The following is a 72,089-nucleotide window of genomic DNA, read 5'->3' as shown; positions in this document are numbered from 1 at the left end:
TCACTTTAGCTCCGCCCACTGACAACAGGATGTCACATCTGATCATATTAACCTTAAACTGCAGCTTATGTCATGTAATCCAAACCTTTCAGGAACTCGTAGCTCTCACAAATCCTTGTGAAAGAAAGCCCCTAAAAAGATGGCGGTGCTCAAACCGTTTGATTACGACAGACTGGAGAGTTAGCAAGCAAGTGTAAAGTAAATCTTATTTATACAGCACCTTTAACAGATACCCTATCTCAAAGTGCGTCTCAGCGCAACTCGAGAAAAACACGGACAGGTTACATTAAAAAGAATTGGAGTCAATTTAAAGAGCGCGCTTGCGACTGAGGCTTTCATTTTGGAAAGTACAGAGCAGCTTTTATTTGAGTCTCATCTTTCTAAATATCAGCTTCAGAGCAGAGTGATTCTCATATTCCGAAGGTTCCTGATAAACAGAAGCGAGCAAAGCAAAAACACAGAGCAGCTGTGTGAACAGAGACATCAAGTGACAGCAGCCAAATCAAACAGAAATTGCTCCTTGTTGAGGATAAACATAACTGCGTAGCTGCACACTGGAACCACGCTGAGCCCTAAAAAGAGTCATCCAGAATCTTAAGACAGCCTTTTTTTTTTTAAGCTCCTGCTGATACTCACTTTGTCCTCTGCTGTGTGGGATGTGAACAGGAGACTCCTTCACTCCCCACCTTTAGGGGCAGACAGGAGGCTGAGGGATACGGGCCAACTCAAGACAACATCTGGGAAAACGCCACAGCATGACTCAGCAGTTTCACGCTGAGCTACTGTCCCCATCACATCCCCTCATGTACGAACACTCCCACAAGCTCGTGCTGATCCCGACGTATCCATTTCTCCCCCGGCTTTACCAAATCTGCAAATGTGGTGTCTTTCTAATCCTCTCTCTCTCCTTGTCTCCCTTCCTCCTTTGAATCGGGCTTCCAAAGCCAGCGCAGCAGATTTACAAAACTGATGTTTTGGCCGGCGAGGCATCCTCGTGGCCAGCTCTTGCAGGAGGAGTGAAATCCTTCGTCCACGCTCAGTTCAGACAATTAATAAATCACAGATACTGAAGCGAGTACAAGGAGCTGACAGCTGGGGAGGAAATACACCTGAGTTTGATTTGGAAAGGCTAACAAAAAAAAAAAAAGGGCGAAGTAGAGGAAAAGCAAACTCAGGTCAGCTAATCTGTTTACTGCGGCAGATGAAAACCGCTAAGGCTTCTCTATGCGCGTGTGGGTCGGCACTACTCGCATTGGGAAGGTCTAAATCTGTTCATTTAGTCACTTAATGGGGAGATGTCCTCTTTATTTAGTCTGCATTAAATGAAAGACGAGAACTGATGGAGACGTCATGCTTTTGTCTTTGAGTTAGAGAGGAGATACTAAGCTAGAGGGGGATTCTGAAATAAATAGACTGTCATTCAGAGGATCGATAACTTGAAATAAACCCTCATCAAAACCAGATATCTCCGTGTCCCCAATAATATCTTAATCCAATCCCCCTTAGGTTGTTTTAAAGAAAAAGATGATTATCTTACTAGCTACATATTTCACTCTAATGAAGAAATAATAAGAAAGAAAACAAACGCTAATGTTAATTTTAGCAAAGAAACAAGCGCACAGTGAAAACAGCGACTCAGCTGGATGTCTGCAGCGTTTGCAGCCACAGGGCCTTGCCTGACATTTCAAATTTATGCCCCTTGAAAATTTTCCAGATTTGATTTTTTTTTTTTTTTCAACAGACCAACACAGAGTAGTTAAATCTGAAAATGGGGCATGCATTACATTCTGTTTTGCAAAAGAGCTCAAATCCAATTTGATTAGATAAAGGAGGGATGTTAAACTTCAGTGCTTGGGGTTGGGAGTCCTGCAACTTTTAGATGGTTCTCTGATTCAATGCACATAGACAAAACACTTATGTCAGGGGTGCCAAAGTACTGCAGCTTTTAGGAGATGGCAAAGGATAAATATATGTCATGAGTTAAAGACTGAAACTTAAAACAATGATGAGATAATGCAGAAATTAGAAACTGATTTGTAATCTAATTTTACATTTACGGTTTAAAAACTGGGTTAAATTGAAGTTCCCCACTGAATGACAGTCTGATAACTATCATAAAGCACTTGGTTGACAGCGCCTGTAAAGCTTTCATTCTTTTGTCAAATTTTCAATTGGATAAAGAAACACTGCCCGCCTGAGGGGAATGACAGAACGCTGGCTCTACAGTCTCTGAGGAATGAAGCCATAAATAAAACGTTTGCCTCCGTTGACTTATGGACATCTGCAACTAATCAACTGGTCGCCGCTGCGAGAAGAAAAGGCCGACCTGAAGGATGCTTCCACATCACGGTGAAAATAAGAGTCGCGTTTTCAGGCTTTTTTTCAAGGCCGCACTGCCTTGTTAATCTGGCTGTTTTCTCTAACGACCCTTTTTGCTTTTGGAAGCAAAAAGCTGGAGATCAGCAGGTCTCCGGTACCGGCACAGGAAGTCTCACATGCTTTTTGCATCAATTCCCAAAAAAAGGCCGTTACATTTTTGCCAAAAAAAATACTCTGCTTCCAAATTTGTTATTTTCTAATCAGCCCTGCATAAAATGTATTAAGATAGCAAACGTTTGTCCCCACATGTGCAGCATTGTTAAGGCAGTACATGAGAAATGTGGTACTACATTTACACAGTGGTGTTGGTAAATGCTAAAGAGCTTTTTAAACTGCTCTTTGTATGAATAACTAAAAAGACTAAATTTTATGGCCTTTTTTTACATTGTAGGCCCAGTAAGTAGTGTAAAACACTCATATGAACATCTATGGTTCGCAATAATGCTTTCTTTAATCCAAACAGGCTAATATATATTCATACACCCCCACTAATTGATTCAATGTCTTTTAGCAATTTGAGGAGACACCACACATTTTTTGAGGCCTTAAACAAGATCTGACTGGTAATTTAATTTTACATTTACCGTTTAGAACAGTAAATGTAAAAGTATTAGTATTTGTTATTAGTATTTAATTCATATTGGTTTGTTCTCTCACACAGTGATGTCTTTAATCATAGATGTGTAATAGTATTTAGGATAGGGGCGTTCCTGAAGCTCAATGTAAGCCTGCTTTATCCATTCCTAAACCAGCTTTAAAGTCCTGAGGATCATATAACAATATAGAAATAAATTTGAACCATCTTGATGTTGATTTTTGTTTTTTTGCTGTTACTTGTGTTTAATGTGGACAATTTACCAAAATAAATAAAGTGATTGATTGATTGATTGATTGATTTTGAGGGAAATTGGATGAATTTGGAGGCATTCTTCATTGTTCATCAACACAATGTAATGCATCACTACCACTGGCAGTGAAATAGACCCTCATCAAGACGACGCCATCACCATGCATGCTGGGTTCGACCGGCTCACCATTGGCTCCTCAGAACTTTCTTCTTTTCACTGTGGCCAAAGTGATTATTTTGGAACAGGTGCTTTTTTCATGGTCAGCAGCCTCTCAATCTATGTTCATGCAAACCTTGCTTCAAAGTAAACATTGACACGGGTTGGTTTATGGGTTGCTCACAGAACATTCAGACGACTTAACGGGTAACAGATTGGGTAACATTGGTTGAAACTTGGACACAGGTGGATTTTTTTTAACCCAACAATCTCTCAAGCTCACACCCAAACTGATTTTGGAACGGAGAGTAAAGGCCATCATTGAGCTTCTGGAACGGCCCTGACCTCAACCCAATTGTATTTTACGGAAGGTATTTAAAGCTAAATCTGTACCAACAATTGAGAGAATTACAACTCTGGAGTTGTACTGCATGCGTAGGTCAAAAATATGAGCGTACTGTGAATGAGAACAAAAGTGTCACAGCTATAAAGTGGTAAATATCCAATTCTCAACATGATTTTTAAAAGGAGCATAGCATAAGTTCCAGGATTTTTGCAGATGTGTGCCCCCTCTGGTGACAAGTTGAACTGACAACAGTGTTGTGCATGCGCATGAGAGAAGAGGAAAAGCATCTGCCGCTGCGACTGCACAGGTCTTTTGTTTAGAGCAGTGATGTCTTCTGGTGTAAGAAAGCTATAAATATTGAAGTTAGCCCCTGTTCTCTGGCTAAGTCATCGACTACAGTAGAGACTCAACAAAGCAGTCAGGTGAACAAGAGTGTGCAGCGCGTCACACCCACGTGCACAGGATTCGGTCCAAATCATTCTCTTTAATTAAATATTAAATATCCAGCATATAGTGGCAGCTACGGTTAATAGAGGATAACTCATTTTACACGTCGGTCAATTGTAAGGACATGAATAGGAAAGAAAATAAAAAAATATTTAACTTCAAAACTTGCACTATGTCCCTTTAAAGCTAACTCTGTGCCAGCAAAGCAACCAATTCACAAAGTATCTACGAATTGAGAGGATGAAAACTTTGGAGTTGCACTAGATGAGTAGGCTGTATTTACAGTACGAGTGCACTCTAAATGAGAACAAAAGAATTGGCTATGAAAAACATATCAACTATAATATGATTTTTTTTAGCAACATTCTTTTTTTAAAGGGTTTCATAATCTCACAGTGTTGCATGTATCTCAAGATGTATCTATATAAATTTTGTTGTGATATAAATACAGTAAAACTGTATAACTGGGTTGTCTAAAGAAAGTTGAATATTTTACTGCTTTAGATATTTATTCTGTGTCAAAGAGATCTAAAAAATGTTTTCCCAAACACTAAAAAAAGGTTGAAAATATTCAAAATTATCTGTGTTTCCTGTATCTTACCATTGCATTGTAGCCACTGGTGTGTAAATCTGTGAGAAAACACCTGGTACGGCGGTATTAAAAAAACAATCTAACCCTTTTATAGATGATTCATCCTTGATAACAGCACTTGTAATCATGACTGTTAGCGCAGAGAAGAGGTGAATTTTCATTCAGCTTTATTTCTTTCTGCGATTCTTTCACCAAAGAGCTGCAGTAACACATTCATACATCCTCTTTGTTCCTGCAGGTCAAAGCTAACCTACCAATTATCCACGTGCACAAAGCATTTTTCAAAAATCCCTGAAAATGTGTGACAAGATAAATAAGGAAAAGCCAAAGTTTTAAACAGTTCATTACGGCTTTTAAACCAATCCATTCAGTTTTTTTTCCCGCTGTGGCTGAGCAGCAGACTTTTTTAACAATAACAAGAAAGTGTGATGAAATATCAAACTGTTGCTTGATTTTTAGTCATAACATAAGTCATACTAAGCGACACGCTGTCATCAAACACTAAAACTTATCCTGTGAAGCATTTAGATGTTAAAGGTTGCAGAAAAAGACTAAGCTTTTGTGGGGTTTATGGAGCATGTTTTCGTCTCATAGCATTTGCAGAATAAATAAATAAATAAAAGTACATTCCTTGTGATCTCTGGTAAAGATGTGAATAAATCAGCTTTCATTTTTTGATGCAGCAGCAAAATCTCACAGTGAAGGTTTTAACAAAATATAACATTTAATTTAGGTAATTTTTTTGTGTGGGGAAAAGACCCCAAGGTAAGATGTTTGTTTTACCAAACAAAATGGCGACAATATGACTGGTAACCGTGCTGTTAACGCTTTGCAAAGCCATCTTTTGCTTGCAAGACAACGTTTGATCTTGTTCCTGAACATTTTATACTGTTTGTGCAAAGCAGAGAAAAAGATATTTGACCAATCCTCCTTGCACAATCTCTACATTATTCAGAGCCCCGGGTCCTCTCTTGTATTATTTTCCTCCAAAGGTTTTGGATGGTCATGAAAAAAAGGCTAATTTTGCGTCGGGTTACCAAGTTCTGTCTAAATTGGGATATGTTTCAGATTATCGTCCTGCTCAATTATCGCGTTTTGAATGACCCAGACGTCTATTTAAAATCTACCGCTACTTCAAAGAGTTCCTGATGCCATGAACGCCAACAAGGCTCCCAGGTGTCTTTGAAAGAGAAACAGCCCGCAGCATCACAGATCCTCCACCATGGAAGCCAATGACTTTGCTAAAACAAATATTTACTAACATTAGATTTTTTTTACCCTACTGAGTAGATGTACTGAAATTATGGATTGTATTTGTCTACATTGTTTTCCTGTCAGATTATGCCATTGTAATTCAAGATGAATTTACGCTGAGGCGTTTCACCCGACAATGTAAATCTAGGGTACAGGATGACGTTATTTGTTCTAATGACAAGCACAGTAATTGGCATTGTTTGCAAAAGACTTCAATGAAATTCACGTATTTCACTGCCCATTTCAATCTGAAAAATAAACCCTTCCTAACATTGAGCATCTGATGAACTTTGGCTCATCAAATTGTTGATATTTGTTAAACGGGATGTGAGGTGTCGTTTTCTGAACTCCACAGAAGCTGCTGGCCTGTGTTGTCATAATTTTAGGTTGGAGCTGCGGCGTTGGATGTGTGGATGGGAAAGCCTCATCAGATTCAGCCTGAAGGGGGAAAACGGGCGGAGGCTTAACACAATCTGCTCACCACCTGCTCAGCAGAGGAGAAGGGAGGGGGCTTCGCCCGTTTCATGGATCACTATTCATCGCAGCTCTCACAAACACAGATCACCGAGGCGTGTCTGCTTCATAGCTCAGTCTGGCAACCCCCTCATGCAGGATCTTACCGAGGGCTGAACATACCAGATCGTAGCTGGAACGATGGCTGCAAACGTGGACTGTGTTCATCCAATGCAACACCTGCTTTCTGTGTGGGTGAACATTCCCCCTTTGAGTCCCCAAGGGTGGGGGGCTTACAGAGCATGCGCGTCTGCCCCGCTGCTGCTAGATGGACTGGACCACTCCTCATTAGGACCCATCTGGCCTCTGTGGAGCTACATGCATGCAGGATGAATGTGAAAAAAACATCACCCACACAGCACTGGAAATAGCAAATAAATAACCTTAGAAAGGTTTATTTAGGACAATAAATGCTCTTGGTAAACATCTAATTACCAAAGCTATTGTCTGTATTACGACCAGAACATTTAGAGTATTTTAGTAGGCTTTTAATTAACAGACTAACAGAAAGTAGCGTAACAGTTTGAGTTTGATGGAAAAAAAAATAAACGGTCTAAAGAAACGTTTGAGATAAAAAAAAGTGATGGAAAAGCGTATATCGCAAAAAGAATCAGCCCCCTTAAATCTGATATCCCTAAATTTAAATCCTGTGCTGCATGTTCTCCCTGGGCATGCGTGGGTTCTCTCCAGGTACTCCGAAATCTTTTTCGGAGTACCCTGAAATCTTCCTCCCACAGTCCACAAACATGACTGTTAGGTTAATTGGCCTCTCTAAAATTCTCCTTAGGTGTGCGTGAATGGTTGTTTGTCCTGTCCGTCTCTGTGTTGCCCTGCGATAGACTGCCGACCTATCCAGGGTGTACCCCACGTCTCGCCCATTGACAGCTGGAGATAGGCATCAGCACCCCTCACGACCCCACAGGGGATAAACGTGGTAAGAAAATGGATGGATGGATAAATCCTGTGCAACCAAATGCTTCCTGAAATCGCCTGATTGGTACATACAAATTGTGCCACACTTTTCCGATTTTAAAATTGTAAAAAAAACTATTGAAAACCGTGCAGTTTTGTAAAAGAATTTGAAAATGCATGTTGCGTAAAATGTGCTTCATCACATTTGTTTTCAGCTCATCTGTGTCTGGTCTACCTGACTTCAAGCATGTATGTAACTCAAATAGTCCAATCTCACTTTCTGCCAGGTGGTTGCATGATTAGCTCTGCCAAAACCAGAAAGAAAATGAACAAACAGTTTTTCAGACAGCAGCCAGAGCAAAGTGACAAATGACGGCTGATAATGATATCTGCACAGAGCCATGAATATTCGCTGCCATGTACAGTATTTATGATAAATTACCAAGAGATGTTGGTTAGTCCGTATACATCAGTGATGCTGCTGCGTGCATTGGCATCAATCCGGCGGACCCCTGTGGAACAGGAAAACTCACAGCTTGAATCCTAAATAGCAGGGAGCCCACACTCTGCCACAAGACGCAAAAAGAACAAAGTGGAGCCTGAAGAGCAGAGCAACTGCGCTTAAATGACAGATGGAATACAAATGGAGGTTTCACAGCTAACGGTGGGCTCATCAAGCCCCTGTTTGTGTTTCGATATTCTGCCATAAAGGGGTTTTACCAAAGTGCTATCTGACGGTTTAATTTATACCCAGCAGCCTGAGACATGCGGCTCGGGAGATGACTCACATGAATGCAACTCACACATGATGCAATCATCCTGCACAGTCACATTAATTATCTTGGGGACAAATTATCTTCATACACACATTCAGAGGATCTGAATACATACGGCACTACACGTCTCCCTCCCAATAATAGCACAGCACCATAATCATCAGCTCTAGAGGGGACACGTGGGAAAGTCTATAGGAAGATGAATGTGTGGCGGCATGAAAGGGATCTCTATCAAGAGCGAATCCCTTATTTCACTCCTGCGTATCCATCCTTCGCTCCATTTTTTATTTTGCTTCCCATTAAATAAGTTTTAGCACTGGCCATAATTTTGCACACACTGTCTGGTTTCCTCATTCCTCTCTAACCACAGTGATCTCTCTGAATATGAGTGGCCTGCGTTGGACTTTTCAAAAGTCATAACTCATAAATACTACAAAGAGGACCTCTCTGCATACGCTCCGCTATTTGTAAGGGTTGATAATTTCAGCCGAGCCGTCTACCTGTTCGACGTGCTGCAACAAGCAGACACAATTTAGCAAAGCTATGAAGAAAATTATTCACACAACCAGAGGCTTAAAGATCAAATGCAGACATTATTTAGAGCCAGAAAACCAAAACAATATTGAAAGTACTAAATATCAATAAATCACAATTAGCCTTCTGTTCGCTTCCAAAGTCGGTAAGTAATTAATAAATGTATTTTGTGACAGGAAGATAGCTTTTTCATCTGGATCAGTAAAATAGGGAGACACTACTGTAACAAACAATTTTTCTTTCATGACTTTTTACATTGTTTTCATAATTTTGATCATTGAATTTAACAATCGTGAGCTACAAGCCTAAACATAACTGTAATGGGAAAGTTTTCAAAAATGATGACATACGAGCTTTAAATTTAACCAAATCTATCCTTTAACCCTGACTCTGCAGCAAGTGTGTCTTTGTGTGTGTGTGTGTATGTAAGCTTCTTTTATCAATCTCAGCTTAAAACCTCCTGAAATATTAATGCCTGTGTGATACTTAAAGATGGCCGGCATTCATTTGTTCCCCTTTCCCTAGAGCCTCAGAGTGCACTTTTCCATCCCCAGTGTTGGATCAAATTTTAAAATCAATAGTACACTACAAAATTATTGCATAATTAAAAACAATGAGAGGCAAAAGAAATGCAAGATTGTGCATGAAAACACTAATTCTTGTTATTGTGCACATGCTTGTGACATTAAATTTTGTTTACATTTCATTACAGCCACAAACTTGGATTTCTTTTGTTATTAATCTTGGGGATTTTGTGTATTTGGTCCTCAAAGTAGTGCATAATATTAAAGTATATTGAATATTATTTTGCACTAAATAAAAACAGAAATGTAATCAGCCCATTTTTATTCTGGCACCCCTGAAGAAAGTTTTGTCCACCCAATTGCCTTCAGAGCTCACCTGTAATTTTCTCTGCCTATCTCAGAGCTGTTCTGTGAGGATCCCAGACTTTAGAGATATTCTAAAGTTTGCAACATGGCAAGAAGAGAAAAAGTTGAAGGGCTGTGAATACTTTTGCAGAGTCTGATTCTAGCACATCTGGGCCTCATTCCAACTGAGTGCATCCAAGAACCTACAAACCTAGAATCCTCTAACCTTTACAACATGTTTCTTTTTAAGGGTTCAGAGGAAAGTAATGCTTTCCACATTCATTGAATGCATTTCCTGTTATTGGCTTTTCAGAGGCAGCAATGTTCGTCGAGCTCCAAGGAAACGGTCTATTTTTGTAAAATTAAGAGTCTGAATAACATGAGGAAATATTTCTATTTTAGGGTGATTCACAAATGGGCGCCTGGAAACAGAATCCACTTTCTCTCCTCTGATGAACAACACTAATTACCGTCATCACGGTCATTTACCCGACGTTATCAGTTGTGGAGAGCTTTCTAACGCACATCTGCCAACACTGCAAGATTGGTTTTCAAAGCTTCCATTATGGTGTCACCTTTTTTTCTGACCTGTAAAAATGTCAAAAGTGAATACAAATCTGGCCTTTCTTAAGGTCATCTCCCTTCTCCATGGTTAGGTACACATGGCATCAGTGTGGAGTTCTTTTAGAACGTAACAGAGAGTTGGCAACATACCTTAAAGGAGATTTATAACATAGATTAACACGAACTAGTGCATAATAGTGTTTGAGAAGAAAAAGTTTGGCATGCATTTGTATTCAGCCTCTTTACACTGATAACCATGAATCAAATTCAGTACAAAAATCCTAAAACATGCGTGTCCGTTCAAGCTGGCAGGCTGGGGATAGAGAGCATTAATCAGACAGGAAGCCAAGAGGTCCATAGTAACATTGGAGGAGCTGTAAAATGTTCCACAGCTCAGGTGGGAGAATCTGCTGACAGGATTATTGCTACTATGCATGGACTCCACTATAAAAAAAAGTTGCAAGAAGAAAGAAATTGATCCTGCGTGCATTTTTTGTAAGGGGGCAAAGCAAACATTTAAAAAGAAGGTGCTCTGTTCAGATGAGACAATATTCCCAGAGGAGGCTGGCTAGAGGTGGTGGGGATCTGGGAGAACCTAAATGCAGGATGACCAGAAAAGAAAACCAATTTAAGGCTTCAAAAACTTGAGACTTGCAGAGGTTTAGCATAAACCCCTAACTATGTAGGCAGAGATACAATTAAATGTTGTTTGGAGTTAGAATGTCTTAGTCAGAGTCCAAACTAAAACCAACGCTGACATTGTCCATCCAATCGGTCAACTGGACAGCTGGAAGAGACATACATCAAACAAATCACAGATATAATTGCAGCAAAGGGTGGTTCTAATAGTCTTTTAACCACTGGTTGAATTCAAATGCCAACCACACTTTTCAGATTTCAAGTTGTGAAAGTTGAAAAAGCCATGCATCCTTTGCCTTCCTGTTCCCAATTAAGCTCTTCTGTTGGTCTACCACAAAGGAATCCCCCAAATTAAATTGATATTTGCAGTTTTAATGTGGCAAAAATGCGAAAAAAGTTGGAGGGGAGATGTGATTTATTTTATTTATTTTTTTTTTTTGCAAATCACCTTATATGCAATTGAATAAATCAACAGGTCAACATGTTTTATCAGCTGACCAAAAACAGGCTTTGTGTCTGTGATTCCAGCAGAGTCCAGACTAAAAAGGAGCGGGAGGAATGGAGCCTGATCACAGAAGGAATGAAATCTTCCACAGATTTTCTAATTTCCCAAAATCAAAACAACAGTTAATGCAGGTTTTACCACCCAGCTGACTCTACAGGCGGAACAATAGGTGTTAGAGTGGGAGGAAGAAGCGATGCACCTGCTTTGGGTGTAACACCGTCTGACACGTTGCCAGGAACATCTTCCTCCTCCTCAGCAGGCAGCAGCGACATCAAACCGCGCAAATTAACTTTTTAACGTCCACCTCATTGTCTCGCCTTCTTCGCATTTGGGAAACAATGAGGTTTAATTCGCCAGTCAAACATTTCTTGGCGGCTCACATTTGTCCCCCTGCTTACTGCGGCACGCAAATCTGCCAGCACCTCATCCCCGTTGAGCGAGTTAATAAAGACGACTGCGCCACAAACAGCGCAACTAACCCCGTCAGCGCGCATTCAAACGGATAGTTTAAATTTCACATCGCTCACCTCTCGGAGCTTCCTGATCGCTGGCGTCTGGAGCTGGTGATGAGGATGCTGCTGTTTTTTTCTCTCTCTCTCTCCAAGAAACGAGAGAAACTCCCACCCACTCAGAGACCGTCTGACAATTACTCCTACCGTAAAGGCTGCTAAGGGCGCATCTGCGAATTACCATCCTTTTGATTCTGTTTTTGTCATGACATACGACTAAAAACTATAAATCTCAGTAAATCAGGTTTATATTTTCGAGAGTTATACAAGAGTTGCATGTAAGTTCATAAAAACTGAATCTGGTAATAATGAAAGCATAATTCAACCCGGATGCTCAGAAATATAAAACACTGAAACATAGACAACACAATGCTGAGCTATGTGGTGGCAGATTTAATGGTGTCATGGATTATAGCAGTTACTGCAATGTACACAAAACGTCGAAATTAAATTCCTGTCAACTTTCCACTACATGCAAATATAACAATAAAGTACTGGAATACAAAAGAGGACAAATATATCATATTTCTTTCTTGATGAAAACAAACTGGTTGTCATAAAGATTAATTAATAACGTGAAACCATGCAGCGCTTCACCAAAATATCAAAACAAGGCTTAAACATTTTGGTCAATGTTGGAATACCTCCCAATAACCTCCCATCTTTCAAACACATTAATTGTCTTCAATTACAGACATGGCCATACATCTAAACTGACTGTCTGGAAGGGAAAACATTTAGCAGAAAACCAGACAAGAGGTCCATGGTAACTCTGGAGGAGTAACAGAGATCCACAACTCATGTGGGGAGAATTAGTTGTGCACTCCACAACCCTGGCCTTTATGAAAGAGTGGCAATAAGAAAAAAGGCAATCGTTGAGAGAAAATCACCAGAAGTCCAAGCCATGTGGGGAACACAGCATACATGTGGAAAAGGGCCGTCTGCTCAGACAAAATTAAGCTTTAACTTAATGCAAAACGCTTTGTGTAGCAGAAATCTCAGCACTGCGCATGAACCTAAAAACACTGTCCTCCCTGTGAAACATGGTGGTGGCTGCATCATGCTGTGGGGAGGCTCTTCCCCAGCAAAAAAGGGAAGCTTGCCAGAATTGATGGGAAGATGGAAGATGTGATATCCTGGAAGAAAACAAATTAGAGTCTTCTAGTGTTCCCAAATCCCCAAACATCCAGCCTGAGCTAAAAAGGAACACTTCTCCCCTGCATGGTGCTGGGCGTTGGTGAGGATGGTGAAGGGAAACTAGCTGTTTGTCATGGCAACAGCTAATGGGGATTTTCAATACAAATTAAATAAAAATTAAATCAGGCAATTAGGATACCATCTTGAAACATAATTTTTGTTGAACAAAACTGCCCTGGCACAGCCCTGACTCATGTAACTATGATAAATGCTTTACATATTTTGTTTGGTTGCATCCCAAAGTAGCATTAAAAGACAAACTAATTTTGTTACAGAATCATCATCAACATTTTATTTGGTCTTCATTTCATTTCCTTGATTTAACCAGATGAAAACCCCATAGAGATCAAGATCTCATTTGCAAGGGGGGGGGGACGTGGCCAGAAAGTCTGCAGCACACGTCACAAAGAGTGACACATGTCAAATACATTTTAAATGAAAATGCAATCATAAATTAAGCTTGTTACCATTTTTTCTGCTAAACAGACAACCACAGATGAAGCCAAATTATATCGACATAGAGAGTCTTTTCACTCTAATATTTTAAACATTTCTAATATCTTAAAACACTTTAGCTGATTAGAGATTAATATTTTAATAAATATGAGCATATACAAAAATCATTTAATTTTAGCTAGAATATGGTCTGGAAACAGCAAGAAGTAGAAGTGTGTTGTGACCCGATCTGCTATTTATGAAGTACCACTGTGGGTTGTTGAAATGCTTCTCCAAACCCACTGCAAGTTGGTGTATGAAACTTTCTTGTGTGTAAGAATGGAGAGCAGTTTTGTATCCAAGGTGATTTCATCTTGCTTTGATGGTGATGCTTTGTTCCATTTGAAGGACCCCTGAACTGACAGCTCCCATGAAGAGGCTGAATTACTGAGACTTGGTCGCCACCTGCTGGAGTCAATTGCAAATGTAAGCATAAACCTCAAACTTCTCTACATTTTGTCACATTACACCCACCAAACTTGATGTATTTTATTTGAATTTGAAAAAAAGACAATGGTGCTTAATTGTGAAGTGGAAAGAAAATGACACGTGGATTTCAAAACCTTTTACAAATAAAGTTTTGTATAGTGTGGTGTGCATATTTGTTTACCTATTTTTCTACAAAATCGATTAACCATGGGTATAATACTAATGCAAAAAGTATCAACAACCAAGTTTGTTTTTGTCTGTTTCTAAGGATTGTTATTTATTTAAAAAATAAATAAAAAAATGCTTCACCTTTATCATTCTAATTGCCCAGTTTAATTTCTGTAAAGGGTCTCAAGATCCCATACTTTTTGATTCATGGCCCCAAGTAGGACCCTGATCCCAATAGTCTATGTTAAGAGCCTAATCAATAGTCAAGACTCTAAACCTCCAAGTGGGTCTACAAACACCAAACTCGAGGTGTCAGATGATATCCCCAACATGAAAATTATTATTTTAAGGCTGTTAAAAGCATACATTCTCCCAAAATCTTTTTTAACTAATATTCTAACAAAGTGATTACATAGCATGGAGTTTACTCAGTGTGTTTGTACTATAATCTAGCCATTGTTTAATAAACTCATTGGTGTACTTCAGGCATTGATACATGGATTGGCAATTCCCAGCAAATCTTATTTTGGTATGTCGGAAATTGAAAATAATGGACATGTTTCATCTAGACCCTCTTAAAGGTGATTAGGGCAGGCACAACGTAAAAAGCGCGTCATGTTCATTTAAAAAAAAGAAAAATGTTTAAAGACGTACCCAGACCAGCAGGGGGCGGTAGAAAAACAAGCGAGCACCCCAGTGATGACAGTCCTTAACGTGGCTGAATAAAGACATCTTCTTGACTGCGTTTGAAAGAGGCAGCAGGGCACCGAGCCGAGGCTCCGTGGTGCTGAAAGGACAGCTCCTCCGCTCTCTGACAGCTGCAGGTAGGCTCGTCTGTCGCCATGGAGATAAATTAGAGAAAACAAAGCTATTGTTGGCATCACCGGCAGCGACACAGACCGTTGTGTAGGGATTTTGAAAACATAAGAGGCGTAAATGTCTGATAAACATATCACATCACAGTGTTGACATACATATATATTTACGTTTATAGTTTCAATTTTAGTCTGAAGCTTGTCATATCCAGAGCTTGTTCCTGCTGTAGGTTAGTGGACCTCTGAAACAAGGATGAGATATTCTTGGTATTCTCAGTGGCACCTGAGAGTCCCTAGACCCTAATTGGCTCAGAAATTAGTTCCTCTCCTCCACAGATTTGTTTTTTCTTCACTCACATTTTTGCAAAAGCCAAACTATGCCTTTTAGAAATACATCATGTTTATAATTTGGCCATTGTGATCGTTTTGTGTTCTTAATTACCTTAATCAATTATGCCTTTTAAGTTTAATAAAAGCATTGTCTGAAAACGGAAAAAGATAACGACTTTTAAGAACAGTCATCATTGCTTGTTATACTAAAATAAAACACCACATTTTGTCTCGATACAACCTCAAAAAGCATGCTGTACATTCATATTCAGAGCCTTGAATGAACACCTTGTAGAATCATAATTTGGCAAGCTTACAGCTTCATGTCTTTTGGGGACTGTCTTTACTTGATGTGTGCATCTACAAGCTGAAAGTTAATTCTGCAATTCTTCTTTTCAAAATAGTTCAGTCAGGTTGAATCAAAAGTCTACGTGAACAGCAATTCTCATGCCATGACACAGATTTTCAATTGGATTGAAGTCCGGACTTTGCCATTTTCCGCACACCTCAAGTCCTTTTTACAGGTTTTCTTCCATTATTGGCTTATATTTGGCTCCATTTATCTGCTGTGTTTCATGGTAGGGGTTGTGTTTTCAGGTTGATTTGCAATATTAGGGCTTTCTTCTCCCCATATTGTTGTATGTGGGACAACAAGTAAAACTTTGGTATATACAATATCTGTCCAGACTGACTTCTTCTACACATTTTCTGTGCCTCTTGCACACTTCTTATGATTTTGCTGCTGATACCCTAAAGCACACAATTAAAAGATGTCCTATCAACATATTCTCCCACCTGAGATTTGGACCTCTGCAGCTCCTCTAGAGTTACCTTTTTACTAGAGTTGCCTGCAATTCAGGTGGACAGCCATCAATTGGTGGATTTACTGTCGTCTCATATGCTTTCATTTTCCTTTCCTTGTATTGAACAGTGTTTTGTGAAATGATCAACACTTTGGATATTGTTTGGAAAGCGAACCCTGGTTGAAATTTCACGACAACTTCAGCGATTGATTACATTTAAGGTCATCAGAAGAAATTAATAAAACAAGCTTTCCACACTTCTCTTCCAGTTCACAATAACCCATTAAGTTGCTCTGTAATTTACCACCTATAGTATGTTTCTTCTGATTACCTCTGTTTATTGTCTCCTCTGCTCTCACACAGACATGTTCACCAGAATGTTAAAGCTGAGACTGCTGAATGCCGTAGCACCTGCGTACTTCTTCGTGGCCACAGCAGTGACGTTTATTCTGCACTTCTGCCTCTTCGTCCCGACAATCTTCCCCAATGCGGACACGTCGCTGAGGAGCTCCACAGCCCTCCACACAGCTGTTTTCCTTTTCCTGATGTTTAACGCTTTGGGAAATTACATGATGACTATCAAATATCCAGCCGAGAGTGCCAGCGAGACAGCGGTCCCGGTGTGTTCGCCACACTGCTCGGACAAAGTGGACGCTCACTACCTCCTGAACGGCCGTCACTTCTGCAAACTGTGCAGGAAGGTTATTTTCAGGAGGGATCACCACTGCTTTTTCACCGGAAACTGCATCGGCAACAAGAACATGCGCTACTTCATCATGTTCTGCATCTACACGTCATGCACGTGCATGTACTCGCTGGTTCTAGGCGTGGCCTTCCTCACGGTGGAGTACTCCATCTCCTTTGAGAACCCGCTGACCTTCCTGACCCTGCTGCCGCTCTCCACTGGTTACTTCTTCATGGGTGAGTTTTTTCTGTTAAATCTGACGTGTAGCCGGCGTTTGATGGGTTCTTTTGCTTCTGAATTCATGCGTGTAGCCGGCGTTTGATGGGTTCTTTTGCTTCTGAATTCATGCCATCCTCCCTCCCTCAGGCACGATCTCAGGCCTGCAGCTGTTCCTGGTGCTGATGCTCTATGTGTGGCTGGGCATCGGCCTGGTGTGTGCAGGCTTCTGCTGCCAGCAGGTGTTGCTGGTGGCCCGGGGACAGACCTGGTGTCAGATGCAGCGAGGGGAGCTGGTGGAGAATCGCAGCCCCTGGAGAGAAAACCTCAAGGATGTTTTTGGCGCCCGGTGGATCCTTGGCCTTATTCTGCCTGTGCAAACAGTGGAGACGTACTCTGAAGACACAGACGCACTTAAGCAAGACTGACAGTTAACTATTTGCTGGAGTAAGAGCCACTCTTAGGTCAAACAACGGGCCCCTCTTGTTGAATTTATTTTTGGCATCTACTGTAGGTCAAAATAAATGTTTAATCGGTACAGATGCTTTATGACGTCTGAAATTTACAATGTAGTAAGTTAGCTGATAGCCTCGTCCCTCTTAAAGGCAGGAGCCATGCTAGTAATGTGAAATAGGTGCTTAGTATACATGTTTATTCATAAAGAGCCATTTGTAAAGGCAATACTAGGAAAAAAAAGTTATTCTGTACCTTCCTCCAAAGTCGATCATAAATTTGACTATACAGCACCCTCCACACATACCTGTACCTCTGGTAAAGATGTGTAAAAAGTAAATTACGCTTTTATTAAAATAATCTTAACATGAAGATTTTAGAAAAATGCAACATTCTGGAGTCCTGGGTCCCTTCCTATGTTCTTCTGTTCCTGCTGACCCACGCAGGTGAGCTGTAGAGAAGACAACAGGCTGAGGACTCGGATAGCCATGGAAGAAGGCTGATTTTGTGTTTGGTGGACCACTTCTGTGGCCATTATATTAAAGATGGAGCCCACCAGAAAGCTATTTAGACCATGCGTCCCAGCAAGGCTGCCAGAGCCTTTGTAATAGAACTAATACTTTCACCCAATGGAAAGAAAAAGTGGATTAATAATATACATTCTTGACCCTAAAAATATTTAAAAGTAAAACAAAGTGATATATATCTATACTTTCATTGTATTGCAATAAAATTATTTCTTTTAAAGGTCTCATTTTTACACATCTCTTTAGAGGCGTTCCAATAAATTAGGTGGTCGTTGTGTTTTACACCCAGCAGCTTTCCAGGCATTGCTATACTGTAGGTCTGCATTAGGACAACCACGTGGCTCTGCATGCATGGTGTTCAGAAAATATCTTTCAAAACACATCGGTCCTTAATTCCTTATTATACTCTACGGTGTGCCTAGGAAACTTAGGACAGTCTTCACTGTTAAAGGGCTACGAGGTGAAGAGTTAATCGGCAGCATAGACAACCAGACGCCACAGTATTGCTTGAGCCTGGTGACATTTTCCACTCAAACTAATGTGACTGATTAGGTTGCAGTAAAGTGTATCTTAATGACAAATGTTAGGGGGAAATGGGAATTATCACATCCAGGGTATTATTCACAATGTGCCATGCTTTAGGTGAAAACTTACTATCTTCTTCCTCTGCTAATGACAGGGCAGGCAGCATTACAAGTAATATTATTTTTCTGATGAAACTACAGCTGCTGACCTTTAGTCTGAAGTTAAAGGTGTTTTGTTTATTTCAAGTATACTTTTTCCAAGACAATGTTGCCTATATCTGTATTGCAATAAAAGTTTAAAAGACTTAAAACCACACCAAGCAGTTACTTTTTTTCCCTCCCACATCTTTAATATCGTCACATTCTCAGCTAGAAAACTAACATGAGGAAATGGTCTTAAGTAGTTCGAGCTTTGATAAAGACAAGATAGAGAATGCACATGTCACAAAACCAGGCAAAAATAGAGTAAACAAAAAAAAAAGAAAAAAAAGAAGAAAATTTAACCCCCTTACTTTGCTTTAAATTTGATTAATTACTTGCCAAAAAACTATTAATTCAAATGTTCAAACAGAATTACAACCAAGAGTTTCAGACACTATGTGGCTACTCCAAATGGGACTGTATTTATGATATAAAGTATCTCAATAGACCCCCTTCCCCACAAAAAAGAAAGAAAATACATCTTTGGAGTCCCTTGAATGCACTCAACTTCCCTCCACGAGATAAAGAAATGTACACATCTATGGTAATTGCACAAAAAATATAAAGCACAAACATGAGCAGACTTAAAAGGCACAGGCATTAAGATAAACATTTAGATTCACATTATTTCTTCAATACACAATGCAGCTCATTGCACTGAACAAGTCAATAAACCTGTTGCCAAAGTCAAAAAGAAGAGCTATAGCCAAAAAAAACAAAACAAAAAAAAAAAAAAAACGCATGAAATTATAGAAAAAGTAAAGATCTAGAAGCTTGACAATCATATGGCTACAGCGTTCTCGTTGCTACATTTCTGTCCCGCTTCAATAGACATGAACAAAAACAAGACGACTGAGAGGAATACATTTCACCATGAAACTGGCAAACGTCTCCAGGTCACTTCTTAAAATGAGTCACTGAATTTACTCAATTCTTGGTCACAAACTTAAAAGGAATAAATAATACTGACACTGAACAATACATTTGAAACTTTAGAAAAATCTTCCAAACAATTGACACAATTCACGTTTTTTTAATGCACATTTTTCATTTGATGAATAAGAACTGAGACGAATAGTAAGAATAATTCAACGACCTCGTCTAGTGCTTATTAAAGAAAACGTCTCGTTTTAAGCAACGCTGATGACTGCGGGCACCATTTTCAAAGAATAACGATGCTTGAACTTTGGGTTTTCATCATCTATGGGTTGTTTAAGGGATATCTCTTGGTACTCTGATGAGAACCAGTGGGTGTGGTTTTCAGCGAGAACGCCATCTGAAAACTAAGGATGTCTCTAGTACTGACGCACAGTATCAGAGTCCCCGACTAAACTCAATTCCTGGTACTTCTGGTCTACTGGGTATAAATTGCAAAAGTTGGAAACTTCCAATGGGAGTTGTTGACATGAATTTATGGGAGTAAACGGGAGGAAACCTGTAACTGAAAATACTGAAGGTTGAAGATATAGTTGGGAAAACATATTTTAGAATATTTCTTTGCAAAAAATACCCAAAACAAACAGATTTCATACAAGTAGATTTGCACATATCAATGCTATTCCACGATCACATACACAGCACGATGCTTATTCCAGGGGTATTAAGGCCACACCCCATACATGCAGTTTGCGTTCGACCAACACATGCAGATGATTTCTAGAACCCTGGACTATGGGGAGAACGTTTCTCATCGAGGACTTTGATGAGGCTCAGGAAGAATCAAACTGAAAGAGTTTGACTAAAATGTCAAAGCTAAGCCTATTAAGTATGTTTTTTTCTCTCTCCATGCTTTGAATTCTTATATTCATATTATTTATATAGCAGGGTGCTCTATTAATTTTTTTAAAGGCAGAGACTGTCTCACAAAAGTAACCGAAAACCAATAATGTTTTACTAAAAATAACTCTAGGGAAATGCAAAGTTTGTATGATAAAGCCAAATGTTTACACTAATGTTAGGATTTTACCCAATTAGTTTAAATTACCACAGTTTCCAGTTAATTCCACAAAGCTCTCATGCAAAGTTCTTTCAATTGTTTTTTGAAATCCGGCATATTACTAAAACTCCCGTTTAAATTCCCGTATAAAGTTTCAGGGGAAATGTTCCACCTTTTGACAACCCTGATTGGGCTGACATACTGTTGCACAATCGGCAGAGAGGTGTGCCGACGCATTTGGTGTGCCCAGTTTTTATAAAACCATGGCCTATTTTTGTGTGCACAGCTTGAAAAACTGTGACATAGGCATTCGTTAGTCCACGCGTTGAACTGCAGCTTAACGACTCTGAATGATAACCTTCCCATACGGGGCAGGATTTGAGTTAATTGAGCACTCGAAGCTGTGTGTGTCGGGTCAGTTACATTTCTAGAAACACGAAGCTGTCCTATAGCCGCTCTTTCTCCGAACAAAGAAAATCCGTTGCCGTCACGATAAACAGAGCTGGGCAAGTTAAGTGGGACACATTCACAATAAAAATCAACATGGAGCATTGATTAAATGCGACGTGTTATTATTTTACAGCAGTTAGTGCCGCTTTTCCAGCACATACATGGCTGTTATGAAAAGAATAAAAATCCCACCGTCCCTCCTGGCAATCATTGCGTGGTCACAGGCACACGTCTGAAAAGCAACACCAGTGACACGTTTGTTACAGCATCCTCCAGTGAAATACGGCACTCTACATAAAACACTTTCTGACACGATGAAGAAGAGAAAAGCTGTCATCTGATCTAGATAAGCCACGACCTGTTCGCATGTCCCTGTTGCGAAGCGTGTTGCTAGGAAAAAATGAAATAAAAAAAAAAAACGACTAAAATGAAAAAGGCGTACATCTGCAGAAAACCGATTTAGCCGGTTTCAACATGTGATATGCTGTCTAATTACAGTCTACAGTGTCCCAGCTCTTTGTTCTCAGTGTATTTCAACTGTTGCTTGAGAACATAAATATAATAACTGTTCACGCTTTAACACTTGAGGCATCTGCTCATGCAGTTGCCACAAACTCAAAGAATAAGGTAAATAAAGAAAGCACGTTGGCCTGTTTTGTCAGAGATGCATGAGACATCAGACATCCATCTGGCCCGTTATCGGCTGTAAGGCGAGCGTTATTTAGGTGTTTGACACCGACGCGCCAGGGAGCCCTACTGCAAGTAACACTTTCACCCATTTTGCAACATCAGAGGCAGAGATGTTGCTATAGGCAAGGGTTTGAAATGTAACCATGCCTCCAAACTCCCATTCGTTACGGAGGCTGTCCTCCAGACTCGTGTCAGAACCAGCAATGCTAAATGCTTAATTTCAGATCTCTGCATTTAAAAATGATTTACAGTGCTTTGCACGAGATTTTATTTCCCCTGAACTTTCTCACATTTTGTGATCATAGAAAAAACAACAACATGTCAAACTTTGTTCAATTTTGATGTGACAGAAAGTAGTGAATAATTCTGGAGGGAAACAAAAATTATACATAATTTTATGCCATTTTCTTTTTTTTTAAACAAATACATTTCTGAGTTGTCTGGTGTGCGCATGAATTCAAGTCCTTTAGTCTAACATCCCTGAATAAGTTCAGAGATGAAGTTGTGAAAACGTTAGAGGCAGCGTTAGGGTTAGTATCGCCTGGTTTAGATTTTTTTCCAGTATTCCCGTTTCATTTTTAGGTTTATATTTTTGTGTAAGCCCACTGTTCCAGCGCAAAGGGGTGCTGGACAAATGAGTTTCTGTGTCGCCGTAATGTTTTGGGTTCCATGTGACTTCCCGCTGGTCTCTAATTGGTTAAAGATGTTCATTGGGTAGCAGCTCTCTATGCCCGTGGCCAATTAGAGCTTTTTGTGCCTTGCACTATTGGATCCTCGGTGGCTGCTGTAAAGTGCTATAAAAAGAAATAATGTTGTTGTTTTTTTTGGGAAGGGGGAGGGGGGGGGGGGTCACAAAATAATTCCATGAGGCTTTAGGTGGTGGGGAAAAATAGCGGATAACGGAAATTAGACCGGACCAAATGCACATAAAAATCCAACAGCCGCCAAGTGACCCCCTAGCACCACCCTCCTAAAATGTTATCGCCAGCCGCCGCTGGTATTTTAAAAAGTACCAAGGTTCAAAACTCTCCTGACGCACCATTCAGTCCTTCAAACGAAAATAAGACCGCGCGACGCAGCTGCTAACCCGCTAAGTCATGGTCGTCCACCTAAAGAGAAATGTAGGAGAGGACAGCAAGCAAGTGGAAACAGGAGCTCTGGTCAGATGAGAGCAAAACACCAAAGTGATTGCAGCAAATGGTGGTTCTACAAAAGGATTTACTCAGAGGGGCTGAATACATCTTCACGCCACACTTTTCAGATATTTTAAAACCATAAATTTCCTTTTACTTTTCAATTTTTTGTTTCTTTGCATGGGATGATCACCAAAAAAAAATAAATAAAAAATAAATAAATTGATGTTTGTCGTTGTAATGTGACAAAATGTGAAAAAGTTTCAAGGGGTATGTGAACTTTTTGCAAGGCACCGTACATCAATAACCACCTGATAAACTGCTGAAAGCTCAGCAGTGTTTGTCATAACAAAGTGACACATTCAGCATCTGATGACCTCCTTATTAATCCTCCTTAAACCAGATTCAGAGCGACTCGTTACGTCCACAAACACGTTACGCTAGGACCCTCTGAGCTTTGACCTCGTACTGCTCCTTTTCCGTGTCCTGCAAAGAGGCCTGGAGTTGAGTCCAGAGCTGCGGATCCCCGCTGCTCAGAGCTTCGAGCAGCAGGGCCGTTTGCTCCTGAAGCAGGTGCAGCTGGCACTGGGTGCGCTTGTTCTCTTTCATCAGCTGCTTTGTGCGCATGGTGATCCCCAGCAGGCCGGACTTGTGGAGAATGTTGTAGGTGTTGCTGAAGCGCTTCAGCTTGTTGCTGTGCATGGAGATGAGATCCTGATATTTCTCTGCGGGCAGGTCGCCGGTGTCAGGTACAGGACTCAGGTCCTCGTACGCGTAGCTCGCCGACGGGCTGCTTTCCGCTGGTGCGGTGAGAGATTTGTCAGAGTGTTGCTCCTGACGCAGCTGAGCCTGAACTTTGTTGGTGGATGCTTCGAAGTTGGAGACAGCCTGAGCTTGCGTCTGCAGAGCTGACAGCGGGCTGAGGGTGATGTCAAGCCTCTGGGGGTCGTGGTGTCTCATCTGTCGGTGGTCTTTCCCCGTTGTTGCGCTCGGATTCACCCTTGATGGTCGCACGCTCTTAGAGGGGGTATCCACTGGGTAAGGGGCAATTCTGGGGTATGACTTGAGGATAGGCGTGTAGCTTTTTGACTGTCGCATGTTGTCAGAGCCGGGCTTCGGAGAGCAGCTGGGCCCGTTTGATACCACTGGCTGAAGGAGAACCACTTGGGATTGGGGCATCACTTCAATTGACGAAGGAAAGCCCCACTGTTTTTCTTGCGGAGCCATGGAGGACGGCTAGAGAGAAAAAAAAAACACTTGGATTTATTTTAAGATACCAATTTAGTAAATAATAAGCAGAATTGTCAACTAGTAACATTCAAAAATAGCAACAAATGATGAATAAATAAATAAATTAAAATTCCTGTTGCATCAATGCAACAAGAAATCAGCTGATGATTTTCAGCCCGATCGGCCCCTGATTGGTCCCCTGCTGGCTGGAAGCTCAAAAATCCTAACTTTATTTTTATCTGATCAGTGAACACACCACATCTAAATGCAAATGGCTCGCTAACAGCAATACTCATTGTGCGTGGTAGTTGTTGCTGAGGGAAAAAAGAAAAGGTTAGGACTTTTGAATGGTTGCTCCTCAACATCCCCTGATTAACTAACCAGGCGTAAAACCTACAACACATAACTTAGAAAAAGAAGTGAGCTCTTTTAATTATTAATACATTTCTGCCACACAATGGTGTGTCTGATCACTTGGTGGATTAGAAGGATGCCGTTTGACACGATCCTTGAATCATGAAGTCAATCCTTAGTATGAAAGATTTTTTTTTTTCACAGTTTCTGCTGTACGGATATAAGCTGCTTTAATAAGAGTATTTATAGAATGTAGGGTTAGGGGTAATAAGAGCAACAGACTGCACAACACCTGTGTGTGTTCATGTTGCTGCATCACACTGATGCCGAGCAGCCTCCACCAGGATAGTGCTAGTCTTTGACTGTTTTTATCTGATCTGCTGTGATCTGTAAAAAGCTGATTTAAATCCACTAACTGTGCCTCCCCATGGCTTTCTGCTGGACAGATCCTGCTAAGATAATGTGACATTTATCACACTGTGGCACATGGGTGAGTTGGACTGAACCAACTCAGAGTTGAATGACAGCGTGACTAAAATTAAAAAAATACTTTCTTAGATCTATTTTGTGAGTTTAAAAAAAAACATAATAAGAATGAACAGAGACTTTATAGAGACCACAGGGGGTGCTCAGATTTTTTGAGGCAAAAAAAGGTAAAAAAAAAAACATGGAGGAGGCATTGTTTCACTAGCTCTATTGTTAGGGCGTCTGTGGTCCTCCGAATATAACTAATTAACAATCACAGCAATAAGGCTAGAAAAACACGGGAATAGTATTAAATGTAGATCTTAAACTGAAATCAGTTTCAGCTAAGATTGACAGGATTAAGATAGAGGAAAATTGAAATTACATCTCCAAATATGTTCAAATTGTTTGCTTTTTACAAAAAGCAGCAAGTGGTGGAACGTTTGAAAGATTTTGGGCATAGGCGACACGCGTCATGCAGATCAAACTTCCTAGAGATTACTAGTTTATTAAACATTTCGATGCATAAACTGTAAACCCTAAACAAACCTTTTACTATCCCTATATGACAGTATAAAATTATAGGAGTTAGAAACACTGCATTGCAGAGTCAGAGACGGAGTATATCGTCCTATTTTACCTCCTTTAGGACAAAGTTGTTCATGATGATCATTGGAGACAGTCCAGGGTATGATCCTCCCACCACAGCCACCTGCTGTCCAGCTGGTTCCTGGCCGATTATTGACCCATTCCTTCCAGTATCTTCCGAGTCTGTGACCTCTACGGCGCTGAGGTACTCTGAGCTGGCATCTGACAATGAGAAGGTTGGCATATGGGTCTGATCATGTTTTCAAGGAAACGGGTTTGTGCAAAAAGGTAGAACATTAGAACTGTAAACACCGGCAGCTGTAGATACAGATCTCTTAACCCTGAAGAGGAGGACAGCATCAACCTAATGAAAGGGGTTGAATCAAATTCAGGTCAGCCTTGATCTTGTAAAGGTTACCTCCCGTAGAGCTCTGTCCACATAGATAGCGCTGCCTAGATCTCTAGATTTGATTTGGGTTGACCACTTTTCTCAAGAACAAATGCTATTTCTAATAATGGAATTGCTAATTTGAACACAGCTGACGAAAATGCCACACTGGACAACAACAATGTAACATAAGTAGTCATTCCCCTGTGATGCTCAGATGTTCAATGATTTGAGTATCTAATCTCATAACGGCCTAGTTTCTACATTTTACAGGATGATTTTTGCCCTAAAGTGAAAATCACTTAAATATAGGTGAAAACGCAGACTCACTAACAGGAACTTTTAAAATGTTGTAACCTAGGCTGAAATCTACTTTTTGTCTATAAGTTTTATTGCAATTTTTGGTGCCGCAGCGTATTATCTCAGCAAAGAGGACACCAATTCTGTGGCAACACTAAGTCGTATAAATGATCCCATCTGTAGTGATAATTATGGTTTACAGATAATGAAAACAGAACCAAGTCATTCAATAAGGTTAACACATGCTTGTTTCATGCTGCGGAAGTTGAACACCTACAACGCTGAAATCTGAAGAAGACAGAGTAGCAAACTAGGTGAATAACTAATAAGTAATGCAGCCCCTAACGCTTTAAAATCCAAGTGATATTTCACTGGTTTCACTCAATTCTTTTCAATACTTCAATGTGGACAAAAGCAATATCATAAGATCAGGTAACGTAGACTTAACAAACCTGAGAAGCCCGAATCTCTCTCCAGGTCTTGTTTGGACATTTTTAACAGCGGTGTCCTTGTAAATGGTGGCACTCTTAGTGTGCCCGGTCTGCTAAAACTGCTCATCCTGGTATCTACTGGGAGGGAAAAAAACACAAGAGCAAGTTAAATTATATCAACAGTGTCATTTTTTTTTTTTTTTTTGCATATAAAGAGGGATGGCATCATCTATTGAATTTAGGGTTTGCAAGATCAAAGAGAAAACTGGTAGGCATTAATTTGAGTGAAGTAAGATACTGAAAGTGAAAGTATGTGTTTTATTTCAGCAGTTACAGGGCAAGCACAGGCTGAGTTCAAATAACAAATGCAGCCCATAATTTAACAAAAGAAAGGTTAGCAGTTTAATCCTTACCTACTTCAAGTGTCTTGGACTAAACATCGTACTCCTAAATATGTTTATATGTGCACAGTGCAAAGAGAGCAAAGACACTAAACACGTAGTTATAGAGGAGTTTATGCATTAATCTCCCCACTGTACACTTTAAATGACATATAGAGCAAAAGATTACTTAAATCTGGTAAATTATTGGATGATCATGGATGATTATTTGAGTATTTAATTATATTATTATTATTATTATATAATACAGCTCCATGGTGGCAGTGCACTTTGACAGAAATGAAACCAGACACTGTGGTTTATCAAACAGGCATTAAATCTGACTGGGTAGCATCCACAGCAGATCCTTCTGGAATTAATCATCTTGAGTCAAGCGGTGTTAGGCCCACCCACACACTTTATCTCAAGGCGGATAGATACGATAAAAATCATGATGTGCTTCAAAATGCATCCTTAAAATTATTAAACAAAGAGCGGAACCTGTATAAATTCTATTCGGGAAAACAATTCTAATTTTCAAGACACATTTGTTATAATATATAATTAATATCTTATTTATGGATTTGCTTCTAATCTTTAACACAATTAAAAATTAGGACTTTTGATTGCATTTCACCTGCAATGAAATCAACACTACATGAAAAAACAAACAAATCCTTAAGCTTATTGATTATTAATTCATTCTAATTTAATGCACTGACAGTCCAGTAACCTTATTTCAGTCATGCAAAACATTTCCAGGACTTCACTATTCTGTTGTTGTTGTTTTTTTCTCACGTACTGTTCATTAGTTCAGTAAGTCAGGTCAACTTCTGAGATTCTCTACTGAAGGTGAAGCAAAACAATGGCCTCAGAGGAAATGCATCCTCCCTACGAGTTCAAGAACACGCTTCCATTCTTATCTGTTCATTATTTTGCAAAGCAAGTTTCCTGAACCTGTTTCTTTTTTAATGATCGCCATCATGATTATTTTTGATTTTTGATTTTAAAAAAATGACCCATCTTCACACACATTACACGTTTCAACAACACAATTTCATCGTATTATTTATAGTGACAATAAATGAATCTCTTTTCATCTTAACTTAACATATTTTATATAACTATTTGGCATACTAGTGTGCTCTGAACATGTTTTCCAGGTTACGCCAGCTACGTAACGCTAGCTTGAGTGTAACATCAAATGTGGCCCCATTACTGATTTTAGCTGTCGTTTTAATGGCCTGCCATCCTTCCACAGCCTGTGTTTTTAAAAGTAATATTAGTAAGCATGGGGTAAAGTGAAGTACGAGGCAGCTTAAACAATTTAAGTTAGTATAAAACGTTGCTTAGACTAGCACAGCGGTTATTTACCAACTGCTACTTGCTTAGCAATGATTAACTTTATCTTAAAACCGTAACCAGGCTCAACAGCACCAAGAAACATTAGCTACTGTTTGTGTCGAGCCGCACGTCTCCCTGTTTACTGTCCGCTTACCTTTGCTGTTAGCACAAACAGCTAAGTAATGCTAACGAGTGTGAGTTTATGCTAACTACAATGCATTTACGAAAAAAACTAGCTATGTTTCTAATAGATTTTTTTTAGAAAAAAACTTACCAGCAATTCGTTTCTTTAAAACTAATATACGATTATAGTGATATCCAAGTTTGTACTCCAGCCGCTGTTCGACACTGCCGATTCCGAAGCTAACGTTCGTTACTTTTTTTTTTTTAGCCGTAACGGTTATGACCATTACTTTGTCTTACAGTCAAACGTATTCAAACGTTTCCTTTGATAATACGAATTTTGTCAAAGTATTTAGGTAGCTATATGTTTCATCTTCAAATATGGAGTCATAAAATGTGATAATTGTTACAACCAAAGCGGGATTTTAAGGAACATACGATGGATTGCTCCTGTCAGACAGTGCCGAGGGATTTAATAACCCGTGTGCGCAAGGCAGGTTTCTGCGGTTGTCAGGGAAACAACTCAGCACCACTCAGGACAGCTTCGGGGAGCATTTTGGTAATATCAGCGCCCTCTATAGATTTAAAATGTCACTATCTAATGGCGCAAATAATGTGACTTGAATGCTGACTGCCGGTAAATTATCTAATGTAAATCTTACTGTTAGCATCTGCAAAAGTTAGCACACGTCAGTAAATAAACAAAAATCACACAAGTCAGTGTCTGACAATCTTAAAGATTTTATTACAAAATAAATATGTAAATGAAATAAAAATAATAGCACGGAAAAAATGTTTTTGCATTTTTAAAGATTTTCTTCTTTCGGTGTATAAAAAGGAAAAAACAAACAAAAAAAAAAACAACAAACTAACATCTCACTCGACTGACAATTTCATACTGCACTGTTTTTAAAAACAGACTCAGTGAGGAAGTCGCCTGTGGAGCGAGATTAAGGGAGTGTTGTGTTACCAGATGGGAAATACACAAAGCAGAGAAACACTTTTCAACATTGTGATTGAAAAAAAAAGGTTGTAAATGTCTTCATAATGCATCAGTACCACTTAACTATGGATGGGCTACAGGAAAAAAAAAAAACATTTTTTCTTGTTTACTACTTCTTCCAGGCCTCATCCAGAGTTTGGGTCACGTATGTGGATTTTTTTTTTTCTCTTTCCGTCTGCAGGGATTTGATCAGATGGCAGATTTGCTTTTCCAGTGTCACTTTCAACGTTTTTTTTTTTATTTTAATATTAAATGTTCCTGTTCAAGTGGAGACAGGTAACAGCAAAACAGTTCTTTCTTGTGAATGTTAAGGATTGGAACATAACATGTTATAATGGGGTAAATACATTCTACAAACCTTATAAATAGATTAAGAAACTGTGATGATAAAGCAGATTTTAACTCACCGCACTGTTCCGTGTCTAATATTATCAACAACTTCACATAATAAAATATTTTACTATTGAGCATTCTCACCCTGTTTCTTAACACTAGAGGGAGACATATCATTGTTAAATGTACAAAGCAGCTGTACATTCAGTCAAAAACAAAACCGCCAATACAAGTCATGGTGTTTATAATGATGTTTCTGGAAAAGATAAACTTTTAAAAGGTTGCTGGTCCAACTATTTTAACAATAAATATAGAGATTTAGCACATGCAACCACCTTTAAATACAGAAGAAACGGACAACTTAAAATAACTGACACAATAATATCAAGTGGAAGATCGAAACACGAGTCTGTTCTTTTCTACATTGCACTGGCTCCCAGGGATGTCCATTGTGTCAGGTGTGTAACAGAGAGTGTTTCCACCAATCAAAACGCACGTCCTTTTGAACCTCATCATTGCAGACATCCTGCCCATCGTTAGGCCAGCGCGTCAGCAAACCAAGCCAGCTGTTAGGAGTCTCTGGCAGCGGACACACAGGTTTTGATAGAAGAGTGGAGACTCTTCATGCTTTCACCGGGCTGGAGATAAATAGTCAGCCACGCTGCAACAGGAGGTTGGGTTGACGTTACAGTTACCTGCGAGGAATCTGGCACCTGCAGCACACCAAGAGTTAAATATTGCATCTTTATTGACATTTGTTTGACAATTGGTTGGTATTCTAACTTTTGCCTTAGCAAGAGCGTGCCATTACCTGTCGCAGTCTTTTGTTTTTTGTCTCTCCTTTCTCTTCCTTCCTCTTCCTCTCCCTTTTTGCCTTTTCCTATACGCAATAATAAAAAAACTAAATCAAATATCCCTTGAATTGTGGATTTTTTTTTTTTACTTTTAATCCTTAATCTCAGAAGAAAGTTCTTACCTTCCAGCCTTTACCAAAGGTTTCCGCACTCTGAGGAGAAAATGTAAATAAATTACTGTAGAACAAATCAATGTGTGGTTTTATTTAAATATTCAGTGAAACTAATTACCAAACTGATCTCCTAAAATTTACATTTATAGTATATAGTTCAGCCTCATGTAATAAAATTTGAGGAAAAAATAATTACTGTTCAATGGGCTTGCCACCTCATACCATAGAGTCTAGAGATTTGAACCTGCCTGTTGCACAGTAACTTCCTGGGTTACCCCTTTCCTCCCTGTGCATTTGTGGAGTTGCTTTCATTGTTCAATGTTTCTCCTCTAGAAATTTTCTCCCAGGCTAAATGGTGATTCTAAAATCATTTTAGGTGACCTGACCAGGTGATATAGTAATGCTGTACCTGAAAGCTGGTCCTGGAACATGATTAAAACCAGTTATTTTATCATATTTTTCTGCATCAATTATATATTTTTTTCTGGGCCGTAGCCACTTTGCCACCATTACCATTTGGAAGTTTGAATTTCCAGGTTCTGAAATCAAATGCATTGCCTGCCCTGAAGTTGAAACTTCAGCTAACAAAGTGTTCCACCAATCTAACCATGTATCCATTCATTGTCTATACCTGCTTGTCCTTGCAGGGTCATGGGGGGCTGGTGCCTTTATCCTGCAGTCATTGGGCAAGACACAGCACCCTGGCTGGGTGGTCACAGTCCATAACACAGCAACACAAACAACGATGCACATGCTCATATCTACGGTCAATTTAGAGAGACCTATTAACCTAGCAGCCATGCTTTTGTACTGTGGGAGCATGCCGGAGTAAAGAAAACCCATGCATGCATGAGGAGCACAAAATAAGATCAATGCAGAAGTGTCCCAGGCTGGGATTTGAACCCCAGAACTTCTTGCTGCAAGGCAATGGTGCTACTGCAACCAACAAAGTGCAGCTCCCAACTTGACCATCAAAAACCCAATATGACTATTTCATGTACACTTCTGGTTTACATATACTTACCATCAGCCTGACGGCAATATTGATTCTGGGTTCTTTTCTGATTGATATCCCTCCTTGATCTTAAATCGGCTATTGATACTGTAGATCACAGTATTTTTATTAAAATGCTCCGAAATGTAGACGGCCTATCAGATGTTGCTCTAAAGTGGATAACACCTTCCATGTAGGGTACCACAGGACTCAGACATGGGACCTACTCTCTTTCTTTTGTACATTTCCCCCCTGGCCAAATAATCAGGCAGTTTTTGGATGTGTCTTATTGCTACTATGCTGATGATATTCAGCTCTACGTTTTTTTAAACCAACTAAATATTTAAAGTTGTCCTCCTTGATAAACTGTTTTAGTACTAAACCAGTTTATCAAGGATGACTTCTTAGTATCAAACACTGACTCTGTGAAAACTATTTGCAGGTGAGTTCTGATAAAATTTAAACCCTAATTGTTTACCCCGAGAACAGAATATCTAAAATTAAGTGTGTCGGCCCCATTTGTCACATCAGAAACCTTGGTATTACTTTGATTCTGCTATTTCACCAGATTGCCATTCGACAGGTTAATCAGAAAAACAAAATTCCGCTAGTAAATATTTCTACGCTTCGGCCAAATTAGAGATGAATATACGTACTTTTATGTCACATCATCTATATTATTGTAACAGCCTTTTTATCTTTTGTCTTTATCTTTTGTGTTTTTTATGCTTGTTTTTATTGTAAAGTACTTATGAAATATGACTTATGAAATATGTTTTATAAATTAAACTCACCCACCCACTCACTGAACTATTCATTTTTCCAGAGTAGAGTGATAATACAAACAACTACAAATAATATGAAAAACAAAGTTTGGGGGCAAAAGTTTGCAGACACTCATGTGTTGCACTAGGAAGAAATATAAATACATATAAATTTCACTTCACCTCAAATCTGCTGCTAGGTGGTGGAAACTTGAACACATCAGCTGCTCCAACAGGGCAATGATCCAAAAACAGACATCCAAATGAATGGATAAGCAAGGTAACATTGAGCTTCTAGGTGGCCGAACACCCAACCTTAGTAAAAATCTATGAACAATGCCTAAAAACTTTGTACGTACTGGGTAATCAGGGAATTTTCACAAGCGTTGCCAATTCAGAAAAGAGAAGATTTGTCAAGCATTCAACCAGAATTATGACTTTAGTGACAGTTACAGAAATGTGTAGCTTCTCTGCAACCTGCTAAGTGAAATGTAATAATTTCTGGGGGTTTATGGATATATTTAAAACAGTATGCAAACTTTTTAACTCAGTGTTTTCAAAAAAAGAGACGGTTTATATAATAAACTTTTCTGTATCATTAAATTGGTCTCACACATTTTCACTTCTTTAGTGTTTCAGTGGAGAAAATTTAGAGAAATTAAGTGTCATAAAGCTTGCATTGCTAGAAGCAGTTATCCTAGTCAACCATGGAGATTTGTGACGTTGGGCATAATGTGGTAATGCGGTTCTGTTATGTGTAATCTGTAGTTATAATAAAAGAGCTACTTCTTGGGGTTTGAATTGTCTCTGTGTTTCTTTTTATCAGTTCATAACGTAGCTCTGCCTTATTTTCTGTGTCTGCCATGCTGGACTTAAAGAGTTTTTTTAAAAAAAACTGTGACATCCAGATTAACCAGTCAGACACCTTTATGTGTTTCACTGCAGATAAATACTTTGAGCTTTTCACTCATACAGTATTATATCGTCTCGTTTCCAATTTCATCCTAATAATGTTAATTTGACCCTGAGATGTAACGACCTTGGGTTTTTGGTTGAGGGCTGTCTGAAAATATCACTGCCTGCCATCCATCCACCCATCCATCCATCCATCCATCCATCCATCCATCCATCCATCCATCCATCCATCCATCCATCCATCCATCCATCCATCCATCCATCCATCCATTGGCCCAAAGGGGAGTAAACCCAGGATATTTCACCTGGCTAATTGGTAACTTCACCTGGAGCCGATTTCAGCAAATATCAGGAAGGCTAAATGTCTTTTAACACATTTGCTCTGTCTTAGTCTTCTACTATTTCAACCTCAGAAAGCCATGAAACATGCTAGATATAAAAATGTTGGTAACCTTTCAAAAATCTGACATTAAAGCCAGGTGTCCACATTCTCTCACAAACACATTCAATCTGCTGTTTACAGTTTGCTAACCATGCTAGTTCTGCTAATCGCTAAAATATGGGGCGCTAAGACTGCCAATAATGTCATGTTTTGTAATCGCGTCGCCTATGAGATATTAGATTAATCTCTGTTTTACGACTGTTCTCTCTCAGAAAGAGTAACATCACCTCTGCCTCTGATATAAATAATTAGTGTTCACAGCAGCAAGACTAGAAAGAAATGTATTGAACCCAGTTAATCATAGTTATTAAGGAGAAAGTAGAATCAGAAAAACAACAAAAGTTAGAAATCAAACAAAACTTTCTGATTGGTCTCTACTTTTAGTATATAAAAACACAGCACACCTGCTGACCTGACCAGTGCTTAATAAAATCTTATCGAATGTAGTTATAGCCACAGAAGATGGTTCACAGCTGAATATGAATTAAACATAGGCCTACTGTTGGTAAAAGTTTCCATCTACTTATTTTGTTACTGGGCATGAAGCTAATTAGAAGGTTTTACCTAAATACATGTACATAATAGGATACAGTTTATCTTTTGTACATTTGTGGGGTATTTTTTCATCGATTATGGAAACCTCTTTCACGTTTTCTTACCTACATTCACATGTCTTATGCTCCACAAAGGTCATCTCAACATATTCTTCACCTGGTTCTGACGGCCGGATTTTCAACAGCTGTTTGGCACAGTCGGAAGAAATGGTTAGAATGGGACAGTGACTTTCAAAACTACTCACTCTTTAAACTTTGAAACACTTTATTATGCTGCAACCAAAAACTGCAATGGATTATAAGGAAGCAAAATGAAAACACGATACATAGTTTTCAACATTTTAAAGAAAAAAAAAATCAGATCAAATCTGAAAAGTATATTGTGTATTTGTGTTCAGGCTCCCTGAATCAAAACTTTGTAGAACCACCCTATGCTGCAATTACTGCAGCAAGTCCTATCTGGAGGCTGAGATTTTGGCTGTTCTTCGGCACAGAAAAAGTTCAAATTCAATAAGATTGGATGGGGAGTTTCTCTGAGCATCAAGTTTCTTCACTGAATCTGACTTGGATTTTGGTGTGGACTTAATCGGCCCTTCAATCACATATATATGCTGTGGAGCAAACCATTCTATCTTAGTTCTGGCTGCATATTTACAGTCGTCTTGCTGGAAGGTGACCCTCTGTCCCAGCCTCAAGTCTTGCAGCCTTTAACAAAATTTCTTCCAGGATTTCCCTGTCTTTGGCTACATTCATCATCCAATCAACTCTGACCAGCTTCACTGTCCCTGATGAAGTAAAGCATCACCACGGTCTGAGGTTGCGACCTCTCTGTTTCAAGGTGCAGAAGGTGTGTTCAAGATGATATGCAGTGTTAGCTTTGCATGTCAGCCAAGTTGGCTTTCATTCAACAATGGCTTTCTTCTCAGCACTCTTAAATATGCTAAATCTGTGAGTCGAACAACTAATGGGTGTTCTGTCTGAAGAGCCTATGGATCCTCTAGCTCCAGAGCTACCTTCTTCTCTGATTAATGCTCTCCTTTTCCGCTCTGTCAGTTTAGGTAGAGGGACATGTTTTAGTAGGTTTGCGATTGTGCAACACTCGTCACATTTTCCGTTTATAAATTCAGCAGTGCTGCGGGAAATGTTTGAACCTTGGGATAGTATTTTAACTTCTCCATAACTATATTGACCTGACATGTCTGCTGTGTTTTACGTCTTTTTATTCAATAATATTCAAACCTCTGAGGCCTTAACAGAACCGCCGACTTTATACTGAACTTAAATCAGACTCAGCTGGACGAGCATTTACTTATTATGTGGCTTCTGAGCGCAACTAGTTTCACAGGATTTTATTTCGCAGTATCAAAATGAAAGTGAATGAAAACACATGATCATTAAAACTATGCGATTTTTATTTGCAATAGACATGGAAACCATGCATCATGCAACACTTTGCAAATATGCATTATTTTGTGCTGGTCTATAACTTACGTAAAATCCCATAAAATACGTTGAGCTTGTGAAGCTGTGTCAAAATTTAAAAATAAAAAAAATCCTGATGTATAAACATTTCTGCTGTTTTCTTACCTGCATTGTGACATTTGAAGTTTCAGTAGGATGACACTCCAAGTTCTCATCCCCACAGCAGCCGGCGCACCTCACCAACGGCACACAGGACGGGCTGTAGATGTGCTCCACCTCTGTTGGGTATTCCTGGACAACTTCTACCAGCTTCTCCATGGTGCGGCAGAAGCTGCGACCCCACACCTCTTGAAACATCAGCACTGTGAGGAACGACACGAGGATAAGCCACTTTGAAAAATAACCTTCTGTTCACATATGGATGCCAGTGTTGTAGTCAAGTCACTATGCCTCGAGTCCCAGTCCAGGTTCGAGTTTACAGTGTTCAAGTCCGAGTTAAGTCCAAGTCATTAAAAAAAAATCTGAGTCGAGTCCGAGTCAAGTCACTATTGATCCAAGTCGAGTCCTTATTGATCAAGTTCCGCACTAAAGTAAGCATAGCCTACATGTTTTTAAACAGCTCATAGGCACATCCTAATGGCGCCCGCTATGTGATGTATGACATGAAGCAGTAACATTCCATTGCACTAATAATTTAGATATTACAATCATACACCAAATAATATTCTAATGACATATTAAAATTATAGCCTAATGATATATATAAAAAAAGTTGAGTCTTTTTCTCAATTTCCGAGTCATAATGATCTGAATGTAGGAGTCCAAGTCCAAGTTTGAGTCATCAGTGCTCAATCCAAGTCAAGTCACGAGTCTCTAAATTTAGCTAATGACTCGGACTCGAGTTCGAGTCTCGGACTCGAGTACTACAACACTGATGGATGCAGAGAGTGGCCGTTCAGAGCACATTCCCAAGATCTCTAATTGGAATGAAAATTACCACATCAGTTGTAAATAAACTGAACTATTGGTTTATATTTATTTGTACACAAATGCTATGAGTAATTACTTAAACAGGGTAATAATGACATGCTCATGCGATGTATACAGAAACCTAAAGCCAGATGTGATATACAGTGTATCCTGTTTTCCTATTGTAAAAAAAAAAACAAAAAAATAACATTTGTACAATGTGCAGAACACTTTCCTGTGGGAGTACATGTGTGAAAGTGTCCTACTTGCTGTGAGGAGGGGGTGGGGGGGTGGGGGTGGAGGGGAACAGGGACGACTATAGCCAAACACAGAAGGAGGAGAAAACAAACACTGGGAACATGGCCATGAACAGAACCCTGCTGGAACCGGAGCTGGGCTGCCCCGCAGGCACCTCTGGGACTGCACTGACCCCCAGAGGTCCCCAACTGGAGCCTGACACCACAACAGCTGTTTATAAAAGCAGACGGGCTGGGAGGAGACGGTCGGGGAAGCATCCACGGTCAGGAGATGAGGCCGTGAACTTTAATGTTGTAATACAACGCAAAAGGGACAGTTTGCTGGCCAGTTACTACTCCTTGACTCGACTGTATGTCTTCTACATAGCTGAACTTTTTTTTTTCAGTTGCACGTATTCCAGATCCTGGCCTGGGAGATGTGCAAATCTTTAGCTTGCAGTTTATTTTCTCTTTTGGCAGCATTAATTTATAGTGATGTGAGGGAGGGAAAGGATGTGAGGATGAAGGTCAGGAGTTGGGTAATCCCTTTTAGCTCTGGCATGCCTTGATATTGTGTAGATTCAAATCAAGCAACTTGACTCCCGAGCTTTGTCATTTATCTCACATCTCAGCTATGTATGGCAAAAAATAACAGAGAAATTAGGTTTATCCTGTAAGATCTGACTTCTACTATGAAAAATGTAAATATGGGTGAAATAATCTATTGTGGTTTCATTTGTGTGTGGATGTGCATGTGTGGTTTGGTCTGGTTGCCTTTCAGTCAGTTCAGATCAGGCCTACAAAAGAGGGAATTTAATAATTGAATTAATTCAGTAACTGATTCAGTTTTAAGGAGACAACGTTGATGAGTGGAAACAATAACAACAAACAAAACCACAGTGACAAACAGAAGGGTGCTGGTCACTTAATCCCAGGGAGGTTTGATACATTTGGGTAATTTAGTGCCCAATTTTTAAAATCTGGAACAATCCGGTTGCAACTGTACGTACTAATCATTCATTTATTCATATCTGCACAGATGTATAATAACTGTTTGGACAGCTGATAAAATATGGAGTATGTTTTTAAGGCATCACATGGCTCAGTGGTAGAGCAGCCGCTCCATATGCAGAGGCTACAGTTCTCAACACAGTCCACATGTCTTCCCCTTTTCTCTCTGCCCTCCTTCCTGTTCAGCTACTAATGAGGTCACCAGCCACTAAAGGCCAATAGTGCTGCAAAAACTTTTTTTTAAAAAAGTTGTATTTTTTTCTATATATTGTTGTTTTCTGCTTGCAATAAATACTACTTACCAAAGGGAGTCCAACAAGAGTTATTCTCATTGACTCTGATCATAATCTGTCAAGATTATGCTCCAAGTGGAGGAGTTAAAGTATCTCGGGGTCTTGTTCACGAATGAGGGAAAGATGGAACGGGAGATCGACAGGCGGATCGGTGCTGCGTCTGAGGCAAAAGGCGAAGCTCTCGATTTACCGGTTGATCTACCTTCCTACTCTCATCTATGGTCATGAGATTTGGGTCAGGACCAAAAGAACGAGGTTACAGATACAAGCGGCCCACATCAGTTTTCGCTGTAGTGTGTCTGTGCTCTCCCTTAGAGATAGGGTGAGAAGCTCAGAGTAGAGCCACTGCTCCTCAACGTCCAGAGGAGCCAGTTGAGGTGGCTCGGGCATCTGGTTATGATGTTCCAGGCCCGTCCCACCAGGAGGAGACCCAGAGGAAGACCCAGGACACGCTGGAGGGACTATGCTGCTACCCCTTCAACCCAGCCCCAGATAAGTGGAAGAAGATAGATGGAAAGATGGACAATCTGTTAAGATTTCACTGGCCAAAGTGTGAATTAGAACCAGAATAAATGTAAATAGGGGGTAATGCAAACTTCACATGATAAATGTGAGATTTGAGCATTTTTAAGATAGTTTATATCCGTTACCCGTTAAAACATACGTAACTTGAAAGAGAAACAGATTAATATGCAAAAGCCATATTACACAGTGTGTTTATGGGCGCAAAAGAAACACAGAAAGGAACAAAATGGTAACGTAAAGGTTCAAATTAGGAGAACAAATTATAGAGGTGGAAAATTGACCCAAACACCACAAAAGAGCACTAAGTAAAAAAAAAGGGAAAAATACCACAGAGAAATAAGATACCTTTTTGTATGTAATGTTATTAGCCTTCAACTATTCCTTAATATTATTTTTCAGCACCTAGATAGTTTTAAAAACAAAACAAAAAGAAATACTTACCTTCCACAGTGCTGTTGGTGTCTTGCATGGGTACATTCTGCAAAAGACAGAACATTTTTATTAAAAAGCAATAGTAAAAATAGATGCTTTTACCATACCATTAAAAACAAGGTTGAGCAAAGAACTGAACAGTGAAACAGCACAAAAAGGGCAAGACGGTAAATAACAGAGAAGTAAACAAAAAATTAAAACAAGTATAACAAAGAATAGATAAAAGTATGGTAATGATCAACAAAGCTTGAGATTAAACTGTGCTTCAAAAACAGTAATAAAGATACCTGCCACAGCTTCAGAGCTACAGCAGAAAATGCTCCATCACCTCTGAATATGCATCGTGTCTTTGGAACATTTTAATAACATCTGGTCTACTGACCTGAGGAAGTCAGACAATATATATGGGTGCAGCAGTTCAGAGTAGTAAAATGGAGCACAGCTATTAAGAGACTGGAACAGTCTCAAAACAAACTCTTGAATAAACTGTAACCCATAGATGGGGAGCCAAAAAGGGTGAAAAAAGCAATTTTCCGTCGACACTACTTACAAATCGAGCAGCAGCGATTTGTAGCAGTTGTTAGAAATGAAAGTCTAATTTCAAAATAAAGTGCATTACAGTAGTCAACTCAACTGGAAAAGGCCGGGTTTTAACATGGCATTACATGACTATCGTGTCTAACAGAAGGCCCATTTTCACACCAAATGTAAAACCAGAGTTCCTTTCTTTCTAAAGCCAGGGATGAAAGATTGATGCAGAGGCTCCTGCTGGTCAGTAGCAGTTTTTTATGAGGGCAAAATAGTTGTCTTTCTAGGGCGACACAGCCTGGAGGGCAGCCCAAGCAAGGCCAAACATTATGTTTCTGGAAAACACACAGAGAAACACGGAGAAAAAAGAAAAGATATAAGAACGGAGCCCTGTGTAACCCCCCAGGGGACGTCAGCAGACATAGAGATAGAATCAGTGATACTGAAACAAAAAAACTAGGGCCGAAACCATTGCAGGAAAATTTGGACCCAGCCAGTTTTCCAGCCTAGGCATGAGGACATGAAAACATGAAAAAATGCCTCAGCATGCAGTTAGATGTCCAAAAGGGTATGTATTTATGTCCTCTCTTGGTGACAGCGCATGTTTCCCCCTTCGCCCTTTATTGGTTAAATCTTTTTGATAAGCAGCAGATCCTCATTGACATGTTCCACCGTGTGCCCGACTGTTTAGTTTCAAAAACCTGCTTCCTGTGGTGTAAGATTCTTTTCTCTATATTTATTTTCCCATTGATGGCTTCCCCCTCCGTCTTGATTTTTTTCCCATCACCCCCCGATAAACATAGTGAATTTCTCATTCGCCTGGGAAAACACAAAACCTCTGCTTGACTCCATCTCAGGAAGGGAAATCTAGGTTTGACAAAATACCCTCCGGCAGAAGCGCAGGACAGGCGGCAGACAACCTGCTTCCGCAATCTTTCGTAACAAGAATTGGATTTGATGTTCTTTTTTTTTTCTCTGTGACAAAAAAAAACAAAAAAAACGTGATTAAATGAAACAGTCAGTCCAGACTCGGACACATGGAAAGGTGTTATGCAATGTCAGACAGTTGTTTTCACACCATCTGTTCACAGAAACATAAAAAAAAAAGTATCCTCTTCCTGTTTTGAACCAAAATTAGGTTGTGGATGAGGATGGTATCTGTCGGCACACTGCCACAGTCGGACGCTTTTTCCAAACAGCGTGATTTAGGAGGAATGTCCTGATTGTCCAAAGATGAATTCCAGCTCGCACAAACATTTGAGCGATACATTTTAAACTGTTAGCTAGATAAGTAGGAGATTTGTAAATGTTTTTTTTTTTTAAATGACACTTCCTCCAGCATGCTTCCACAAAGTCACTCAGGCTCTGTCCGCTCAGCGTTCGGGAAACAGATGAAGCTTCTCCCTCTTTTTCTGGGAGCAGCTCATAATCTGGCTGACATGTACAGCTGTTCCTCTGACAGCAGCGTTGTTCTATAGAGCGCCGTCCACCCAACTGTGTCTGCTGCGGCACAAAAACACAGCAGGACAGGAGCTATGCTCTGTGAATATATTTTAATGCTCAGCATGGGAACGTCACAGTGCAGTTTTAAGGCTATTGTTCAATGTCACTTCCACTCAGTCAAGCGCTGATTATTTTCCATTCTCTATAGCAACGTCAGAATAAAACAAACCTTTTTCCAGCAACAACAGTCTTAAGATCTTTTCACTTTTTCTTTCCATTTCTTGTTTTATGAGGCTTTTACGCATTATCAGTTCTTCTTGGCTTTGACTCACTTGCTCTTGAAGGGGTCATGGGTTAAGCCTTGTCATAACAAGACAATATCACGGGTGAATGTTGTGTTTGAGAATAGACGGGTATCAGAGAAGTTGCTGTCATGATATATAAAAAAAAGTTGTCTGAGATGTCTCAGAAAGCTGTTCCCTCCTCCTCATGCACTTAGCAGTATTAACTTGGTGATTAATGGTGACTGGACTGGAGGTGGTTTGGCTGTTGTGGAAAAAGAGGAGGATTTTATATCAGTAAATTATGAATGATCTTGACAGTCAAACCCCACAAGCAAGATCAATTTCTGTTTCTGAGTGTCTCGTTCACCTTGCTCCCTTAATAGTTTTTTTTTTTTCCATTTAGCTTACTTCTCATTGACTAGGTCTAAGATGGTCTTGTGTCATTTTCATGCATTGTTTTCACAGACTAGCTTTTAAAACATGCAACAGTTGCTAAAGGCTACACGAATAACATATTGGCAGATAATGATCTCTTGTTTTTTTTTTGTTGTCTTGTTTATTCTGTGGATTTGTTCAACTTTGGCTAGTTTCTACATCATTCAGCAGAAGCTGCAATGGAAAAAAGAAGCAGAATAAAAGGATCAAGCTGAAGATCCTAATTGCATGTCCTGCAAGTAAAAAGAAAATAAATGCTTCTTATAAAGTATAAATCCGCTGTATTTTGTCTTCTGATAATATAAAGTCTTGGTTTCCCATTCAGAAGCAGATGAACAATTGAATGAAAAGAAATTGGCAGCCAAACTTGATTAAAATGGGGCTGAAGACGTTACACCAAGATTAAACATTTTGGCGAGTATACAAAATGCTGAGGTGAATAATTAACTCTGCACATCTTGCCACGCAACCACAGCAAAAGATGGTGGTGGCAGCATCATAATGTGGAGAGGCTTTATCCAAGCATTCGTTAGCATTGAGGGGAAGATGGATGAATATCAACACAGGGTAATCATTGGAAAAAAAACTGGTGAGAGGCTAGAAAAGAATTAAGATTATGGTAGAGCTTCCCTTTACAGCAGCACAACCACCTCAAACATACATTATGGGCTAGTACAGCCCATATCTAAATCCAATTGTGAATTTGTGTCAAGACTGGAAAATTGATGTTCACAGTTGCTCTCTATTCAGTCTGAATGATCCACTTTGGAAAGAAGAATGGGCAAAAGCTGGTAGAGACATCCCCCAAAAGACCTGACGCTATAATCACAGCTGCTACAGTGTTTCCGCAAAGTTTTGACTTACAGGGGATAAATACAAATGCCTGACTGCCACACATTTCTTTTTTTTTCTATAAAAAATGGAAACAATGCCTCATTTTCTTACCACTGGACAAGTATGCACTACATTGTGGTCGTTATAAAATCCTAATAAAATATGTCGAAGCTTGTGGTTTGTGAAGGTGCTATATTCTCTATATTATTTAGCTGACTTACGGACTGTAAACAGGAGAAATAAAACAGAAACAGAAAAATAAACAGGACCAATACACGCAGTGGGTGTTGGACTGCATTGCAACTCACTGCTAAGAGTTTCTGCTGTACTCCTGTGTTATTAAAGGGCTCGCTTAGTCCCAGAGTTCCTGTTTTCAGGCCGCGGAGGCCCCGAACATCATCACTCTCTAGTCCCTCACGGCTGAACTGCGTCATCTTTAACCTCCTTGCTTATTCCATCTGTCAGAGAGAGGGCAGCGTGCAAAGGGAGCAAACTTAAACATGACGGAGATTCAGTTTAATGGTTCTAAGTTATTTCAGCTTAGAGGGTCAAGCGGAGGAGGCCATTTCAACAGCAGGTACAACTGCAATTTGCTGAAAAAGGTTTGAATCCAAGACAGAAAAAAAAAAAATTGGCAATGTATTATTGAAGAGGCCTAAAACAATGAAGGACATCGGTACAATTAGTTAACAACAAAGTCCTTCTGTCCTTTCCCCTGGATTACAAAACAGTGACAGTAAGGATGTGGGATGTTTGGCTTCATAACATGTTCAAATGACAGTTTGCTATGACAGAGTTTACTTAAATCAAATTTAAATCATTTTATTACATTTTTGTCTTTGGCTCAAATGTGTAACACATTACACAATAAAAGTAATAGTTATACTAGTGACCATCAAGCAAAAAAGAAAATCATCAAACATATTGAATATTTAAGATATTCTCTAAAGAAGCTCAAAGGTATCAAGAGGACATAACAGGATGATCCTACATAAGGATGATCTGTTTAAACATTTATCTAGTGGTTGACAAAACATGAGATTTTAATGACAACGAAGCCAACAGCGTCTTACAATTGTCAACAGACTTTCTCAAGAAGCTGTTCTTCCCAAATCCGTCTGCAAGAGCTTAGTTTTCAGTATCCATGTGGTTTATTCTTACTGATTCTACATTGCTGCTAAAATTGGAAGAAGTCATTCCAGTTCTTTTATGGATTTCAGTGTAAATGTGACAACTAATGGCTAAAAACATTTAAATATCACAAGGTTTGGTAACAAAGCATGCGGTGCATGCTCTGACAACGCAACAACTGCAGTTGCCCCAACTCCAGCCTTATTATGTGATCACTCTGACTGCCATGGCTCTCAGATAAATTACTTCAGAGATGTCAGGTCACCAGGCCGAGTGGGCTTTGCAGTTTACATTTTATCAGAGTTTAAACCAAAACATGGATCACGTCAGCAGAACTGTTTACTTTAATAATGAGGAAAAGCAGACTGGCAGAGATTTGGGAAATCCCCTCCTCAGTTCTCAAGACTTGAGCTAATAATGACTCAAGTAAATTACAGCTCTTGCAATATATATATATATATATATATATATATATATATATATATATATATATATATATATATATATATATATAAAGAAGACATTGAATCACTGATGTACACTAGATATCATCTTCTGTCAGATTTGGCCCCACTTGTGTTGTTGATGTTGCGGACCAAAAGTCCAAGGCTCAGATACAGGCTTGTGGTTCAGACATCTCCATCATTTGAACTTTTTATTCTTAAAAAGCATAAATGTTGCACAGAGGAACATTTCCTTAGATTGTTCAGACTGAGACTTAACCCAGGAAGACCGCAGAGCTACTTTGACGCATTGGATGCAACACTGGTCTCCTCTTCTATCCTTCATCTCAATCCAGGTTCCTTCGATCAAAAACAAACTCCACAGCAGTATTTCACAGGCCTCCCATGTCGCTTAAAGAACACACAAATATTTTCCACCCCTACCAAGGAAAAGCAGGCCCTGTTTTGTATACATGAGGCAGGTGAACCTAAAACATCAGCAGTGACATTAGACGTCTGATATTACCCAGCCGGGTCTGCTAAGAGCTCATGATCAGAGGTCACTTTCAAAACACCATCCAACGTCGAACCAAAACACATGGGGAACGTATTACAACAATCAATCACTCACTGAACTTTATTTTCCATTTTTTTTAGGAAACAAACACATTGATCTGTTGTCAGGCAGATTCCAAATCCTAAAGCAATCATTTGAAAATCCATTGCTACAAGTCTGTGACTCGATGCAATGAGGTGGTTTCCTTAGAAAGAAAACTTGTTTACCAGTTTGAATAATAAACTTAATCTGACTGTATTGTTTAAGAACTAGTATCAAAATGGAAAGTATGATTGACCGTTTTTGTAAAGTGCCTCGTTGTGATATTTCTTGTAAATTGCCCCTATATAAATAAAACTATGTTGAATTTAAATGAATGAAAACACCATACATGGATCCCTGCCTTCTGTCTTCTGTTATAAATGATCTTCTTTCAGGATTGTCCCGTATTTAACCAGATCCATCTTCTCAACAACTCTCACAACTTTCCGGCCCCTCCCCAGTCACCACAACACAATGCTACCGCCGCCATTTTTCACAGTAGGGGGCAGTGTGTTCAAGAAGATGTGCAGTGTTAAACACAAGGCAAAAAGTTACATTTTGGTCTTTTCTGAGCAAAAAAAAGAAAATGTGAATTAGACGTGCTTCCATCCACTGGTTTGACGCTAATCAACCAGGCTACACAAAGCGTATTATTTCATCGCAAGTGGACGTTACGCCTGGCTGTGATAAACAGGAAGTAGAAACTGAAAACTAGCACGGACCACACATCTGAGAAAAATGGAGTTTTCAGGATTGTGTTGCTATCAGACGAGCTGTAATTTTCTCTGTCATGTCAGCTACTATTGCCGATGTCACTTGCTGTCCGGAGACGTTGAGAAAAACATGCAAATCTATGTGCGTTATGGGCAAGGGCGCCATATAGGTGGCGGATTTAGAATAAATCCGAGGGCCCATGACAGGCTGGGGCCCCAAAAAGAAAATTTTATACACATATATGAGCTTTTTTTTTTTTATTTAGATTTTTTGTCAAAATACGTGGCAGCACCACATGTTATGGGAAAATCGGGGAAGACGCCGACAGCAGGAACAGCTGATCAATCATGTGAGGTAAATGTTCGCTTCGTCAGAACTTATTCGGCAAATGTGTTTCCATCTCCCGTTTTTCGCAATAACTCTTATTCGGAAAAGCCAAAAACTACCTCAAGAAAGCATAAAATCATTTTTTTGTTATTTGTACAAACATTTTTGAAAAAAAATGAATAATTTTTCTTCCAATTATCAATTATTCACTACTTTGTGTCAGTCTAAAACATAAACTCACAACAATGTAGTGATTCTAATTTAACAGAATATAAAAAAGTTGGAGTATGGATACGTTTGCAAGGTAATAAACATGTTTAACTGTTCAAACAGTGAGTTTCTTGTGTAAAATAAATATTTTATCTTTAACAGTGAGTTCGCTCACAATAAAGGCAGGTATGTTTTCTCTGGTTGTTCGCTTTTAAAAAAAGAATTTTACAAAAGCAAACAGGGTCAACAGAAAATAGAGGAGGTAAAGGTCCATATAGATGCTGATTTAGATAAACACAGCTTCCTTAGTGTGAGTTCATTAATGAATGCACAAATGTCTCCCCAAAGACATAGACACAAACAGACACGACCACTGTGTAAATGGTGTACCCATACGCAAACGCACGCACACATTGCACAGGTCCTAAGATAAGACTGACCGGTGGTAATTGTGGTCCCTATTACAGTAAAACGCTTTTCTGTAAACCACAGTAAATTACATCCAGATGGGAGATTAAAGCTTGCTGAGTAGACGGCTGCCCCGAGCATCACCACTCCTCTTCCTCCTCCTGAGCAGAGAAGGAAAGAGAAATCCATATTTCCTGATTGCAATTGCAAATCTCCCCTGGGCTGGGAAATTACAACTGGAGAGAAATACCCCAACAACGCAAATACAAGCGCCGTCAGTCAGCAGGTCACTACCACTACTCAGCCTTGTGAGCACGCATTTAATCTAGAAAGATGTGCAAGAGGTACAAAACTTTAAGGGTTTGACATGCAGAACTCAGATTGAACTATTCCATTTGCTTATGACACCGTATGGCAAAATTCGTTTTTATAACGGCCAAAACTAAAACAGATGGGATAAACATGAACATATGTGGAGGAAAATATGAATGATAACAGACACATTTGTGCAACATACATGATCAGTCTCCAGTATGGCTTTTCTTCAGATGAATATGTCAAGGAAAGACCTGTGTAACTTCATGTCCTCAATGATACAAGAGCCACAGCTTAAAAGACATAGTTTGCATTTTTTAAAGAGAAGGTCTTTGACGTCACCAACATAGTAATATGTCCTTTACCCAGGGCTGGGTTTTAGAGTCTGCGAGCCTCTGGGCTCGAGACAGTTTTGGTGTCCTAGCCACACAAGTTTCTTTCATGCATGCAAATTACAATAGATTGAAATTTAGGCAAGCTGTGTTTGATTAGTCTTGGAAGTTGGAGCCGGTATCTGGGAACGATAGGACAGGTGATTTGGGCTCATTGTAACTGCAAATGTAAATTGCTTTACACTAATTCCCCTTTAGAAATGGAAGCCAATAACAATAGTGTTCAAACAATAAAGGAACATGTTCACTTTCATATCATTCCGGTAGATAAGCTAATCAGATGGAGCCTCCTTTTTAACAGATTTTGTCTATTTAAATCAAACAAGTTAAATAAAACATTTATATCCACGACATACAACTCTATGAGAGTGAATGTTAAAGGACAACAGTTTCACAAAAGATGCTTGATAAGTATGCCACTATTTTCTCAGGTGAATAATGTCAACAATCTGATCAGTGGCAATTACATTCCCCTAAGATTGGAGTAAACTTTTGGATTTTGGGTCAGGCTGTCCGTTGGTAACGAGGCATTGAAGATGGTACATCCTTCTTCCTTTACAGGTCTTGTGGTCAATCGACTTACCACTGCTCTTTTTTTTTTCTTTTTTTTACAAACTCATTAAGTCTTTCTATAACAGATAAGGACGCTAGTGCTGATACAAGCTCCAGAAAACTTCCAAAAATCTGAACTATTCCCCTCAGAGGTTATAGCCAGTCAGTATCTTATCAGCAGTAGACCAGATTTGCTCTAGCATCTTTGTTAAAGAAGGTGTTGTGAGGCCTGCATGTATGACATGACCTGTAGTTGACAGCTTTCCCTTCATATGTTGACTGCTTTGTTTTCTGCATACCTTGCATGACAGTTCAGAGGTGTACCAATGGAGGGTTTAATACTACAACCTCGAAATAGCGCCCTATGTCTTTCAAGGACCGCTAAAACACGTTTAAGAGAGGAATCGCTGTTTAGATGGCATAAGTCCGCTTTTGTCCTGGCATCCAACCAATTAGCTATTAGCTGGAAAACTAACCTCTGTTTCAACTTAGTGAACACAATAGACAGTTATTAAAAGCAGGAAAGATACTCTCTGGTCATATCCTACGTCAAAAGAAAAGAAAAGAAAAGAAACTATACTTTTAAGACTTACTCCTATATGTAACAGGTTTTGCTGGTGCAATGATGAATGTATTACTAAAGAAACTAATATTTGGTTTGTTTGGTTTTATCAAAGAAAAAAAATCCTTATTACCTCCACTTTTAGTCAGAGACATTTGGAACAAGCCTTCCTTGTAAAGGAATCTAACAGTGAAGCAAAACCAAATTATACTTTGGTATTTGTGGTTTTATCAAGTAAGAATTTCTCAACTGCATAACAAGGAGGGTTACAAGCTGCATCCTTGGCTAAAATTCCTGTCACACCAAAGCAGGTTATCAGGAGTGCCAAACCCAATAGGCTAATGGCATTCAGGTTTGGAACTGCTGATGCAACATTTCTTCAGCCCTTTTACACGCAACCATGAAAATAAAGAAGGTAGTTTACACACATACCATTTCAGACAGTTTTATACGACTAATGAAAAGCTGACGGTTGGGCTGGAAGCAACAGCTGCGGCACATTTTAGCAAAGCTCTTTTGTCTGTTCCGTCATTTCTTGTATAAGGGTGAGAAAGAGGTCACTATTGTTCAGATGGGAAACCCAGGTGCTTCCACCCTCACTCTAGAGTAGTAATACAAAAATCAATCAGCAATGACATTAACAGGGTGTAGCTATCTGTGAAAATTCAGACTGGGTTTCAGAACTACATGTATTTAATTGATACTTATTTATTTGGACCAATGCTTTCTTGCCCTGTGCTACAGAGTCAGTGACCAATGTATCGTTAGATAGAAAACTTTTTTTAATAGGCATTGTATTATTATCTGAACTTGATTGTGTCACAACTGTAGAATAATTAGAATGGCATTGAATTATATGCACTTTCTGAACTTGATTATACAATTGGATCGTACTAGGAAAATTTAAATACAGTGTTTCCCCCCTACCAGGCTAAGCATTGTTTGTGTATTTGAAATGCCTCGATGTTTGAGAGCTACATTAAAGTTCCCGCCTTGGAATAAACCTCCCGGTGTAAATAAGCTAACACGCTAGCTGTTATCAGCTCAACGCACACTACGTTGACACTGTGCTCCTTACACTTCCCCATTCTGCTGAAATTCAAAATAAGACCAACACAAAACTGAAAACTAAGGTGACTAACAGAGCTAAAAGTCATTAGAATCATGACGATTTATACATTTTCAGCCAATCAGTAAAACAAACAAACATGTCACTGCCAACTAAATCCACAAAATAATTTATCAAAGATTTTGTTGTAGTATAGCATCCAATTAAGGTTGACAAAAATCTTTGTTGTGCCATCTACCAGCGCTACCAAGCAAGATGCCAACAATTAAAAATACCTTCTAGCTCCTGTTTCTTGACATTTCACGGGGTCAACAGTAAGAACTCTATCATGGAAAGGATAGGCCTAACCTGACAACAGCCAGCTGCATGTATCGCTCCGCCTAGCTCCACTCACATACATCTGGGACATGGCTCATTGAAAGTGATTTCCCCAACCAAATTTTTGGTCTGGCCAATCAGGACGCAGGGCGGGTGTTTCATGGATGTGACGTAGTGGAGAAGCCACCGTGAGATTCCAACAACAATGGCGGCTCGCATCGAGGAAGCAAGCTTTAGCATTGATGCTGCTATTTCTTCCGTGTTGTCCAATCTATCTGATATTGTTTCATTAAAAGAACATCAGAGAACGCCTCTGAAGGCTTTTGTTGGTGGAAACCATGTTTTTGCCCTTCTCCCGACCGGATTTGGCAAGTTTTGTTTTCCGGGGTGCGTACGCGGACGCGCAACGCGGACGCGCCCCGGAGCGGTTAGCGCGAACCATATTGGGAGGCCTTTAGTCCTCGACGCCGCCTGTCTTCCCCCCTCTTCCTGTCAGCTCACTGTCAATAAAAGGTGTGCCACTACAGTGTTTCCCGCAGGAATTTGCTTATGCGAGGCGGATCGACACTCGCGGAGCGGGGGGGGGGGTGGACGACATGTTTTTTTTCCGCGGAGCGGGGGGGGACGACACGTTTTCCGCGGCCGCCTCGCCAAGATAGCGCTGCGGGAAACCCTGCACTAGAGCCGCAAACACATAAAAAAAAAAAAAAAAAAAGTTTTTTTTTTCCTGCGTCGGTCTCATCAGCGTCACGGGTTAGCTTCGGTGTCAGTGGTTGAAATAGCACGTCGATAAAGATGACAGACAAGTGGCTTATCCAATCATATGCAAGGAGTTTTGATAAGGCCCAGCCTTCAGTAAAGGCAATTGCTATGGAGAGGTCCCAGATGTATGTGAGTGAAGCTAGGCGGAGCGATACATGCATCTGGCTGTTGTCAGGTTAGGATAGGCCTACAGCCTTCTGAAAATTAACTGCGAAGTATGCGCTCTCTTCTCTATGGACATTTTCGGTGATTTCCGTGAGGGGTGTGCGCTTATACATCCTGTCATGCAAAGGACTGTGGGATACCTTAAGGGTTCTAAAGGATATTGCGAGGTTTGTAGGCAAAACTAGCCGTGGGAGGGACCATAGAGGCTCCTTTTTTTACTTCCTTCCTTACTGACTGCACTATTTGGACAGCACTTATCATGGTGAACGCTGACACACTTCAGCTTTGCACTTTGTTCATAAAGGCACTTCATTTACTAACAAATAGAGCCAAAATGTAAAACACAGAAATAAAATATAATAAGCAAACAGGGCAGAAAAATTTTATTGGAAAGCATTTGTATGCAACCAGACAGAGTTACTGGCGTAGAAAGTCATAGTATGTGACTAGGCCCTTTTAATAACAAATTAAGTTGCTTGCTCATATAATACCTCTAGAGTCATAACACATAACTACATCAACATACCATTAATGTTTTCAAAACATACCAACGTTCTATGCTTTAGTAAATTAACATAAATATCTTCCATTTAAAGGGAAAAGTGAATAAATACAGAAGCTATCGAAATAATCAAAGGAAAAATCTATGCATGCACTTTTTTATATATTAGAAACCTTACCTTGCATATCACTGCCAATATTACTTCAGAAGCTGGTAATTAACTGGTTTCTTGTACAATTCTCTTTTCATGTGCCATAAAAGTCAATAAAGCAATAACCTGTGTTCCCTATAGTGCACTCAACCATCCTGAAAAGGAGCGAATAAAAAGGCTCTCATAAGAAAAAGAGAACAGAAATACTTATTCAGTGTGTTCACTTTTGGAAGAAAAATGAACACAATGAATATTTGGCACAATGCTTTGTCAGGTCCAGATCGTTGGAGTAAGGTAATGTTAAAAGGTTAAAAGCAGTTAATATCTTCAGACAAGTCACTTGGCATTAGTATTAATCCTGATTAGTTGGTCCTAGAGGCTGAAGCTAACAGCTAATCTTATAGGGACATAGTCCTAAATGGACTTCTAACATTTTAAAACACTCCAGCCTCAGAAAAGTCATAGCGGGAGATTCCTTTTTTTTTTTTTTTACTTTTAAACTCATGTTTTGATTTAGTTGTTATTTACATAGAAGCAGGAGACGAATGAAGGCAGTGCACTGCCTATGATCTTCTTGTGTAAAAGTCCTTCCACGGACCAAACATGAAACATTTCTGTTCAGGGTACATGTCTGAGACAAATTTGATGTAATTTAAACATCATTGATAATGCATTTACTTGAGGACTGTACATATTGTTGATATGTACACCAACTTACTTTTGTTTCTCTCACTTTGACCACAAATGCTTTACATGTTCTGCTGTCAGTGCATAGGAAGAACAATGGAGGTGCATTGACTCCTACACCTCCTCCATTTTCAATTAAAAATTATTATGAGCTTCTGAATAAAGAACTACCTAATGCAAACATGATATAATAATAATAATAATAATATATTATTATTATTAACATGATGATGGTTTAAAGGGGACATACCATGCTTTTAAATCCTCCCCTTTCACATTTAAATCATTCAGTTGTGATCTCTATAAAGTTGAACTGTGATGATGTGGTCTGAGGTCCTCATTATTTTAGCTTCCCAGGCTCCTCGTTTACCCCTGTTCTGAGGTCTGTAATTTGCTTTGGCGCTGTCACTTTAAATGCCCCTCTCCATGTTCCAGAGCGTCCCACTCCTTCTTGTGGTTTTATACAACCGGCAACCAAACATTATGACTTATCCACTTGTAGCTTCAGCATCCTTAAGCTTGGACAACAAAATGGCTGCAAGAAATAAAATTGGCGGATTCACGAAATTGGTTAGTTGGAAGACCTTGTTTAGCAGCTCTGCAGCAAATACTATGAAGTTATTGTTCAGAAAAAGTAATATAGAACAAGGAGAACTGAACAGATATAAAAATATTAACCAAACAGAATATGAATATCTGCGCAGCACCTGGAGAGGCTAAATTAAACTTTTCTGCACTCTTAGGGACTCCAAGGATGCAACAAAATATTTTTCAGGACTGAAAAAGTAGATTTTGCATGGGGTACCCCCTTTAAACATTATGGTCGTATTAGTTTTAAGATCATAATAAAACATTATTATTAATCATAATTTTTATTCATGATTAGTATTCATGTCTTGGCCTCTTTTGGACTATAATTTCAGCTTCAAGAACACACTAATCTAGACTAATATCAAATAAAGGAACAACAGATTTTGTATGTGCAACCAATAATGATTTTCCTGGAGAATTTTTTTTTCTGAAACCTTATATTTTTTTTCCTGGGCATTAGTTTATGTGCATTTCAGCTCTGGGCTCCAAAACCACACTGTTTTATGTAATTATGTCCCCTGACACTTAGACAGTCCTACTTCTGCAGAAGTGTTGCTGCTTTCAGCGTCATTGATTAAACAGATTTCTACCCACAACAAAAAGAGGCCCAGGAGGTAACACATATCAGTCTCAGTTTATTTAATATGAGCCAAAGAGGAATTCAAACTGAAAGAAGAACGAAAGAAAACACTGGGAATATTAAACTAGTGGGGAAATGTTCAGCCCTTTAAGCTATAAAACTCCACCCACACTTAAACGTTTCATCAAGAAAGTATCACAATCCTTCAAGGCTGGATTCTGGGGCACCCCGGTAGTGTGATTTGGTATTGGCTCCTGTTGTGGAACCGATAAAAGAACAGCCCCATAAAATTCGACTAGTTCTTGGAAACATTATGTACAGTGCAGTAGGAACTCACACGTTATCTATTTTAGGTAAGATGTCAACTGCTTGCAACTTTTTAACAGAACCTCACTTAAAAGTTTGACCCTAAGGACAATTTCTCCAAAGAAATTTTCTACAAAGGCTCCATAAAGTAAAACAGTCTCCCAGTTTATGGTCAGTGAGGATAGGAAAGCAAGAATATACGTTTTAGACACGTTGAACTATGTTGAACTACGAAAAATTCCTTGTAGTAAAGAATTATGAAACAGCAAAAACCCCACCCTCTGTTGGCTGATCCATATTTCAGAGCGGAAACAAGTGATCTCTTTATTCACAAGGCTGCTGATAGATACTCCAGCTGTGGCTGTTACGAAGAAAAAAAAATGACATAATTCCTTCATGCCACATTTCTAACAGTGGGAAATTTGTGAACAATGTTGAATTTCCATCTTTTGGGTTTTTTTTATGGAAGGCGTTTGCTGAAAAGAAAGAGAGGAGAGGAAATGTTCTTTCATTAATGAGCAGCAGAAACATCTGCAGGGTTAGAGGAGTATCCAGACCTAGGACTGGCTCTGTATGATCTGACAGATTGGATGTTAAATCTCAGAGATTGCGCTGTTTACACTTGCCATCAGTCTTTTGAGCTGCAGGGGGCATTTAACCTGCTTGAAACTGGGGCCCCTGAGCTTTGTCATTTGTGTTTTGACTAAGAAAGCCATGAGCTGATTATACGGATTGGAGGAAAGGCAGAGATGCCGTGTGTTTTGTACTAAATCTCAGCTTAAGAACAGCTGCAAAGTGTCCAGCCTGAGAAACTGATAGGACGTGGGGGCTTTTGCAAACCTTTAAGGCCTCACTGAGTCAGCGTGTAACACAGAGTAGTAAAAGCCCGTTGATTCAACAGGCTGCAGTGGTGTGTGAAGTGTGACAAGTGGCAGTAAATGGATGAGGGAAGGAACTTGATTTGCATTAAACCTGAGAGGCATCAGAGACAACTGCCACGCTGGATGGAAATCAGAGACTGAAAATGTTCAAGAGCTTCATGTGTCCCACTGTCCAATGACATGTACTCCTTTAAGTATCTGTGACACAACGTAGGTTTCTGAAAGAGTCTCCTCTTTAGTTTCAGGTTTACTTTGCTCAAGCAGATTTTCATTAATAGACCACCAGGCGATGCCAGGAAACAGAAAACAGATACGCTTTGTACTCACTCACCGCTGCCTGACAGGGGTACCTCAAACACTTCTCGTCTTGATGTTATACTGAATGCTGCATTTGCCCATTAAAACCATACAGAAACAGAGACACTGACAGTAAAGGGAAGCTGCAGGTGTGGGCAAAAATGTTCAAACTTTACCTCACACAGCTCAGGAGGATCTACGCACCTCTTCTGTAATCTATCTACGATGCCAGGGCATACCATCAAAATGCTCTTCGAGTCTCTCTAAGATAGAAACAAATATCTTTCCTTCATATGTTTTCATACTGACAAAAATCCCATAGAGCGAGAACAATCAAAGTCAGTAATGCTAGTCTTTGAAGAATGTGTCTGTAATTATGGGCTTAGAGCTTCTCCAAATTTAACAGGGAGTCGCTATGCATCATGTGCTGCAGCAGACGAATGGTAAAGCAGTTTCTCACGTTTCATCTCATGAATGACCGAACTGAATGACGTTCATTCAAAAGTCACTGAAACCACAAATTACTGCACATAATCACCAAGGCCAGCCTGAGCTGTGAGCAAACTCTAATTTGTTGGATCTGACCCCCCCCCCCCCATTTATTGAAAGCATCAAACTAAAAACTCCTACCAATTTCTGTCTGTAAAGGTATGAACCAACGGTTTGTTTGATGAACCAAAATTGCCCTTTCTAGCAAAGAACCAGGAGCTGTTGTGGTCTTCTGAACAACGTTGGCATCTCCAGGTTAGTATTATCAAACTCCAATTCATTTCAAACTACAAAAACAAAGCAAAATCAATGCTGCAAGTACCAAACACAACAGCAAGTTACAAAAAGCTGCAAATGTGCCCTAAAAAACACAAGTGTGCCCGACCATTAACAGGAGACAACCTCCAAGTCATATGAAAGCAGACCCTCAATAGAGACATAAAGTGATTCCAGAATAAAGTTGGAGGGCAAAAAGTATGTTTTGCTCTTGTCTTTTTGTTCTTGGGACAGTAATCTTTTACAATATTATAGAACATCTGCATATTTACATAGGTAATATTAGCATGCTTGTCTTTACTGAGTTCCCCTATTTCCCCTGGTGGTATGTTGCTGACCTGCCTTTTTAGAGTGAATTTGCAGCTTTTTTCAACTTGCTGTTGTTTTTGGTACTTGCAGCATTTTGTATTTATTTTGCTTTTGTTTAATATGATCGCAACATTTTTGATTTGCAGCTTTTCTTGTGCTTGTGCTTTTTGAATTTTGCTTAATTTACTCTGCAGCGCATTTGGCCATTTGTGGCGCATTCAGCAGTTTTCTGTGAGTTTGCCCCTGTTGGGTATATTCTTCTAAGCTCTGCAGACCTGTTTTTGAGGGTTTGCTGTCATTCTTATCTGCAAATCCTCTCAAACTGAGTCTGGTTGGCTGTGCATCATAGATAGTCACTTTAAGTCTCTCCAGTGATGTACAATTAGATTTGAGTTCAGGTTCTGGCAGCGCCACTCAAAGACAATCTGCTCTAAAGCCACTCCTTGTTGTCATTGTTGCGTGCTTTGCCTTTGACATATTGGAAGATAAGTTGTCACCTGAGTTTGAGCTTCAGAGCACTACAGAGTTAGCCCCGTGAGACCATCCTGATCTCGCGAGCTTTCAAGGTTTCACTCGCAGATCAGTCTGGCTACTTTCCGTTAAAGAAAATTTGGAGCCGTTCATCAAACGAACGTCCAATCAGCGTTGGCTTTCAGGCGGGTTGAGGTGTGACGCAACGAGAAGCACGACAGTTCAGTCTAAAGAACATGGCGGCTTCAGCCGATGAAACTAGCGTTAGCGTGGCTATCGAGCAAGTTTTATCGGAATTACAGAGTATTTCTTTGCTGAGCTAACGAGCCTTTACCTGCAGCAGCAAGAGTAGCTTAGCTTGTGGTTGTGTTTTCAGAGCGACGACGAAGCATGTTGACGAGTACGTCATATGCTTTGTTGATCTAATTGGTTTATTTGGCCCGTCTATCACCAACATAGGCCAATCAGCTAACCAGTATTTTCGTCCCTTCCCAAAATTACTTCAACGAAAGGTTTCCAGGTGGATATGCGGAGCAAATCCATCTGGCGGAGTCAGGTAACTACAGAGTAGGTTTTCTTTAACAATATATCCATCTCTTATCTGCAGTCACCCTAACTGCAGAATAATGTCCCAGTTCCTGCCATGAAAAAAAATCCCAACTACATGTTTCTGCCACCACCATGCTTTACGGCAAGGATGACGTTAGCCAGATGATAAGCACCCCACATTTTCTCTAGACAAGCTTGGTGCTGAGGCCAAACAATTATACTCTGGTTTCCTAAAACCAGAAAATTATGTATCTCCTGGTCAGGCAATCTCTAAGGTGTGTTTCTACAAAATGTAAGGAAATAAGTACATTTTATAGAAGAGTGGCTTCTGACTGGGAACACAACTCTAAAGGCCCAATTAGAAGAAGGCATTAGCAATGGTCGACCTTCTAAACAATTCTCCTATCTCCACAAGGGAACACTGTAGCTCCACCTTAGTAAACAATGTGTTCTTGATAATCTCACTAAGACAAAGACTGTTCTCCCTGGATGTGCCCATAATGTTTAAATGCATTTATTAGTTAAAATAAAAATAAATGAAATCATTCTTTCAGTTTGTTATTATATGCTAAGTTGCATAGATTTAAAAACAAAAGCATAGTCAGATTGGTTTTAAAGATAAATGGTGTAAATGCTTTTTAGTTCCATTGTACTCCATTGTATTGCTACAAAGCCATCGACAATGCAGACGACTGTCCCTTGTGGCTCTACGTTCTTTTAGGAGGACTGCTTGTTAAGACTTGACGCAATCTGCTGGATTTCCTTAGATAGGAAACTTTTTGACCAATCTGTCTGATTTCCTTCAATTTGACTTTGTAAAGTGCCTTGAGATGACATGTTTTGTGAATTGGCGCTATATGAATAAAATGTTATTGAATTGTAAATCCGAAGGTAGCTATTAAGGCTTTTATAACCACCTCTCCCAACAAACTCAGCAAGTGTTTATACCTCTGCTGTTTTTTTGCACAGACTTTTTCATTCATGTAAATATTCTGTAGGTGTTTTCCAGGCATAAATAAACATACATGTTTTTCACATTTCTTAAAATCATCCTACTCAGTTGCATACTTCTTTAATTTCTTGAGTAAGCAATTTTTTTAACAACTCTATGGTATATTACAGTATTTTATTCTAATTACTAATCAAATGACCTGAACAAAAATTGCAGAAGCATGTTCATTGACAGTAGCATACCTAAAAAAGGAGGTAAGTGGTGGCTGGTATGCTTAACTGGAAGTGGGCCCCCCAAATAAGATTCTGCTTAGGGCCTCATAACACCTTGGACCAGCTCTGGTCATCAGCGCCTTCTAATGATTTAATTATTTCATATTCATATTTTAAGTGAAACTAGACCATCAGACTATCTTACAATGACCATAACTTTCTGAAAGCTTATAAAAATATAAATAAGTTGGTGTTTTGTCCATGTAAATATAAAAAGAAAAGCTCAAACACAAACAATATCAGAACGAAATAAACAGGCTTAATGCTTCCTATATTCTACACTTGAACTCTTAAAAGGTCATAACAGTATACCTGTACAGGTGAGGGAAGCAGGTAAAGCGCCACCACAGTCACGAGGACAAATCCCGGTGTCATTTCGCGGTGTTTGCGCGCAGAGAGATGGACGTCCCGCGACGCTCACCTCCACGCAGGTTTAGAAAACCCAATAAAAAAAATGAATATTTAAAAAAAAATCCGACAAAAATGAGCCAGTCAGATTAGAACAAAGATGCTGACAAGGAATTCCCGAGTCATCTGCTCCCAGTCCGGGTGGTGAGAGGAGTGAGAGGAGTCACGTAGCACCGCTGCGGCCGGCGGCAACGTATAACCTGAACAAGATTGTGCTTACTAATGAAAAAGACCCCAGGGACCCGGAGAAAGTGCTGGAGTTCAAAACGAAACAGTCCTTTATGATCTGCACTTAAAGTCGAAACTTAAAGAAATAATAAATAAACTGTTCAGTACGCGAGTCGAAATATGAAAGGACGACAAAACAAGCAAAAAAAAAAAAAAAAGACCGAGCAAAGTGAAAAAAAAGTAGTTGGTTCAGTCCAAAGTCTTTTTTGTTTAATATAGGCTATAGAAAAAGAGCCGCTCCGGAAGCATTCAATAAGTTGTGGCCTGAGCGCTTCAGTTTCTGCTCCCGCTCTGTGCTCCAGCCGGCTAAAAGAAACACTTGAGTCTAAATTTCCCCGCACCACCTTTTTACTGGACATTTAAATCTCCTCCCCTTCCCTGTTCTCCCTCTGTGTCCTCACATGAGCAGAGTCTAGGCAGCATCTTTGAATCTCAAGTCTTCTCAGTTATTCAGTCATTGCCGCATTTCTAGTTTTGAACATGTTGTGGTATTTAACTGTAAAGACTGCACACCGATTACAACTGGGCGAAAAACAACCCGATTTGGGTTATTTTGTCCTGCCTTAAATGTGGACTGATCGAAGTCTGGGTTCATTTAACAGAGAAGGTTGTGTTCTAATTATGATTTAGTATACTGGATTGGGTTTTCAACCCCAGAGAATGTGTTAAAGTAACTTTGTTATTGTGTTAGAGTTTAAAGTGGCTAATTGACATGTAAAATTGTTTTTTTTTTGGAGAGTGGAAGAACCAGGAGTACCCAGAGAAAAACCATGCATGCACATGGAGAACATCCAAATTCCACGCAGAAAATTTGAATCACGGACCTTCTTGCTAACTGCACAACCATGCAGTTCTAAATGGTAGATTTCCGTGATGGAAAGACCTCACGGATTATTTTTGTGATGAAAATTCTTTAGCAATAATCAAATGAAAAGAAAATACCTTTATGAGGCTTTAACTGAGAATTGAATATGCGTTTAAGAGCCACTTAATTGAGTACACATTAACAGCACTAAGCTGGACCCTGTTTTATCCTGATAACTGACTTAGTTTTTCATGATACAATTTCAGCAAGGTGTCAGAAGCCTTCTTCAGAGATTTTTTAGTCCTACTGACATTGTTGCATCAAGCATTTGCTAGAGATTTGTCGGCTGCACATCCATGAGGAAAATCTACTGGTACACCAGATCCCACAGGTGCTCAAACTGATTTATTTTGACCGTGGAAACGCTTGGAGTACAGCCATGTACAGTGAACCCTTACTCGCACTGTACATAATTTAATTGGTTATTTTGTTAATGTTGTTTGTCTCTATGGCCTGTGCTGATCCTTCACCCTTGGGAAGGAGGTCTTGATCTCGATGATTCTTTTGTCTGGTTAAAGCTTAAAGGTGCATAGTGCAAGTTTTGAAGTTAAATATTAGTTGTTTTCTTTCCCACACTTTTCATTACGATTGCCTGATGTGTAAACATAACATGGTTCGCACTAACCGCTCCGCCATGGGCGCGCCCCGGAAAACAAAACTTGCTAAATCCGGTCGGGAGAAGGGCGAAAACATCGTTTCCACCAACAAAAGCCTTCAGAGCCGTTCTCTGACGTTCTTTTATTGAAACAGTATTAGGTAGATTGGACAACACGGAAGAAATAACAGCATCAATGTTAACGCTTGCTTCCTCGATGTGAGCCGCCATTGTTGTCTGAATCAAAACAGTCTCACGTCACGGTCGCATCTCCACTACGTCACATCTATGAAACTCCAGCCCTGCGTCCTGATTGGCTAGACAATAAAATTGGTTGAAGAAATCACTCTCTATGGGAGATGTCCCTGATGGATGTGAGTGAAGCTAGGCAGAGCTAAGCGGAACGAAATTCAGCTGGCTAGGGTCAGGCTAGCAGACATCAGCAAAAATCATGGAACTTATTCTATGCTCCTTTAATGAAAAAAATAATAATCACATTGTTATTTAAAAAAAAAAAAAAAAAAAAAAAAAAAAACAGCAACACTTTGAGATGATTTGAGCTTTGTTATTGAGCTGGAAATAACCATCAGAAGCTTGATGCACACTGACCATAATGAAATGGACATAGTCAGAAACTGAGCTCAGGTAGACTGTGATATTTAAAGGGGACATATCATGCTTTTCGGTTCCTTCTTTTATACATTGAAATCATTCAGTTGTGGTCAATATAAAGAAGAACTACAGTGCTTAAGTCTGAATTATTTGTTATTGTTGTGCCCACATTCCCTGTTTTACCCCTGTTCTGAGATGTGTCTGAGAGCAACTTGTTTTGGTGCCGTCTCTTTAAATACAATGAGGCACTTCACACCCCGCCACCATCCAGGTCGCAAAGCATTCCTACACCCAGTAACTGAACATTTTGACTTATACACTAGTAGCTACAGCATCCTTCAGTCTTTACAACAAAACCACGATGAAAACCATAAAAACTGTGGATTTGCAAAGTTGGTTTACGAAAGTCCATGACCTTGTTTAGCAGTTCAGTAGCTATACTGTGATGTAATTGGTTAAAAAAGAAAAACATAATAGAGAACAGAGAAAACTGAATGGCTTGAAAAATATGAGCCAAACAAAATATAAAAACATCTAAGCAGCACCTAGACAGACTAAATTCAAATATTTAGCAGTCATAGAGACTCAAAGTACACAACAAAATGTATTGAAACGCTAAAATAGTGTACTTTGCGTGACATGTCCCCTTTAAATTATTCTCAGTTGGTACTAGTAGGGCTTCTTCTGGCTTAGCCTATGTGCTTCAAGTTTTTATGTAATGGGCTTTCAAAAATGACATCTAACATACCTTGGTAATGTCATGGACCAGTCTGGCCATTCTCCTCTGATGTCAACAGTTATTTTTCATCCACCTAATTACTGAAGGGACAATTTCTCTTTATTGGACCATTCTCTGCAAATATGAGAGATGATTGTGTGTAAAAGTCTGCATAGATCATCAGTGTTTTTAAATAACCAAACCAGCCCATACGACAACGACAACCATGCTATTTTCAAAGTCACTTAAAGACCCCCCCCCCACCCCTCTCTTCAAATAAATAAATAAATTGTCTCATTGACTCATTCTGTTGTGTGACACAAATGAACTACAACCCTTTACCGAATTTGACAGCTCACTACTTTCTTATATTTTTTTAGAAACAAGGTTGAAGCACTGAGAACTCAAATTACTCATTCCACAGGTGGTTCATCCGTTCAACCAGCTGCTTTTCCTGCTGTTGTTGGTCAAGGGTTCTCGGAATTCAAGGTTATCTCCTTGGCTGGATTAACTAAGATTGTTAACAGGGCTCGATGCACGACCTTTCTTTTGGTCTTTCTCTCAGGGCGCCGGCCTTTTAAATGTTCCTAAGGCTAAAAGAAAAACTGTAGGGGAGCATCCTTTTTCCTTTTGTGCCCCATCTCTGTGCATTAATCTTCCTTTAGACATTGGCCAGGCGTGTTCTGTGGAGGTTTTTAAAGCCAAGCTACAGACCCACTTGTTCACTTTACCTTATACAGCCAAATTCAATGCCTAAGCAATATTGTTGTAATGTTGGTGTTTCCTTTGTTTTTTATATATTTTTACCTGTACTTACCCGTTTTTAAATTGTATTTTTTATTTTTTGTTTTACTATTTTTTTTATCACTTATTGTTCAGTACTTTGATTAAAAACCTTTTATAATTAAAGGCATTATTAAAAGAAAGGTGAAAAGGTGAGTTCAGGGAATAAACAGGTAAAGAAGAATGAAAACTTGTCAGTAATAACTTCTAGAAAGGTTTCACAGGACACTAGTGGCTGGAGTGGTTGGCCAACAGCTCCTTAAATCCCCAGCAGGCAGAATGAGGAGATTGATGGTAGGTGTGCAGTCAGGGACCTGCCACGCCCATCAGCAGAGATCCTCGGCTCTGGAAGGAACCCAGACTCTGCACACACGTACGCACTACAGGATCATGACACCAACTGTCTTGCATGTTTTATTATGTTTTCCCGACCCATCACAGCTGTTTTAAATACATTTTCCACATGTTATCAGGTCTACAGAAGATCTTTGAAGATTTATTTAGCTGAATTCAGTGTGCTAAAGCAGGTCAACATCATAAACAGGAAAGTGGGATCTTGGTACCTCGGAAGAACCTCCCTGCTTCTTATCTCCTCAAAGCTCTAACTGGATGGCAAATACAGACTTTTGACTCTTCAACTCATGAATTTATCTGAAAATTATCAGGCTTACAAGCTTTTATTAACCTTCAAGCCAGATTGATATAGCCCTTTCGGTTTAGTTCTGCACATTATTAATCTGGGACTGTTCCCATCAAATCCGTCTGGGGAAAGGAGGGACATTCAGCAGAACTTTCTAAACTGATTGGAAAGTGCTTAGTGCCTGCCAAAGGTTGATGTTAGCCAATCATGTTAGCCAATCAACCATAATAAGTTACGCTGGTCAAAGCAGTTCTCGCTCTGACAAAACAGATGTGATAGCAGCAGCTAAGCATGCGTCCTCCTGTGCTGCCATTTTTGTTTTGGTTCGGTTGTGAGCTTGGCAGCTTTTGCTTTCGTCAAAGCTGGGATGTCCCCCCTTAAAACATAATGCTGCAACGTGATTGTGCGTGTTTGTGAACGCACAAATGCCGCAAGAATTCAGCTTGCAGGTAAGGTTAAGCTTTTATAAGGCTTTTGTCAAATCTTCTGAGGTGTAGAGAGCTTTTGTGAAGACCAAGTAATTAACCATATGTGGGTATGTAATGCCTGGGAGGTCTGGATTCAAATTAGAATCAGCAGTCCGTTCACATAGAGATTCATTAAAAAATTTATCCACTCTCTCATCAAACTCTCGATATATATTTTGATAGATCTCGTGTTGGTATTGGAGTTTCTTTCCCCAAAAAACATCTTAAAAATACTCTAAAAATCCCTATTGAATGTGGTTATATAAGAGTCCCTTTACAAAGTCAGAAAGACTCTTTTGTTTAAAATGGGGGTCTATGAAGAATGATTAGGCTCCTTGCTGTCTCTTCTTAAAACCAACAAATTTAATTACCATTTTTGACCTAATGTTTGGTTAAAAGTGCTCAATTCCTGTTCCAACAGCAGAAAATCCTGAATTTGGGTTAAAGTAATAACCCGGCAGTTTTTAGGTCACGCTCAACCTGTTTGAGAGCCAACCTTAGAGTGTCTTTTAGATGTTCTGTAAGAGCTATTAAGGAAGGGTAAACATTTAGAGATCTTTTTCCACTGCTGACAAGTATGGTATACTCATTGTGCGCTCCAGGGTGAAAGGAGATTTTCCTTTGAGGCTTCAGTCTTTAGTCAGGTTAGCTAAGAGAGACAGGCAAATACCGTTCACACGTCAAGTTACTCTTCTGTTTGAGACTTTCTGTGTTTGCAGAAATCCTGCAAGCGGAGGATTCCTCGGCCTTCCATGCATTCCTTCTGCAGCGCTGAATAGCTGCACGGCCCTTTGCTATTGAACAGACCACACTCAGGAGTGTGTCGTTTCTAAACATCCCAGGCGCTGGAACACCCCCGCTCCGCTCCCCAGTTTTGCCAAAGCATCAGTCATTAATGACAGCTGGGGATGATCCAAGACATTTCAGTTATGCTGTGATGTCACGGTTGCATCTTTCTAAAATGTGTCTCTACCTGGCACACAATTCAAGGGGCAGAAAAAAAAAAAATCTTGAAGAAAGTTTCATTATCGCTATCAACCTAAAGTTTTCAATGGTGTCTCAACCTTTCGTCTTTGAGATGTTGCTGCAATATTTTCATAAATTTACACCTCTGTTTTTTGAATGTTTCACAGGTGCAGCTAAGTAAATTAAAATACCACAGCATTACACAGAGTAATGTTTTAAATATTTATTTAGTCAACAGATTAGGAAACGAACAGACTCTGAATGAAAGGTTTGTGATCGCTATGGAAAAGAAGAGTGGCCATATTGGCTACTGATTTTTATCATTAACAAATAAAATGAACAAATGAGATGGGAACATTTTCCTTTTCACATATCTGCTATAAAACTTTGATAACTAATAGTTGCCCAATAATCGTGCAGGCAGAACACACAAACCTTACTTTTACATTCTTAAACGCATTGTTTTCACTGAATTATTCACCTCCCTTGACATTTTCCATGTTCTCTTACTTTGGAGTTTTGTACCATTTCATTTACAGAACATGCCTAAAACTTTGAAGATGTATTTATAGTGTGAAGCAAACAACAAATAGCACAAAATAACTGAAAACATTGCATGCACAATTTTCCATGTCCCTTAAAGTCAGTTCTTTGTAGAGCAACGTTGAGTACGGTGTTCTTGCGGTGATGGGATTTGTTGGGTTTGCATTTTCCTTGGAGGATGAAAAGTTCCTCAATTTTGACCAGAGCATCTTCCGCCAGACATTTGGGGAGTCACCCACGTGCCTTTTGGCAAACTCCAAACATGAATTCTTATTTTTAACACTAACTAATGGCTTCTTTCCGACTAATCATCCATAAAGCACAGCTCTATGGGGCGTATGGCTTTTTGTGGTCCTATGAACAGATCCTCCAGTTTCTGCTGCGGAGCTCAGCAGCTCCTTCAGGGTTACCTCTGGTCTTTGTGCTGCCTCTCTGATTAATGCCCTCCTTGCCCAGTGTGTGAATTCTGGTGGGTGGGCCTCTCTTGGCACATTTGTTATGGTACCAGGTGCTTTCCATTTGAAGATGATAGATCTAATGTTGTTCCCGGGGAACGTAAAAGATTTGGATACTTTTCATAAGCCCACACTGACTTGTTCTTCTCAACAACTTTGTCCCTGACTTGTTTGGAGAGCTCTTTGGTCTTCTGCCTCTTGCTTAGTGGCGCTGCAGCTTCTGGGGGCTTTCAGAAAAGGTGTGTTTATGCGGAGAGATCACGTGACACTTAAATTGCACACAGGAGGACATCATTTCACTAATTAGGTTAAGTTTGATGGTAAATGGCTGCAGCTGAATATTTTAAGGGCTTCATGGCAAAGTGTTGGATAGATACGCATGTGCCAATTTTCAATAGAAATACCCTTTTTTATAATTTTTTTCTATTTCACTTTATAAACTTAAGCTATTTTGCACATGCCCATCACAAAAATAGGTCGAAAAAACATTTAAACATTTAAATTACGGGTTGAATGTAAGAAAAGAAAAGTAAAAACCAGTGAGGGTGAATACTTTTGCAGAGCACTGTACACACGTTTCTGGTGAATTAATATTTATTACTGACTAAGAGCACCGCAGCTGCTCAGTATTAGATATTAATTCTCAAAAATGTAATTTCCCTAATAGGTTTGTACACAGGGTTTATGAACTCACTTAGACAGGGCCGCATTTACATGAATTACAGCATATATGAAGTGTGGCATGTAGGAGATCAGCCTGAGGCTCTGCTGTGGTGTTAAAGAGGCTCTAGTTGCTTTCACAGCCAGCATTATTGGCTCTGGAATTTCTCATCTCATCTTGTCTTGAAAACATTTTCTATTAGATCAGATCAGAATGTGGGTCTATTAAGAACATTCATATCATGGTTATTAAACCAAGCATAGTTACTTTCTGCAGGATGGGCAGCTGCCAAGTCCTGTTGAAAATCATAAAGCTCATCAGCGCTTTATGGAAGTGCTCCAAAACCTCCTGATAGACGTCTGTCCTGACAAAGTGGACCAACGGCAGAAGAAAACATCACTCACTGTGAAAACCTTACACTGGGCCTTAAGTAGCTTAGATTCTCTTTCCCCAGACTCTGGGACCTTGATTTCCAAATGAAAAACAAAATGTACTTTTATCTTAAAAGGGGACTTTGACTCACCGAGTAACAGTTCAATCCTTTCTCTCCTTCACCCAGATAAGATGCTTCTGATATCTCTGGTTAAGAAGGGATTTAACTCAAGGAATGACATAGTTGTAGCTCATGCACTGGATGCGGCATTTTGTGGTGGCTCTCAAATCAAACTCCCCAAATTCTTGAATTAGTTTTGCTTCACAGTCATCTAAAGGCTGCAGGTATCTCTGTTGTTTGTGCACCCTTTTCTACCAAACGTTTTCTTTCCACTGAACTTTCCATGGCTATGGTTGGATAAAGCTCTCTTAACATTCAAGCTAAACATTGATTTTTTCCCCCTTTTTTATAACAATCTAATTTTCCAAAAAACAACAACTGATTTGCCTTTGCTGTAAACTACAGTATAATAAACAAAATCTGTTTACAAAGCTCACTCATTCTATTAAATGATTGTAATAATTTCCATTTTCTATAATGAAAAAACTGACGTGAGAATTGCAATATTGTTTAAAGATAATTTAAACAACATTGGAAAAAGCTGTTAATTCTGCTCCCTCTTACAAAAAAACACATAGGCTGTTTCCCCACAGCACAAAGACAGACTCTCCCCCCCGTCTCACCATCTGCTCCGTGATCTATCTCTGTTTTTAAAGGTGCACCGGCTGATAGGGTCTAATAAGATCACTCAAATTGTTTGTGCTATAAATAAATGCAGATAAGACAAGCAAACCTGGGCCTAGCAATAATGCGGACTCATCCTGGGGTTGGTGGGGGGGAGTCGATTGATCTCCGTGCTCTCAGATTGTGAGCCACTTACAGGCACCTCATTGCTCTTGCTAAAACCGGGAAGCTTGATGGTATTAACCACATGTCTCCTTGTTTGGTGTCAAAGCGAAAGAAACATTACAATTCCTAATGAAATATAAAGATTTATTCAATAAAAAAGGGGTCTATAGCCATTTTAGTAAATGGAATCATTTTTTAAAAGAGAAGTAACCTGTTTTTTTCCCCCTCACAGACAGATAGATTAGATTATTGTGATAAAAAATGGAAAAAAAGATCAGCCGGATAAAGAAACAAGGCCTACCAGTGTGCAGAGCTTCCAAATCTTGGGGAACCTAAGTGGGTGGCTCTCAGAAATTGGAGAGCAATTGTAAGCAACATTTCCCTTTTTCTGTTGACCCCTCATTTACCAGGACTGCAGTGTAAAGGTAAACAGATGAACAACATTAATGATGTCCATTCATCATTGCCCGGCCAACTTCAGTTCCTTTCACAGCGCGGCCTTTAAGGGGTGCACGGAGACTTTTGAAGGATGTCATTAACAGCTCCAGTGTTCAGACACGATGTCACAAACAAACAGTATGAATCAGCTCATGCTGATCCTGAAGCGCTGAGGCCAGGAAGAGTCTGGGAAATTATATAATATGATGTGAGTCAGGATGGACCACCTGGACAGCGGACCCAAACAGGATAAGGACGCATTTGACACCCAAACGCTGGCTTCCTGTCAATAATTAGCTCTGACGTCCCACAAGAGACTCAAACATAAAAGGATAAAATTGAAGGCCTTATAAATAGGAAATGAGTGAGCTTTAAGCAGAGAGATGCTTACCTCACAAGGTAATTAGGATTATATCACAACATGGCGTTGCGTTTCAAACAGGTGGAATCCTGTTTACACCTCCAAGACATATTTTTAACTCTGGCACGTTTTTGTTTCAAGGCTGTCAGGTGTCATCCTGTTTTCTTTCATGTTGGCATTGTTTCATATGTCTAAGGAAGTCGGTCGATTTGTTCACAGACAAATGGAAGCTGCTTCTCCCTGAATGTGTCGTAAACCAGTCATTTCCAGACACTGTTGTTATGCAGCTGCATATTGGACAATGTTAACCACAGGCTGAGAAGAAGAAAGAAAGACAATATGACTCATTTAATTTATATTTGAAGGGACAATTATAGCACAGAGTGGGGGATTCAGGCCATCATGAACACCAGCTTCCAGTGGGACAAACTCCAAATACAATAAGAGTTACCATAGTAGTATTTAATTACACTATGAGACTTGATGCTTTAAGGTAAAATAGAGTAGAATGGCTAATGAGGGACACAGATGTTGCATTTTCTTTGTCTAAAATTCAGCAATATGGAACCAAATATTTAATTTAATGATATTTATCGTGGCTTGCTAAATTATTCATACTTTGTATTTTTTTTTTGCTTTTCCACATTTTGTCATGTTACCACCGCAAACCTAAATACACTTTGTTAGGATATTCTGTGGTAGACAAACACATATATGCACACAATTGTTAAGTGGAGAAAAAGACACAGGAATGTTTTAGAAAAAAAACAAACTAAAAGGGATGTTCTTTATTTGTATTTAGCCCCTTTTACTTGTGTACCGACGATACCCCACAACAGCATTGCACAGCTATATAAAATAGCTAATAGACACACGACTGTGAGAGCATTAATCGGAGAAATACCCAAGATGCTGATGGTAACTGTGGAAGAAGTGGAGAGGTCATGTGTTGCGGTAGGAGAAAATGTTAAAAACAGCTATTAGTTGTTACCGCAACAATTCTGACCTTTATGGAAGAATAGAAATAAATACATTGTTGAAAAAAAGCCATAAAAAGTCCTGTTTGAGTTCGCCACAAACCATGCAAGCGCTACAGCAAACGTGGTCAAGAATGTGCTGTGGTTAGATCAGAGCAAAGCAGACATACAAAATGTATGGCAGAAAACTAACATCCAGAAAAAAACAGTGAGGACAGGGAAGCTGCGCAGATTTTGATGGAAGATAGATGGCGCGAACAACAGGACAAATCTGCGAAGGTTCATCTAATATCACAACAACATAAACATAAACATCCAGCCAGAGCTACAAGAGAATGGTTTAGATCAAAACTATCCAGTCAACGGTCATACATCAATCAAAATTGAGAAACTTAATTAAAACCATAACTTTAAGTCCACCATCTAATCTGATAGATATGTGCCAATGGGCAGAAATGTCCATTTCTAGATGTGCAAAGCTTGTGGAGACATTAACAATAAGGATTTCTGCTGTAACTGCGAAGAAAGGCTGTTCTATAGGCTAGTGGCACAGTGTGGCTCAATAGCAAAAAGCTTTGAAAATCATTCATTCTTATTCTTCCTATTCACAGTCAGGTACAACTTTGTGTAGGTGTGTCAGAAAATGCCAGCTATAAACTATGAAGGGAAAAAAAAAAACTCAAGTCATATGAATCCTTTTACAAAGTGTTTATTTTCTCTTCCCAGGAAAGAGAGGCCAGCCTATACTATCCGTGTTAAGTGGACAAAAAGCAGCAGCAGCCGGCGGTCAGTTCTGAAAGGAAACAGGGTGTTTGTCTAAGATAAAATTTCATCACCTTCAGAAGTAGCAGGAGAGAAAAAAGGACCTGTGGCAATATAGTAAAGGGGGGGAAAAACAACACAGAGAGTGAGTTATCATGGTTTCTGTCTGTGCCGGTGGTAAAAGCTGCTGAGTCTATAAATGAAGAGCAAGCTGTGCAAACTGTGCACATGCAGTCCTTCAGTCAGGGACTGCAGGACTATAACTCAGGCCTGCAGTGATACCCTGAACTCCATTAAGAGGTCCCACATGTGGAGCATGCTCCTAAGTTCATTGGTGGAGCTCTGGACCGTTAATGAGATGTTTTAAACATCTTTCTCATGGTACAATTCCGTCTTTACGTAATCTAGCCAAAATTAGGTTCGAATGTAAACACAGTGTTCAAAGCTTCAAACTCAAACAGGTGCACTTCTGCAAGCCTCTGTATGTTTCCCTGTAAACCTACAAGATATTTGTGCAATCCGACATGTTATTAGAGGAGATAAAGAAAGCAGAACATAACGGAATATACATTTTGATAGCCGGCCAAGATTGATTAGCAAGGAGATTACATTCATTCGCAGAAGACGGAGACTCCTAAATAAACATAAATTCAATCGGCTGGGGAGATTTACAGGACTAAACTCACACTTGAGTACAAGCATTTATTTTTTCAGAGCACATAATGTTTTTACAAAACCTCAAATTAGTTTATCCCCCGCGGGGTCAAAGCAGAAGATTTAAAAGGCTCCCTCGGAAAACAAACACATCTGCTACATTTAAAAAGTAACCCAGAGACAGTAGCTACGGGTTATTTCCATCCATCATAAATACGGCACCTTTTCGTAAAAGTATTCCCACCCTTGGACATTTCCACCTTTTGTCACGTTACAACCAAATGCATCAGTCTACTTTATTGGAATCTGGTGTGATGGGCAATACAAAGTAATGCATAAAATAGAGTAGCCTGCATTTGCATTAAACTCCCATTTACTCTGATAAACTAATCAAAATCCATAACAATTACATTCCCAAAAATCCCCTAATTCAGTAAATCGAGTCGCCTGTGTGCATCTCAGGGTAAATACAGCTGTTCTGTATAGGCCTCAGAGATTGATCGTTTTTTTTTTTTGAGAACATTAGTGAACAAGCAGCAACATGAAGATCAAGGAATGCTGCAGACAGGTCAAGGGACTACATTTTGGAGAAGTTTGAAGTAAGGTCCTCCGGTCAGATAAGACTACATGTAACACATGATTTGTGGCAGAAAACTATCACACTTCATATGACCCTGAACACATCTTTCCAGCAGTGAAATATAGTAGTGGCAGCATTATGCTGAGGATATGCTTTCCTTCGGCAGTCACAGGTAAAATGGTCATAGCTGATAGGAAGATAAATGAGACTGGAGGGCAAACCCTAAACATGCAGCCAGAGATACAATTGGAATGGTTTAGATCAAAGTATCTTCATATCTTAAAGTGGCCTAGTCAAAGTCCAGACCGAAAGACAACTGAGATTGTGGATGTGCAAAGCTGGTAGATAACGTCCAAAAAAGCTGCAGCTGCAGCAAAAGATGGTTGAGCAAATACAAATGCATGTCACACATGCCCTTCTTCTCACTATTGTGCATTGATATCCAATATCACATAGTTAAAATCCCAATAAAAAGATTGTTGTAATGACGCAAACATGGGAAAAAAGTTCAAATGTTAACTCCAGTTGCTGCACATACAACAAAATTAAATGTTGCACATAGCTTCAAAATATGTAAGAAAGCAACATTTGCACCTCAATATTCGAGCTTCACATGATACTGAAGTAGGATTATTTACTTTAATACAGAGATTATAAACTCTAATGAATTAGAGTCCACCACCAACCTCATCTAGACTTTCCAAACTAAGCGTTGTGTTTGAGAACTCACCAGTTTCTTCTTCTGGACATGGTCTTCATCGCCTTGCTGCTGGGACATTTACACAAGTTGCCTCTCATTTAAATTAAAACAAAGAGTAACACTGAATGTTTCCAGACTGCATGTCTCTTAGAACAAATATATTCAGAACAGGTCTATAATTTGTAGAGCAGAGATTCTTACCACTCATGCTTTCCTCTTTTTGTCCTTGGGCA

General features: G+C 39.5%; 4 protein-coding genes across 6 annotated transcripts in view; 1 reads left to right on the top strand and 3 right to left on the bottom strand.

Annotated features, from left to right (window-relative positions):
• tmem63c (transmembrane protein 63C) overlaps positions 1-11,960 on the bottom strand; it is a 45,750-nt gene extending 33,790 nt beyond the window's left edge. Inside the window, exons 1-2 of one of the 2 annotated variants that reach the window (XM_036150628.1) lie at positions 11,862-11,921; positions 7,890-7,959 (exon numbers count right to left, since the gene is read on the bottom strand). The gene's annotated coding sequence lies outside the window, so the exon portion shown is untranslated. Of the gene's footprint in view, positions 1-7,889; positions 7,960-11,861 lie in introns of both variants that reach the window. The other variant, XM_021310520.2, reaches the window with a different exon arrangement.
• A 2,856-nt stretch (positions 11,961-14,816) lies between these two features.
• Positions 14,817-18,661, top strand: zdhhc22 (zinc finger DHHC-type palmitoyltransferase 22). The gene is made up of 3 exons (XM_012851512.3): positions 14,817-14,956; positions 16,444-17,001; positions 17,132-18,661. Exons 2-3 carry the CDS (start codon positions 16,446-16,448, stop codon positions 17,407-17,409), a joined length of 834 nt encoding a protein of 277 aa, XP_012706966.2. The 5' UTR covers positions 14,817-14,956; positions 16,444-16,445; the 3' UTR covers positions 17,410-18,661.
• Positions 18,662-23,089: 4,428 nt separating this feature from the next.
• On the bottom strand, positions 23,090-28,822 carry cipca (CLOCK-interacting pacemaker a). 2 transcript variants are annotated; one of them, XM_012852284.3, is made up of 4 exons: positions 28,650-28,822; positions 26,673-26,789; positions 25,585-25,754; positions 23,090-24,131 (listed from the first exon to the last, which is right to left on the bottom strand). In XM_012852284.3, exons 1-4 carry the CDS (start codon positions 28,783-28,785, stop codon positions 23,331-23,333), a joined length of 1,224 nt encoding a protein of 407 aa, XP_012707738.2. In that variant the 5' UTR covers positions 28,786-28,822; the 3' UTR covers positions 23,090-23,330. The 2 variants fall into 2 exon arrangements, with proteins under 2 accessions (XP_012707738.2, XP_012707745.2); XM_012852291.3 differs by having other exon boundaries at positions 26,673-26,786.
• An 833-nt stretch (positions 28,823-29,655) lies between these two features.
• Positions 29,656-59,112, bottom strand: pgfb (placental growth factor b). Its single transcript, XM_012852302.3, has 7 exons — positions 58,474-59,112; positions 39,368-39,404; positions 36,058-36,254; positions 34,576-34,655; positions 30,811-30,840; positions 30,646-30,714; positions 29,656-30,547 (listed from the first exon to the last, which is right to left on the bottom strand). Exons 1-7 carry the CDS (start codon positions 58,534-58,536, stop codon positions 30,526-30,528), a joined length of 498 nt encoding a protein of 165 aa, XP_012707756.2. The 5' UTR covers positions 58,537-59,112; the 3' UTR covers positions 29,656-30,525.
• Between the last annotated feature and the right edge of the window lie 12,977 nt (positions 59,113-72,089).

Source organism: Fundulus heteroclitus, chromosome 19, assembly GCF_011125445.2.
Source record: "Fundulus heteroclitus isolate FHET01 chromosome 19, MU-UCD_Fhet_4.1, whole genome shotgun sequence".
In the NCBI taxonomy this organism is placed as follows: Eukaryota; Metazoa; Chordata; class Actinopteri; order Cyprinodontiformes; family Fundulidae; genus Fundulus; species Fundulus heteroclitus.
The sequence above is the reverse complement of the archived record's forward strand: the minus strand, read 5'-3'. Positions and strand labels throughout refer to the sequence as shown.

What these genes read in the sequence shown, in the direction of transcription:
- zdhhc22 (XM_012851512.3), top strand. Translation starts at nt 16,446, where the DNA reads ATGTTCACCAGAATGTTAAAGCTGAGACTGCTGAATGCCGTAGCACCT. An exon ending in CACTGGTTACTTCTTCATGG is followed by an intron (nt 17,002 to 17,131) that starts GTGAGTTTTTTC and finishes TCCCTCCCTCAG; the next exon opens with GCACGATCTCAGGCCTGCAG.
- cipca (XM_012852284.3), bottom strand. Translation starts at nt 28,785, where the DNA reads ATGGTCATAACCGTTACGGCTAAAAAAAAAAAAGTAACGAACGTTAGC. An exon ending in TTTAAAGAAACGAATTGCTG is followed by an intron (nt 26,790 to 28,649) that starts GTAAGTTTTTTT and finishes TTTCCCTCCCAG; the next exon opens with TAGATACCAGGATGAGCAGT. An exon ending in GAGAGATTCGGGCTTCTCAG is followed by an intron (nt 25,755 to 26,672) that starts GTTTGTTAAGTC and finishes TCTCATTGTCAG; the next exon opens with ATGCCAGCTCAGAGTACCTC.
- pgfb (XM_012852302.3), bottom strand. Translation starts at nt 58,536, where the DNA reads ATGACACCGGGATTTGTCCTCGTGACTGTGGTGGCGCTTTACCTGCTT. An exon ending in CACCAACAGCACTGTGGAAG is followed by an intron (nt 36,255 to 39,367) that starts GTAAGTATTTCT and finishes CGTTCCTCACAG; the next exon opens with TGCTGATGTTTCAAGAGGTG. An exon ending in CTTCAAATGTCACAATGCAG is followed by an intron (nt 34,656 to 36,057) that starts GTAAGAAAACAG and finishes TGTGCCAAACAG; the next exon opens with CTGTTGAAAATCCGGCCGTC.